This window comes from Neopsephotus bourkii, unplaced genomic scaffold (genome assembly GCF_033783945.1).
Source record: "Neopsephotus bourkii isolate Nb327-2 ecotype Australia unplaced genomic scaffold, CSIRO-AGI_Nbou_v1 NB_1846, whole genome shotgun sequence".
Lineage (NCBI taxonomy): Eukaryota > Metazoa > Chordata > Aves > Psittaciformes > Psittacidae > Neopsephotus > Neopsephotus bourkii.
Genome location: NW_026902319.1, coordinates 269,400 through 324,681, shown reverse-complemented (window position 1 = coordinate 324,681; position 55,282 = coordinate 269,400). Strand labels below are relative to the sequence as shown.

Sequence of the window (55,282 nt, the reverse complement as noted above, 5' to 3'; positions counted from 1 at the left end):
TCCCGGTGCAGGGGCTCACTGAAGGGATTGTGCTTCCTCAGCAGGCCTGGCCTGTGGGAAGTGGTCTTGGGAGGAAGGAAGTGTCCCGGGGAGGTCCCCCAGCCCTGCGGACCAGGACAAGGAGCCCCGCGGTCCGCCAGGAAGCGGGGAGTCCTGATCCTCACGCACCTGGAGAGAGCGACAGGGAGCGGAGGGAGCTTTGGAGGCGGCTCCTCACCGAGCCGGTGCCCTGGGAGGGTGAGAGAGGCCCCGGCGCAGTCCGGCACAGCCAGGGGAAGGCTCAGGCATCGGCAGTGACTAAAGGAGCTCGTAGGTGACCTCCAGAGCCAAGCCTCGGGAGAGGTGTCGGGTCCTGTGTGTGGGGCAGGGCAAGGCACAAACCTGCACCTGCCGGGTGGAAATAAACCCGGGGTTTGCAAAGAGGGAAATCCGGGCAGAGCCTCTGCAGTGCTGTGTCCATGCAGGGAAACTGGGAATACAGGGCAGGGAGCAAGGAGGAACAGGAGCTTCAGGTCTCCTGGTCAGCGTGTTTGAGTGGGAGGAGAAGCCCACGGGAGCCCGCTTCTGGGACAACGACTGCAAGTCTGGGAGAGTTCCTTTACGGCTGGGTTTACACCTTTAAGCCATTTCTCCAGACCTGGCCAAACGAATAAATGCAGAATTGTCACAAAAAGTGCAGATCTCGGCAAAACCAGCCCCCAGAAGTGACGCTGCGGTGACACCTTTGCCATGGTAAGAATAAGCACGATCCGATGTCCTCCAGAAGCAAACAGGCAGGAAGATAACGGCCACCACGGCTGTAAGGCTCTCAGGTAGGTGAGCAGAAACACGGGCTAAGCGAGGCTTAACGCAGCCCGGGAGGACAATAACCTGGTCCGAGGACAGCTTTGGGAGCTGTCGCATGCTGGAACGTAAAGGCTTGTGAAGCAGCGGGGTTTGGCCGGGGGTTCAGGCTGATCCCTCCTCCCGAGCCAGCAGCACCGCGCTTAGACCGAGCCCCAGTCCCGCCGCCCCGACGGCCGCCGGAACCGGTCTCCAGCCCGAGGGGCGACCTCCGGGGGACGCTGCCGGCCATGCACGGGACAAGGGAAGGGACGGAACCGCCTCTTACCTGGCTCGTTTGCATAAAAGCGCCCGCGGAAAGGCCCCGCGTCCGGCGGCACCGGCAGAGTCGGGGGACGGATGCCGCCTGGGCTGCGCTCGGCCCCTTTGATCCTGCGGTAGGAGATTAATATTGCATCATCCTTATCTTAAGTGTTCAGGACCCACAATATAATGTAATGGCATAAGGGCATTTATTATTGAAGGACATTTGACTGGGGACAAATGAGGAGCTGCCAGGGGAAACGCGGAGCGAAGGAGTGCCCCGGCTCCCGGCAATTGCCAGGCTGGATTTGAGAGGTCGCTGATCCTTCCCTAACGGGGGAGGCGGCTGGGACCCGGCTCCCCGTTTGATGTTTGTCACTCGTTGAAACGCTGAAGGGAAATATTCCGAGGAGGCTCGCGCTCGTTCATTTTTAATCGTTAAGGTGCTTCTGGGGGTCGTAAATAAAAACCTATTCCCCTTCTAAAGAGCATCAGAAACGAGCCCGCGGTGGCTTTTGCCTGTGCTCCCACCCGACAGGCGGGACGAGCCCGGGGGCTGCTGCCGAGTCATCGGGCGGCACCGGGGGCCCGGCGGGGCACAGCCCCGGCCCATTTCCGGGGGGTGTTGGTTTGGTCTGCACTGGCCGGTGTTTCCTTCGGTGCTGCCCGCGCGGGCGGCGAGGAAAGACACGTCTCTTCGGGTGGAAAAATAAAGCTTTATTCCGGGGCGGGGGGAGCGGGGAGCGGCGGCTCTGCCCGGGGCGGCGCTGCCCGTCCGGGAAACCGCGGACCCTCCGCCGCCGCCGCGATCGGCTCCGGTCCCGGGGTCCGGGATGTCCCGGAGACGCCGGGGGATGCGCGGGGCCGTCCCGTCCCGTCCCGGGGGTGCGATGAGGCGGCGCCGTCGGGGCTGTCGGTGCCGGTGAGGCGGGCCCGGGCGCCGTCAGTGCACCGCCGAGTACTTCATGCGCTTCTGCTTCTGCCGCTGGTTGCAGAACCAGACGCGCACCACGTTCTTCTTGAGGTCCAGCTTCTCGGCGATGGCCGCGATCTTCTCCGCGGAGGGCCGCGGCTGCAGCGCGAAGAACGCCTCCAGCGAGCGCTTCTCGGGCGCGGCGATCGAGGTCCGCTTGCGCTTGCGCTCGGCGCCCGGCAGCAGGTCGGGGCCCGCGGCGCCGTCGCGGTGCGCGGCCTCGGCGCCGTCCAGCCAGGCCTGGAGCACGGGCCGCAGCGCTGCCATGTTATTGTGCGACAGCGTCAGCGACTCGAAGCGGCAGATCGTGCTCTGGCTGAGCGCGCCCACCCCCGGCAGCTGCAGCGCCGCCAGCGCCGCCCCCACGTCGGCCTGCGTCACCCCCAGCCGCACCCGCCGCTGCTTGAACCGCTCCGCGAAGGCCTCCAGCTCCCGCGGGTCCGACCCCACTTCGGGCGCGGCTGGTGGCGGCGGCGGCCCCCCTGGGGCGCCCACGGGCAGGGCCAGGGGGGCTGCGGGCGGCAGCGGCGGCGGCAGCGGCTCGGGCAGCCCCCCGACGGCCAGCGGCGAGGAGAGGTGCTCCAGGAGGTCGCCGCCGTCCAGCGCCGGGTGCGGGAGCGGGTGCGGGAGTGCGGCGGGCAGCGGGAGGGCGGCGGCGGCGCAAGGGACGCCGCTCATGGCGGAGAACGCGGCGTCCGGCTTGAAGGGGGGGTGATGATGGTGGTGGGGGAGGCCCTTGGCGTGGGGGGCGATGTCGACGGCGGCCAGAGCCTCCGCGCGGGCCAGCAGGCTCTCATCAAAGCTCCCGAATATATTGCCCTGGAGCTGCGAGCAAGAACGCGCATGGCGGAGTCAGTGGGGAATATTGTCATCTCCGGCTGAAAAACCTGCCCCGGCACCTCCTCGGAGCTCAGGTCATAAAAATTAATAGGAAGGCAGCTCGCGCAGACGTGCGGATCAGAGACGGGAGCGGGAGAGGGGGGAGAGGGGCGCCGAGACGCGCGAGTGTTTCTGGTGACATGAAAAAAACATTAAGTCGGTGCCTGTCAGAAAATGTGCCTCAAAGCGGTAATTCCGCTCCGTCTACGTACCTGCGGGGCCGGGAGGCAAACTCTGCGCATCGCCTCTGCGCTGGCGTGCAGGCTGGAGAACTTGGGCTCCTGCAGGGCGGCGGGCATGGTGAAGGGCTGCTTGGCGTTCAGGGCCATCGTCCTGCGCCCCTCGCGGGTGTGCAGCCCCTGGCATCGACTTGGGGCTCGCTCCCTGCCCCGCCGCTGCCCGAGTGAGCGATGTTCGATGGCAGCGCTGCCTCTGCGCGCCCGCTCCCCCCCCGCATCTTCACTCATCTTACATGCTGCCTGCCAGGAGCGGGCCCCGCGCAGGCGTGCAGTGCAGTGCAGTGCAGTGCAGTGCGGTGCTGTGCTGCTCTGTGCTGTGCAGTGCGGTACTGTGCAGTGGGGCAGCGCGGGCAACGCGCGGGCGACACACGGGCAGCGGGACCTCCTGGCCGCCCTCCTCAGCGCTCTGCTCGGGGCGGCGGGACGCGCCGTCAGGGCCCGGAGCCACTCGCAGCCCCGGGCATCATCGGCAGTGGCTCCGCTCCGGGACCGGAGGGCCCGGGGACACGCCGTTGGCCGCGGCCGCAAGGAGCTTCCCGCGGACAGGACCAGTGCCGGGGGTACCGGCTGCTGCCGGCCCGGGCCCGCTCCCCCCCTCGGAGCTCGGGTTCAATCCCGTGAAAAGCGGTGTCGAGCGCGGGGCGTGGTAAAACGAGCAGGGGGCTCCGAGCGCTGCCAAGGGTGTTGTGGGCTGGAGGTGCGGGAGGGGGGAGAGACCCCCCAGTGCTGCCAATGCCCCCCGCATTCCCTCACACCTCGGGAGATATCGCCCCGACATTTCCACAGCTCCGCTCGTGAGTGGTCCAGGTTTCGCACCTCTTCAGGCACTCGATGGTCCGGGCCCGCTGCGGGTTCGGCAGGGCTGAAACCACCCAAGTAAAAACCTGCCGCTGGATTTAAAGCTTCCGAAAGCTCTGCGGGGCTCAGGGACAGCAGACCGGGGCCGCAGGGGCCGCTCTCCCGGCTCCCTGACACCGCCGCCAAGCGGGCCCTGCGCGGGAGCGGCGGCAGTGACGGGCTGCGGAGCTGCTGCCCGCCGGAGCGGGGGGGGAACCGGACGGCGGCGCCGAGGAGGGCTCCGGGAGGCAGCACCACGGACAGCGCCGGGGCCGCAGCACCGCGGAGAGCGCCATGGGGTGCGCAGGGCCGCGGGGTCCCCGCACCGGGGCGCGCAGCGGGGTCGGAGCGCGGGGTCTCCGCGCTGCGGGAGCAGGGAGCTGGCAAAGCGGCCTCCTCCCCGCGCTGCGCTGGCTGCGGCAAAGCTGCGAGCCCTGATTTGCGATGAAACATTTAAAGGAAATCATTTATATTTCAGAGGGCCTAAAGAGCTGCATGAAAGTTTTATCTGAAGTGGCACCATATTTACAGCAGCCCTGCTGGGGTGCGAGTAATTAATAGAGGGATAAATTTCAAGTCTTTGTTTGGTTTTGTTTTGAACCCTCCCTCCCTCCAGTGCTGTCTGGTTAACACAGATAAAGAAGAGGATCTGAATGGGAAGCTGGGGGTAAAGCCAGAGGCAGCGCCTGCTGCTGAGAGCACATCTATCTGCCCTGGCTCCAGGATCATTTGCACTGGGCCGGCATCTTTTTTCCATCTCTCCCTTGTTGTTTCCTTCCTTTTCAAGCAAGGAGGAAACAGAAAAGTGGGAACGCCTCCTTCCCAATTCCCGAGGGCTGTCCGGAGGCTGCGCTGCAGCTGAGCATCACCCCTTGGGTATGGAGCTCAGGTTGGGGTTCCAGCTCTGAGCACTTCTCTGTCACAGCCCACCCGGACACACTCCCTGCTGCCTGTTCCAAGCACAGGTTTTTCCTTCGCTCCTGACAGCAGCTGCTTTGAACGAAACTGGGCTGGGTAATGGAGCTGCTGCGCTCCCTGTAATTAAAGCTGTGAAATATTGATGTTCCTGGCCCTGTTGGCTGCCGTTACACCTCACAAACAGGGGAGAGGAGTCCAAAGGATAAACAATAACAAGTTAAAAGAGCTCAGGTGGTTTGCCATCAGAAACTATCTGCAGGCTCAAAGGTGTCACTGCAATAGATTTCAGAGATCATTCACCTACTGGTAAATAATTAATGGTATTTCTGGAAGAAAAAACCCACCAAACCCTGATGAAACATCATGAGAGACTCGCTGAAAATCTGAAGGGAAAAATCACATTCAAAGCATGTGCTATTTTGCACTTGATCACGATTCAAAGGTTCTGGTTTTTAATACACCAAAATATTCTGTTGTTATTTGGAATGTAACTCAAAGCCCATCACAGTCAGCGCGCTGGCGATAAGCTCTTGGCTTCATGGCATTAATTCAGTTTAGTTTAAAAATGCTATAGTAAATGCTTACACAGGGCTGATGGGAAGTTTGAAATACAACCATGTGTTACTTCACACACGGTTCACGCTGACTCCATGTCTTCATGCTGACTGTGAGCAGTGTTACCCATTACAGCCACAAGCATAACTTGCCCCATTGCATGTTCTTATATTACTATTTAAAACAGCCACAGCAAATCTGGCTCCTCTGGAGCAGACCACTGCAGCACTCACCTTCTGAGACCTCCCAGTGCGCTGAAGCACAGCTAACACAAGGACACTTCCCCTTTGCTTGCAGGGGGAGCAAAGGTGTACCTGCTTTCTGTCTCTGGTGGAGCCTTGGCTTCCTGTCCTGCCCATCCCAGGTCCTGGCAGGTTTCCTGTTGCTCTCACATTTGTCTTCAACTGGCCATCTGAAAAGGAAGTTGGGGTTTTGAGACCTTGCTCAAGATTGACATGCTATGTTCTGGTGCTGAGATGCAGCATTTTGTTTTCACAAAATCTTGGAATCCCAGCCTGGTTTGGGTTGAAGGGACCTTAAAGCTCCTCCAGCTCCAACCCCTGCCACTGGCAGGGACCCCTTCCACTGGAGCAGCTTGCTCCAAGCCCCTGTGTCCAACCTGGCCTTGAGCACTGCCAGGGATGGGGCAGCCACAGCTTCTCTGGGCACCCTGTGCCAGCGCCTCAGCACCCTCACAGGGAAGAGCTTCTGCCTAAGAGCTCAGCTCAGTCTCCCCTCGGGCAGGTTCAAGCCATTCCCCTTGGCCTGTCCCTACAGGCCCTTGTCCCAAGCCCCTCTCCAGGTTTCCTGCAGCCCCTTTAGGCACTGGAGCTGCTCTAAGGTCTCCCCTTCAGGAGCCTTCTCTTCTCCAGGCTGCCCCAGCCCAGCTCTCTCAGCCTGGCTCCAGAGCAGAGCTGCTCCAGCCCTCGCAGCAGCTCCGTGGCCTCCTCTGGCCTCGCTCCAACAGCTCCACGTCTCTCTTGTGCTGCTGCCCCAGAGCTGGATCGGGTCTGCAGGGGAGGTCTCCCCAGAGCACAGTAAAGGGGGAGAACCCCCTCCCTTGACTGCAGAGCCCCAGAAGCATGAGCCCCGCACCATCCCATATGCTACGGCTGTTCCACTGCACAATCTGATCAGGAACTATCTAGGATTACCCAGACAGTCAATTATTCATCAGCTAAATGGCCAAGCATCAATTACCTGGCTTGATTCTCTTATTCATTAAGGAGATTGAAGAGCCCAACTTAACAAAGCAACAAGAAAGTTGCAATGTTACAGGAGCTGCCCGGCTCAGTACTGTGTCACAGGGAGGGGTCTGACACAGGGACGGCTCCGTGGTGATAGGATGTCACCAGAGCACTCGGGTTTAGAGGAGCCCGTTCCTCTGCAGCACGGGAAGTAACGGGGTCACACAGGGAGGCAGGACCACGCTGCAACACACTGCTCCCGGTGCGGGTCAAGCGAGGCCTGGCCTGAGGGGGGCTTGGGAGGATGAAAGGTGCTTAAGGGGGTTCCAAAGCACTCAAAGGGTTGATGCGAGGGCAGGGAGGGACCATCCCCGTTCTGGGAAGTTTTTAACAGAGCGGGGTGGGATGGAAACTGTTTCAGAGAGAAAAGCTGCAAACGGCATCGCCCCAAAGGTGCCACTCGGCAGATGCTCAACTGGATCCTGCAGCAGAGATTGTGCAGGCAGCTTGAGGCAAGAGCCCTCATCCTATGCGGGCAGGCAGGCACTGGGGGTCTCAGCTGCTTTCCCAGGGTCACCACAGCCCAGGGCCGGGACAAATCTGGAGGTGGGATGAGCCGTGGAGCTGCAGGAGGGGGTCCCGTGAGCCCCTCTGGATTGTGGTGTCCATGCTGCTCCCGCACCAGCTGTGGATCTCAGTGCTGAGCCGGAAACAGCCGTGCAGCAGCCAACCCGTCTGCCACCAGCACAGTCCGCACCCTGCATTTCATCCCATGTCTCTCTCCCACAGTTTGTCTTTTGCTGCTCCCACCTCGTGCTGTTGGTGTGGCTGAGACCTGGGAAGTCTGTGCCCAACAGGCGAGGGGGATCCTGTGTGTGCGAGGAGGGCGTGGGAAGCAGGATAACTGCACACAGGTCCTGCTGCTGATGGGCTGGAAGCAGCAGTGAGATTTCCCTCCCAGGACGCCATCCCTCCCAGCTCCCGCTCAGAGAGGGTCCCCACTCGCCAGCGCACTGAAGGACCAGCAGCCAGGCTGGCTCCTGCCCTTCCTTCCAGGGAAGGGATGGGGGGTACCTGGGGTTTGTGCATGGCTTCAGGTTCAACCCAAGTGCTCACTCTCATTCTCTGCAAGTAAGGACACGATGAAGTGTTGCTGCCTGCACGTGAGGAGCTCTTGGGGAGCCAGGTCCTGGCTGTGCCCCTGGTCAGTGGCAGCCCTGTGGGGATGAGCGGGTGTTTGCCAGGGCTGATCCTGCCTCTGAACTGAAAAGCTTTTAGGCTCAGAAAAGCGCTGTGGCCACGCTGGAAAATGAGGGGTGCCAGAGTGCAGCCCTGAAGCACTTGTTTGATGGAGGTGGAACAAAGAGCCCGTCCTCAGCAGCAGCGCCTGCAAAGCTGCTGGAATCCGAGGTTTGGATCTTTCCATAGACAAGGTTTTGATTTGAAGTCCCCGGAATGCAGGATGCCGGAGAGTTCATGCCAACAGGGAGGTCTTCTTGTACTCGCTTGTAATGGGCATGAATTATAGAACTTGTTTCTTGTATCATTCCCTGAAATGAAAATTGTAGCAAAGGCCACATTGGTGCTTGTTAAAAATGAACCCGACCTGGTCTCGATGGGGATAATAGAAACAGCCAGACAGCATCTTCTGGGGGGCGGAATGAGCCCTGATCTGTCAGGCTGCTCTTTTGTCTTGTATTTGCTCTCAATTCTAGAAATGCATCTAAATGCAGCCCAACAGGACTCTGTTCCACAAGAAATTAATGAGGAACAAACATTAATTATTCATGCCCTGAAACAGGAGGTCTGCTAATGTTTTTGCTAATCAACAAGTCAAACAGCTCTATCTTTGTCAGGGCGGCTGTGGGGGGGATGGAGGAAGAACAACATTGATGTGTTTTACCTGCATGCCCCTGGAGCCTTGCCCTGGGTATGTGCATCCCCCCATTGGGAGCCCTGGATTCCTGCTGCTTCCAACGCCATTGAACCAGGACTCTGCAACACAAGGGCAGCTTCAGGCTGGGCCAGGCTCCGGTGGGGAAGCTCTGGGAGCTCCAGGCTGGTTCTGTAGGAAAAACCAGGGGAAGGAGATGAGGAAAACAAAAATCCAAATGGAGGAAACGGGAAGGACGGGGATTCAGCTGCTCCGGCCCCGAACAGGAAGCGGGTATTTGAACAACCTCATGTTTGGCACTTCTGGTCTTTGGGCCACTGGGGTCAGGGAGCCCCGCACAGGGGCGGGATGCAGATGGGCTCCAGTTGCCCTTCCCTGCTGGGCCTTTGTTGGGTGGATGGAGGGAATCGCGCCTACAGGATCATCACATTCAGGTGTTTGCTTGGACAGAAGATGCTTGAAAAGGGCTGGTGTTGTTTGGAAAACTGATACTGTAAAACAGGCAAAGTACCATCCAGAACAGCGGCTGCCAAAAGGGAGCCCGGAGCCTTACACAGAATTAGGACACGTTCCCTTCAAAAGGGCAAGGATGACATCGCCAGAAAGGACATCGAGTCTTACCACCCTTCATTAGGCTTCTCCCCAGATGAACCACCACTTCGGTAAATCCATAAGGATCTGTTCCTTTCAGCACAGGCAAACTTCAGCCATTAACACAGCTGTAGTTGTATTAACAAGGCTCATTGCTGTACTCCCTGTCACATTGATCTCCACCGGCTGACATTAGAGCTTCCACTGCACACAAATACAGCCCCAAAATACCTTTCCTTAAAGCCTAGACACGCTCACAGTCACGCGTGCTGTTACCTCGATCTAGACTTCTTTCACAACAGACACCGACAGTTGGAGGTGTCCTCACTGAACTTCTCCTCCTCACTGTTTGACCTGTGGATAATTGAAGGCCACTTTAAGAAGTGAGAAGAAAGCAGGCGAAGCCATTGTCTGACATCTTCAGTCACCAGTGAGCACACAGAGGTATGTTATGTGGAGTCGACTCCAAAGAACCTTCACATGAATTACTAACGTGCCAGAAATGCATCATTCATCAGTGCTTAAATAAAACACGGGGTAGAAGTGCTTTAAGGTCACTGGTGCGCACAGCAGGGACCGGGCTATAACTGACTCCAGAACATTGCTTTGGAGCGATGGGTTGGGAGCTCCCAGCGGTGCCGCTCTGACACCACCAGGGCACAGCAAGGGAGGGTGAGGGGGGATTTGGATGAGCAACACCACAGCAGCCAAACCTCCGGGCCAGGAGCTGCTGCTGCTGGCCTGGAGCCTGTCTGTACAGTTCTCAGCTCAGACCAAAGCAGCAAGAGCACAGGAGCTGAATGAGGCTGTAAACGTCCAATGTACTCAAGGGTCAAAAGCAAGAGAGCAAGCAGAGAATACAGAAGCCCAGGAGCGGTATGTAAACTCTGCATCATCATAACCAAGTTTCCCATTGCGAAGGCACATTTAAAATTAAATTGAAAGTAAAAAAAGCAGACCAATCCCAGTAAAACGCATTAGAAATTGTGACAGTCACAGAAGGTACTGCTTTAAAACAGATCTACCTGGAGAGTAACATAAATCCTGTTCTAGGTGGTTCCCAATGGATGCTCTTGGTGCCTGTGCAGCCCACCCTGACAAAGGCACAGAGAGGCTGGTGCAGCTGGTGCAGGGCAAGGACGGGGCACCCCCGGAGAGCCCCATCCCTGCTGCCCACAGAGCTGTCACACTCACCTCTGAATGTCCCCTCTGAGGGGGAATGGTTCTGAACTTCAATTACCAGCAAGGAGCGATGCCCAAGAGCTGCAGGTTTATCAGGCAGAGGCTCTCATCGAGGCAGAGCAGCGTGCTCATGCTTTGGAACATTTACACTGCAGGACCACTGACGGATAGGGGAGATGGCAACAGAAATGGTTATTCATAGAATCATAGAGTAGTTCGGGTTGGAAAGGACCTTAAGATCATCTTGTTCCAGCCCCCTGCCATGGGGAGGGACACCTCACACTAAACCATATCACCCAAGGCCTTGTCCAACCTGGCCTTGAACACTGCCAGGGATGGAGCATTCACAACTTCCCTGGCAACCCATTCCAGTGCCTCACCACCCTCACAGGAAAGAACTTCTTCCTTAGATCCAATCTAAACTTCCCATTTCAGTTTTAACCTGTCAAACATACGTGCAAGCGCCTTCCTCTCCTGCCCCTGTTCCTCAAAGCAAGAGGGCAGTGACGGAAAGAAAAGTTCCTGTCCTTGTAAGATCTTGGGTCTGTTTTCCAAACCCATCCCAGGCCCCCAAGGAGACAGAGAAGGGGAGGGAAAAGGCTTTTAAAACCCGAGGCACTAACAAGGAGCTGTAGTGATGGAAACCACAGGAAAGAGAAGGAAGTGATGGAAACTTGTGAAAGAAGCAAGCCCCAAGAATAAGGTTAGTAACAGAATAAATCAGGTTTGAGGTCAATGCACAGAGGGGTTGGAGCTGGCATATCTGCAATTCCATCCCCATGCACCTGCACATATTGCCCAGGCTATTTACTGACCCGAACTTGCACAACGCACATTCCACACCCATACCTCCCCCAAAAAAGTGATAACGCTCTTTTGGTGATGGGTGTCAGCTTTTTTGAACGGTTCTGCTGCCCAGTTTATTTAAGTTAGAAGTTTCTTTGTTTTTTCTAAACCTTGAACCATTTCATAGCGTATCTTTATTGCAAAAAGTCAACATGCAGCTTAGAAATTCAGATTGTAATCAATAAAACAAACATTACATATAGGAATTTAAATGTATAAACAGTTAGAAATCCAACAATATCTCCTATGATACTATTACACAAGTTCACAATTTGTAAAAACTATAGTACAAGGTTCCTATACACGGAGAGCATCCTTATTCCTTTTCACATGATTTTGGTAAGAGCAGGGTTCTCAGCCCCTGCAGGCCACTGCTGCCACTGCCTCAGCTACCCTGCTTCTTCAGTTCTTTTTGCTTTGGGTAATGCCACAGTGAAGGGGAGGTAAAACTCCTCCTAACACCCTCCCTTGGTGCTCATAGCCCAGGCTCAGACCTGTAACACCTAGTTCCACATTGCCTGTCACCACTCTGGCTGGTGCACACAAGTTCCCTTCCTGGTCATAAGGTACTCCCTGAAAATACACCTGATTTTCAAGTGTTGCTGTAAGACTAAAGCAAGCTGTGCTGCCCCCCCGCCTCACCCACAGCCAAAATTAACACCACCCCCCCCCCCCCCCAAGTGGTTCAATAGAGGCTAAAATACAGGAGCTCCCCAAGCCTCAGCAAACTGAAGGTCACTTCACCAGGAGCCAGGCCCTGCTCTGCTGCCCATCACTTAGACCCCTCTCACACAACTGCTGCTTCCAGTGTCCAGGCCAAGCTCTGGTACCACTCACTCCAGTGCCTCGGCAATTGGGAATTGTGTTTGGGATGTCACCTGAGGACTGCTGTCAGCCTGCTAGGGAAAATACACAAACCACATGAAGCTCTCAAAGAACGTGCAACTAAAGCTATCCCAACCCTTCCCTTCCTCACCCTCTACACGCAGGGGCCTGTTCCCAGGCACAGCGTGTGCCCACTGGGTGCCACTTCCCACCTAAACCATATGAAAAGGAATCCCATTCTAACCTGCACCAAAGGCTACTGCAGTTTTAACTACAGCTCCATTCATCCACTGTAATTATCATTTTCCAAATACAAAAATACAACAATTCTTATTGAAATCTATCCGCTGGTAGTTTTAGTACACAAAAAAGCAAAGTATTTACAAAATTATACAGTTTAAGAAAAAACTCTGTACAAAAAAATATATAAATCCTTTTGTTCCCTCTATTCTTTTTTAAACTGTCAGGACTCAAACGTTTGCTGCAATGGATTCTTCAAAATATACACTGAGCAAGCCACAGACATTACATTAGATATGAGGGGAGAACAGCCGGACAGTCTCCTAAGCACACAGGGTTGGTTTCCCCTTGTTTCTTTGTGTCTCTAATTTAGCCTCAGCATTAGCAGAGAGTCCTAATACATGAAGAGGGAGTTTCAGTGCAAAGAGACAGAATACTGAAAGACAAACTCCCTTCAGGTGACACAGCAACAGGAAGTGGCACAGGTTTGACTCTGGATACACCACAAATCTGGCACATGGGTGGCAAGGGCAGGGCACTGCGAACCCAAAGGCAGGCTCAGCTCCCTCTCACTGGCCACAGTCAGAGCCAGGGCCATTAAAGGTTTTAATGTCTTATCATTCTTCAATTAGGAACTTGCTGGGAATTACCCTGGTAAGGAAGCTGGTTACCCAAGAGGAGAGCACCTCTGCACTGACATCCTGCTTATTTTGTAGGGAAACATACATGAAGTACTGAGAAGTGTGAGTACAAATGGGCAGCCAAGGAAAATGGTGCTGGGTGACACGTTCATGAGCTGCAGAGCCATGTACCAGTGAAGACACATGGCTCGAGCCTCTGAACTTATCCTTGCTGCTACTACAACACACACCATCCTGAGTGGGGGGTGTGTGTGTGATTGCAATGCTACAACAGTAAGGCAACTGAGAATGCAGTGGTGCTCATCTCGAATGTGCCAGAACAGAACTCTACTTGGAGATGAATTAATGACCTTCCAAAAGCAGCTCTGAGCTCCTCTGAAGACTCTTCCCTCAAAGGCCTGGTTTGCTGCCAGCTGCTGAGCGGACAACGACGTTCTGCTGCTCTCGTTGCTCTGAATGCTTCCTGGATCTGGTTTGAACATCAACAAGCATTTGGTAACAGGGAGAGGAGGAAGAGTTGCCATCGGCTGGGAGGTGGCTGCCAGTTCAGTTGGTATGGGACTCACTACATTCATGCTCACAAATACCGAATGGAGAGAACAGCAACTTCAACTTGAACCTTACACTGAAACTACAGAAGAAAATCAACAGTGACAGAAAATTCATCCAAGTGTCACAGCTGATGTTTTCTCTGAAGCAGAATTTGAAAAAACAGAATGAATTGGTCAGTGTGACAATACCCTGTTAGATCACTTCTTCCATCTCCTCTCACTAAAAGCAGGACATAGAAACTGTGGCTGTCAAACATACTGAAATACATGACTTATGAATCTAGCCACAAATAATTCCTACGGTGTGATTCTGTATGAAATAAAATGCTACCCTTTGTCAATTAGCAAATGAGGCAATTTTTTCTTTCATACCATTTAATGAAAGTTTGTCTTTCCCCTAACCCCATAATATTGCTAAATAAAACCTGTAATATCTTTTCAATTATAAACTAACAAATCAATCATGTTATAAAAAACCCAAAGCAAGGTAATACAGGTGACAAAGAAGAGGACAAGAAAATACTAATATCTTCCCCCTCTTTTTATCCTTCTTAAATAGGAAAAAAAAAGAAAATCACCACCCTGGTGAGCTTGATAATCATGTAAAAAGTTACTGGGCCTTTGGCTAGCTCAGGATCACAGCTCTATATCCGAAATGTTCTATAACAAACTTTGCCCACTTTAAATCCTGTGGTTTGAAAAGAAAGTAAAGCTTTTTTGGCTCATCAAACTTCCTTAAATAAATGTTTAAAAGACATAGCTTGAACTAAATTCCTACAATGATACATTTCCAACATCAAGTTTCATCTTCTCCAAGAACGGGATTCATCCTCGTCTTCGTCATCGTCATCATCATCTTCGTGCAAAAATAAATCTGAGGTTTCAGTCTCCTAAACAAAGGAAAAATGTACTTTTACAGAGAGAAGTTCCACTCTGGAACCTAGGAAATGTGTCACCAAATGTAGCACAGCATCAGCTCTGCTTTACATCAGGTTCTGTTCACTGTGTGTCTCACAAAATGCTCACTACCACATGCAACAAGTTTCGTGGACAGAACAGGAGCCTCACATAGCAGAAAAGGAAAAGAAGCCCAACTGCAAGAGACGTGAGAATCAACCACCCCACAGCCTCTCTGGAACAACGGCTGTCTGTTGAATGTCTTGGCAGAAAAACCCTTGCAAGCTTGAAGTGTTGATAATTACAGGGAAGAACACACATCCTACAGCACAGCACCAACACCGTGAAGTAAAGGGACTAGCAGCCTCTATGTAGAGACCAAGAGGTTTGCTTTTGCAGTTGACAAATCAACATCCCACCCGGAAAGTTTTTTTTTCCCTTTTCTAAAGGGTGGAAGTTACACCTGACTCTTAAACCAGTCACGTTTCTGCTCTGCAGAAACAGCTTTTATGAAACCTCTTCAGTAAACAGAAAACTGTATCCTACAAGATCTCTTGGCTGTTAGATTCCCAGAAGAGTGACTGCGTTAGTAACATATTCTCATACCTCTTCCTTAGACTCCTCTTCCTCTATTTCTGTGGACACAGAAGGTACCTTTGGTTTGTACCATGATATCTGTAGCCTTCGGTCTTTGAAGCGGGATCCCTGGTTAGCAGCCTAGGTTGGATTTTAAATGAACAGGTTTTCAGAAAGAGAGTCAAGCACAGAATTTTGAAGATCCTCAGCAAACAGCAAACATCATGTGGACCCACCGCTGAAGATTCAAACACATAACCCATAACCATCCACTCCGCCTTCCGAGAGCAATCATAGAATAGTTTGGGTTAGAAAGGACTTTAAGATCATTCAGTTCCAGCCCCGCTGCCATGGGCAGGGGCACTTCACACTAAACCATATCACCCAAGGCTCTGTCCAACCTGGCCTTGAACACTGCCAGGGATGGAGCATTCACAACCTCCCTGGGCAACCCATTCCAGTGCCTCACCACCCTCACAGAAAAGAGCTTTTCCCTATCTCCAATCTAAACTTCCCCTAAGTTTTAACCCATTACCCCTTGTCCTGTCACTACAGTCCCTAATGAAGAATCCCTCCCCAGCATCCCTATAAGGCCCCTTCATATACTGGAAGGCTGCTCTGAGATCTCCATGCAGCTTCTCTTCTCCAGGCTGAACAACTCCAACTTTCTCAGCCTGTCTTCATGCAGGAGGTGCTACAGTTCCTGGTCATCCTCATGGCCCTCCTCTGGACTTGTTCCAACAGTTCCATGTCCTTTTCATAATGCAATGTCACTTAAACCTCAGCCTCTAAATAATTTCCTGCACCAGCAAGATGGAAAGCTGAGCAGAGCTCTGAACAATTACCAGCAAAAGAGCCAGGTTCCTATTAAGGTAAATGGGAGGTATCTTCCCCTTCAGCGACACTATGTGCTAAGCCTGCTACATTTTACAATACAAAGGCAGACAGAAGTAGTTAAAAATTCTTATTTTAGTACTGTGGGGGGAAAAAATAACCAATTTTTCTACTTACATTTTCAGCTTCTGAGCGAGACTTGAAAGTCAGAACTACACTTAATGGGGAATCCTCTTCTTGGAGGTCTTCAATATCTCCAAATTTCTATGACAGAAAACTCAATTAGGAACAGCAGTAACATTTTCCTCCAAACTCACCATCACCATGTGCTACAACTGCACTATACTGAAGCACCACTGAAACCCTGGGTTTTGGACAGAGAAGAAAGAGCCTGAGAAGTCTCAGATGCAGCAATATTGCAGCATTTGTACTTGTGTTTGTGGCAACAGCTTGGATTTATTCTTATTTTAGTAAGTCAAGCTTAATTGTACAGGAGGAAAGGAAACAAATGTATTAATTTATAGCCCAGTTTCAGTGAATTTCCCCAGTTAAAGCAGTAGTGGTGGCCTCTACCCTACTAAGCAGTGAGGCTAAAGCCGAGTAACAGCTTCCCTAAGAACAAAGCCTACCCCACTGTGTGGAGAATGGCAGAGCTCCCTGTTCCTGCCCAAACCAGAAACAAATGAGCTTCCAGGCTATCAGCTATCTCTTGAGCCCTGCTGCTGCTCTGTTCCCAGCTTGAAAGGGTGGGACTCCACAAAACCAGTTTTCTGTCACTTGCTTTGCAGAGAGCATCCAGAAACACCAAACTGACTTGATCAAGCTTGGATTTCATGCTGTGTCTATTTATGAAGTGTCTCTCCAAGACATTTCTATGTGAAAAGTTTGTAAACATTTCATTCTGGAAAGAGTAACTGAGGGAAATGTAAAACCAGTTTCCCTTTATGATGTTACCTCTGTTACAACACTAACAAATCCATTAACTTGGCTCACAAACCAGTGAGCTACACGTTCTACCGTGAGTTTGCTAACAAACTTAGCTACTTCAAAATTGATGTCCTGTTTAGGACCTCTTGTTTTAAACTACTTAAATATAGAATGAAGAAAAGTAAGCAATTTGGCTTTGGCCATTAAAGGAATGCATTGGGCAGCTATTGCAAAGCAGCTATAAAAACCATTACACTTACACCGTTGATAACTCTTGAAGTTGCATGTCTATACCCTGTTTGTGAATTTGGCACGAAGTCTGATCTATTTGCACTAACAGAAACAACAGACTTGCACCTTCAAGGATTTGGACAAGGAACAGTTATTTGCAATGCTCTTAGCATGCCTCTTCTCACAAGTAAGCACACGTCCAGGGTACTGGTTACCTACTTAACCTCAGATTTACAGCTTGGCCAGAACTCTTCAGGTTTTTCTTTGTTTAATGTGACCTCATACTTACAGAGAAGTGCTGTAACAATTCATCTTTTTCCTCTTCAATGAAGCCTCCAACTGTTAGTGCTTTGGGACGGTGATCCACCACCATATGGTTCAACATCCCCCTCCCTCTGCCACCACGACCCCGTCCTCGTCCTCTTCCTTGGGCTGGCACACTCTTTCCTCGACCAGCAGGCAAAATGCCTAAGCGGGCAGCCTGATTACAGAAGGCAAATCATGTACACATCCATCCTCACTTTGAAAGGATTTAAAACATTTATATAAACACATTAAAAGCATTAATCCAGACAAACTCACCTCTACTTGTAACTGGTTTAGCTTTTTTCGCAGTTCAGTTGTATCTTCTCCAGAAGAGAGTCTCTTATGGAAGTCCAGCTCTGCATCCAAGAGCTCCTTTTGTGCCTTCAAGAAAAGGTGCAGAAAGAGAAAACGGAAGGGAAAAGCAGAACTGTAACATGTGCTTTTAATGTTTTACTCCATGTCTTCAGCAACACATTTATGTGAAGGATACAGACACATCAGTGCACAATATCCATGTGTTCCTCTACATTCAGTTGTTTGGATTGCTCCCATGGCCTTCCCCCAGCCCATTTTCTGAAAGAGCCAGAATCCACTGCTTCAGAACTGGAACAAGCTTGAATAAGCTACAGTAAAAACTAGGCCACCCGAGCTCCTTAAAACCATAGCTTGCTTGTCCATGATTATCACCCTCAAATTCAAATTACTGCTTGCAAGTGTTTTGATCTAATGTTGCTGTGTTTTTAGGACACCATTAGAAACGGCTGCAAGACACAGGCAGGCAAGTGTCTTGTGCAATAAATACCTCTGTCTTGGACTTCAGTTTTGATTGTGTAGAAGGTGTAGATGAAGTTTTTAGTTCATCCTTTAACTGAGATATTTTTCCTCCTAGTTCTTTTAAGGTCTTCATTATTTCTGCTCTCTCCTCTGGTTTCATGGCCTTATTTTTCTCCAGCTTGGATATCAACATCTATGTATTATTAAAAGAGCATGAATATAAAATTCCAGGAAAAACAACTCTGAACAGACAGGTATCTACAGAAGTAGGACGTACTTACTAGAAGACATTCCAGACTTACCTTCTGGCATTCAATTTGCTTTTCTAACATCTCCTGCTTCTTTTTCCTCATGTCTTGTTGGAGTTTCATTGCCTCCTAAATGAGAAGGAAATTATTTCAATCGGTAAAAAGCAGTCTAGCATTATATGCACTCATAGACATCATATTTTCTTCTTCAAGTTATAGAAGTGAAGGCCATAATGAAAACTACTTGTCTAAAAACACACAAGTATAAAGTGGATGTGTATTGGGGTTTTTCTTCCAGATCAAAGTTGTTAACTTCCTGCCGTGAAGTGCCCTACTAAATTCTTGTCCTCTTCAGATACATTTCCTATGTTGTCATTTAAGTGTCTCATACCTGAAGAGGAACGCCAAAGAAAACCCAGAAAATCCCCACATGAAAAAGTGTCTCAAGTAAGACACCCCAGAAGGAACACTCCCTTACTCATGATTAACCTCAGTACACTTGTAAGATAGCCCAATAACCGTGACAAAGCCTACACTAGATTATGAAGGTACACGGTGATATTTGAGGTGTGAGTTGCCTATCAAACCTTTCTTTGTAATAGACTTTGATCACAATACTGTCTGTCAGGTAGTGAACAGTAAAGTACCTGCTTTTTTTTAAGGGCTTCTTGCACATCATGAGGTTTAGACCCTGCACCAGGCTTCAGAGATGTCTTTAAGTTTGAAGTACTGTAAACCATTTTTGAGTGACTTGTTGAAGTAGGAAATGCCTGAAATAGTAAAATCACACAGACATACATGTGTAATAGCTTAAAACAAATGTCATACACCATCAATGGATTCTGGAGGAACGTGTTTGGTGAAACACAAACTTCTAGATTTGTGCCTTGAGACAGGAAAACCAAGCCAACTGAAACACACACAAACATACGAGTCTAACAGTCAGCTTGCTTGTAAGCAAATCAGCTTAAATGCTTGTGTTAAAGGTATTTCTGCATAAGATACTTTATTTCCTTCTTCTTTATCCAGAGCTCCCTCTGTATTCTGATACCACTAGGAAGACCACCAAAGCTGATCTGCTTCTGCATTATATTCAGCTTGGCTGTCACAGTCTAACATCATGCTTTCTGATCAAAGAAGGCAGCAGAAGTCACCTGCATACTGCCTTTCTTACAAGAAAGCCATGCTGCACTGTGGCATCAGTGTGAATTGAACTGTATCAGCTTGAACTCTATGCAGAAGCATTCTATAAACTTCCAGCACTACTGTTCAAGCACAGCCTAAGCTCAAAATTCACTGGGAAAGCAATCAGATTCACCAACACAATGCTGGCATCATGTACAGGCTGTCAAATTCGTTTACTATGAAGCACTGCCAAAAATATTTGGTGCTACTTAAAATGCTGATTCTGTTGCTGAAGTCATTGTCCCTGTTTTATATAAGCAGCTAAGGAAACCAGGAAGAAGTGACTGATCATGGCTGGATGGAACATTAGTGAGAAGAAACAAAACCAACAGGGAACAATTTGAAAGTTCTATTTGCCAATTCCTTCTTAGCTAAGGGGCCAAAGCTTTAACTGAACATATGAAGATGGTCGACCTCCACAAACATACCTGAGAATCCTCCACCACAGCCCCAGCCTGGCTCAACTCAGACTGGTTTCCACCTCCTGCTCCAAGGCGACGTTTCACCGGGACTTTATTAAGGACATAGACACCGGATGCCAGTGGCTTATTCATCACCTGTGGGTGTATCAACAAATATTAAAACATTAAAGATCATATGGTCTGCTTGTTTGACATATCAGCCATTTAGGAGCACTGATAGCCTTCACAGCTCAGCTGGTGGTGTGGGGCAGCACGGTACCTTTGACAGGTTGCTGTGCATTGTTACAGCAGGAGCTGGGGTCAGGGGTTGCTGCTGAAGGTGAAGCTGCTGATGAAGAGGCTGTGGGGATGTCTGCTGCTGCTGCTGCGGGGGCTGCTGCTCACTTTCTCTGTGCCACAGGACCCTTATAAAGCGATTGTTCAGAACCGCTTCTGTGCTGGAGATTGCCTTCCTAGCCTCGTCATTAGTCAAGTACTGAATCAGAGCAGCTTCAGGATCGTTCTGGAAAGCAACCTAAATCAGAAATTCATTAGAATGTGTTACTTTTCAAGGAATAAAACAGGTAGCAAACCAATCCACAGATAGTTTGCAATCATGAGTGGGATGCCCAGTGATATTAACAGCTCAAAATACAGGTAAAACATTCTACGTAACTAAAGCCAAGCACCTTATGTCAAATGTTACATGTACTTGAGACACAACCTATATGCAGTAAAATAAGAGCTTGTATAGTGCCACTCCCCTTCTTTCAGTGCAGGGCACAGCACTGAACTGGAGTCAGTTCTGGGATACCAAGTGGAAATAAACTGAAGCATGTAAAGACTCCCCTGTAGCATCTTTGTCAAAATCATGACTATGACTTACCACAGGGCTATCAAATAGATAGAAATTGTTAGAAAATCTCTCAAAAACTGTACACAAGTTGCTCAAAAGCCTGATTTCCATTCTATTAAACCTGCAAGCCTTTCAAATTTTGTAAGGCCTCCTGAAGGCAGAAGCAAACATATTGTTACAGAACTGAGATGATAATATAGAGCAGACCACAAAAAGGTTTCTCTGAACTGAGTACCACTCTCCCAGCCAGCCTCCATCAAGACTTCTCAAGGAACGTAGTTCAGCTGCAATACTCAAGAAGGCTTCAGAGCAAATCCCACACCCACACACAGGCACAGGCATAAACCCGAACGTTTTACCTGGATGTTTACAATTGTTCCAAACTTGCTGAAGTGCTCGTTGAGCTGTGTGATGTTGTTCAGCTCCGGGGGAATCTTCCGAACTTCCAGTTTTGTGTTCGTATACTGATTCTTCTTCAAAAACCCTGGCTTGGTCTGGTTGTTATTTGCTTGCCTGTAGAAAACAAGAAGAAGACAGTTACTTAGACAGGCACTGAGGCAGGGCAGCAAGTGTTAATGTACATTTAACTCTTATTTCTCTCATTAAAAGTATATGCTCTAGACATTAACGAAAGAGAGCTCCTCCCACCACCAAATACTTAGGCTCCATGTGATGGGGACACAGATTTTCCAACCTAACCAGCTCAAGCTACAAGGACCAGTGAATCCTGGTGGTTCGCAGCACTGACAGCAATGAAGTGCATTCCAGTTAGCCAAGTGTAGTTGTTACTTCTTACTTTCCCAGCCATGGTTTCTTCAATGGTGGACATTCCAGGCTACTTGGAGATCTCTTCCTGCTGTCTGGTTCAAGGACAACTCTAGTTACGTTGCTGCTGTTATTTGTAATGGGGATGGGAGGTTCAGTCTGGATGATGATATTGGCAGCTGGAGGAAAGGAAAGGCCTGTGTTATTTTCCAGACATCAATGGAGACGGATAAGCTTTCACTTAAACAGCAGAACAGGATTGAGTTTAAATCCATAAAATTTTGGAAAACTTTATCAAGTTGGTCAGTTTTGTTTATAAAGTACTTCAGAAACCTCTTGCTACCTTAACAACTTGAGGAAAACATTTAGTCCAGCCAGTAGAGATGAGATTTGATCTTTACTGATATTTAAGCTTAGTATTAGCTGAAGAAACAAAGCTAAACCTCCATCTTTGAGGTACCTGAAGTTCACATTCTGCAGGAAAAGGGGAAAATAAAAAGGCAGAACATCAAGGCTGGGCTCCCAGACTTCAGGTCAGAGCTTTGCAATGTGGCACACGCTGAAGAGCCAACTTTCACTCTATACCCTTGACAGTGAAAAAGCAACCAAGAACCCCTTCCTCTCACGGCTATCTACCCCCTGTTATCCTCCATCCACTTTTCAGGAACAAGCTGCTAATCAAGCACAACTATGGCATGAAATTCGCTCTCTGAGACATTAAAGTTTGAACCAACTTCTGCAAGCCCAAAGCTAAAGCACTGGATCACAGTTTGCCAAGTATTTATTTATAACCTTCTTATATTGCTGTTAGTGTTCTGTCTATACCAAATACTGAACTCCTAAAAAGAAGTCTGAGTCAACTTTCTGTGGCTTTTATACATGCCAGAGCTTGGCTGCATACACTAATGAGAACAATGACTGCATGTTTCAGGGCAGAGCATCAATCTTTCTTCGGGGATGATTTTAGAGTAAACCCTTCACACACATGTGACACAGGCAGTGAAAGGGGCCTTTGGAAGCATCACTGCTGAGCACTCACCCATGCCTCACAGATGCAATGGGTTCTGAGAGAGAATCTGGGGCCAGCAATAAAACGCAACCCTGCCCTTATGGTGTTCACTAAGATGCAGACAACAAGAGCCATCACTGCAACAATATTTAACCATATTCTTTCCAGGATGAGTCACTGGAAGGAAATACTGAAAACAAGTGTCTATCTTATCTAAGGAGCAAGAAACATGGAAATGTAATAGTAAACACTGAAATTTAACATCTTTTCTTTTGAGGATCAGGGCAGGGAAAGCAGGAGGAAAAGAGAAAGTTACACTAATAAAGCAAATATTTCCTCAAAGAGCCTTGACTTGTTCTCTCCCCTGGGAAGATACTGTGAGCATGTCACCACTGAGAGACAACATCCACATCCATTCGTTAAGGACTTAGAATCACTTAAATGCAGACTGGGATTCCCTCATGCTAGGAGGAATGGCACCTGCAATGCCTGCTGGAGAGAGTGCCTGCCTGGCAGGGCCAGCCCATCAAGTGCAAACCCATGCCATGACAGCTCCCCTTAGCACTAAAACCTCAACAGCTGCATAAGTACTGCAGATCCTCACCTCTGTGCCCCAGGTCCTAAACATACCCTTGGCAAACCAAAGCAGTTTTAAGACCATACTGATACCTTTCTGCACCACTCTTATTTCTAGAAGCACCCAGCATTTGAAAAGTGCCTTCACAGGCTAAAGAGGAATAAAACCCAACCAACAAGCCCCTCATAACATTCCCAAGCAAGTGGTTATTTTTAATCAAAAAGGCTGCTTTGACTATAATGTAGTTGTATTAGCATTTAAAAAAAAAAAAAGGTAGAGATGTATGAAAATTGCTCTGAAATACTACATCAGTGAGAAAAACTCCTGCTTTAGCCTGAAAAAGGACAAAATAGGTGTTGACAGTCTTGGACAAAAATAGCAACAGCAATGACTAGAACCCCTTCCTACCTCTTGGATTTGTATCCATCTCCCCAGATGTTAGGCCAATTAGATTTGGACGTTGCGTTTGTGCTCTTGTAAAGAACTGTCGGTACTGAGACCTACCAGCACTGGTAATACTAGGAGCTTCAGGGTTATAGCCATCGGGCTCATATGTATCTATAAAAAAAAGGAGAGAAATGAAAGGATTTTTTTTTTACATGAGTTTAAGACTCAGGGTTAATTTTTTATTAAGGAAATGCATGGATGTGCAAGTTGTTTTTGGATGAAGAGGTGAGAGAAAGAGGATGTGTAGCCAGTGTTTAGCCATTTAAAACCCTCAACTGAACTTTACACCGAAGTCTATTTGGGCACATTCACTTCTGGTTTTTAACCTGAGTATTGCTGATGAGCTGCCTGAAAATGGAATGAGAAACGTACGTCAACCTTCAAAATGTCTGACCATGCTACAAGGGAAACAACAGAAGAATCAGTCTGAGCATTTACTCTGTAGGACCTAAGATGGACAGAGATTTTCTGCATTTGCTGGCCAACAGCCTAGTTTGCTTCTGAAAAGGATTTTTTGGGAAGAATGTACTTAACCAGAAAAAGCTGAGAAATCAGGTGATTTGGCCAATACTTACCTATCAATTCTCTTAGTTTATGTACAGTGACATCAAGTGCCTACCTCTAGTAAGGTACTAATAATTATTTTGATTAAAAGGGATAACCAGGAGAAGAGGACAGAACTGACCCATATCGTTCCTCCAGCCCAAGGTCCAGTTCAAGGATGATGCATTTTTCCAACCATAAAAAAGAAAAGCCATACAACAACTAGAATGAATGAAGCCTGTGAAAAGCTTCCACAGAAACACAGTGCCTCCTGGAACAGAAATTAATGCCTGCACAATGGGGTCTGGCACACTTGGGCCACTCCGAGTTTCAGCTCCTTACTCCACAGCAACAATGAAGATTCTACAATGCAAAATAGCTGCCCAGAACTGCAATATGCATGTTTTACACTTTAGTTTCAGACTCTGCCAAGAACTTTAATTAACCTTGCACAATCTGAACCACAAGTTCCTCCTCCATGGCTTGCCAGATCGATTGTAACAGGCAACCAGCAGTTGTTACCATAGCAGTCCAAGAACAGGACATGAGAGTCTCCACAGATGTTCTGGAGAACAGAAATGAGTAACGCAACCAAAGTCAGTGGTGCCCTGCCAGCTCAGCCAGCCAGAATCACCCATCAGAAGTTCTGAAGCTGAAAGAATCAGCTGGTAGATCTAAATGCCTGCCAGCATTTGGAGGTCATTGGTCAGATTATCTAACGAGATACTTGAGTGACTGAGAGCATGGAAGTCATGAAGGGAATGACACGGATCATTAACTAGAGCCCTCCTTTGAATACAGAATGTTTATATATATATATACATACTTAAAGAAAACCCATAGATGGGAGTATTACGAACCACTGAGATTTATTTATCTTACTTCACTCATGTAAAAGCCATTACTTCTTTCATTATCAAGAAATGTAAGATTGTTGGATTTAAATGGAGCAATCTCCAGGTGTTTTGCTATTTCTCCTCATAAACCTCAACTTTTGAAAAGCTGAGTTCTGTTAAGGAAGATGGACATCATGGACATGTCCACTGAGAGCCATCTTTATTTTCTTTTAACATTAGAAAGCTAGACCCGAGTTGATTCTGGAAAAAAAGACAGGGAGACACTACTAGTGTATATGATGACTACAGACTATCGTGAAATACAGATGGAAGAAACCAACCTACCCCCTCCTCATCTGTAGTAGCCCGAACCGGATAGGATTAAAACCCAAATTAAAAGGTAACTACAGGTTTGCAGATCCATGTTTGCCTACTGATGGTCTACTAAACAGCTTGAAGATGAAGGGATCCCTTTCTTATTCAATGGCCTTACTACTTTGAGCATATGACACCCAAAGGCAGCTCCCCACACAGCAGGACACAGCTGCTACTTCACAGGGTAATAGCAGATGACGGGCTGTCCACAAGGAAAGCCATCAGACGTCCTTTTAGATTTGTACATACTGGAGGAAGACAGAGATAATAATTTCCAATCACACATCAACAGAGGAATTTCAAACTGTGTATCTCAGGCAGAAGGTAAAGAAAGGTACGTGCTTACGTTCCGATACTGTGTACAGCAGGTTCTGGGGTAAGGGAGGAGGTAGCCTTGGTCCTACGGGCGCAAGGCTGGGCACTGCACTTGTCCCAGGCTGGTCACGGTTATTTATCAAACTTGACTGTGTTAAAGGTGGTCCTACAATGACACCACAGAACACATCACTGAGACTTGGAACTCCACACAAAGTGTGCAAACAATTTAACACAATTTACTGGTGCTTTGCTTTGAGCAAGGTCAAGGTTGTCAATATTTACAACCCCATTACAGCAAAGGTAAACTGAGAAGTTCTGTTCAGGTAAGTTACCTTGAGTCCAACATCCTTTCTGTTTCCAAGAAAGCACAAAGCTTTAAGCAAGGGGAAGCGTCTTTGCTTCCCCAGAGGTTTACTTCTGTTAGAGCTTGTGTTAACTAAAGCAGCTCCTCCCTCAGCTCTGCCTTGGAGAACCAGGGCTTGCTCAGAGCAGGAGATCACAACAGCAACATTTAGAGTAGAGCTCTAAACCAAGAACTATGGGCAAAAGGCATTCACAGACACAATTTATCTGGCTGGTTTTGCTTTGCTTCCACTGTACACACATTCCTTATTATATGCCCCCAAAAGGATAGTGAGCTACATTATAGAACCCACCAAGAGAAAACTACAACCAGAGAGCACTGTCGGTTTGTTCCACAGCAAGCCAACTCCACCCACTGAAAGGTTCATCAAAGTTTAGGATCAATCCTATACAAAATTATGTCACATCCCATAGCTGCTGCTGCTATTTGACACAACTACCGCAGTCTGCACCAAGTTGCTGGAGTACTGAAACAGGGTAACCACATATCTGATATTCTATTTCTTCATAGAATTTACATTATAAGATGCAGTAAGGTAATAAAAAAAGGCTGAACAATTTAGAGGTCACTGTTGAGATAAAATGGATCTTTGATGTATCAATTATATACTGCTTTTTAGCAGCAGAAAATATAGCACAAACAGATTTATAAGAACTTTTAGGAGATTAAATCTCAACATCTTTGCATTAGGAAATAAAAGCTAGTAATCCAACTGTCAGTGAGCAATCCAAACACCACCAAGCTTATGGGATAATGGGAAAGATAGCCCCTCCACTTCCTGCCCAATGCATCCAATTCAATTGGAATGCTGGGAACGTAGTGTTTTGCCAGCTGTTTTTTTTAATATTATTTTGGAAGTAATCTGAATAGCACATGGCCAGCAAAGAAACCTGAACTCATTATTTCAAATCACACTGATCTTCTAAGAAGAGCCATCATGCTAACTTAGTGACAAAGGAACACAGAGCAACGCTGTAACTTACTTGGAACAGGAAGTACAACAGGAGGAGGTGCCTGTGGATGAGTTTGTGGAATTGGCAACCTCATATTACGAGGTAGACCTGGCAAAGGAGGCAGAAGCATCCCAGGAGGAGGAGGAGGAAGCCCAGGAGGTGGTGGAGGAAAAGGAATCATACTTGGCAAGGAAACTTCATCTACTACTAAAGGATCATTTCCATGATCAAACTGGCAAAGATCACCAAGTACACAAAATCCTCGCTCTGCAGAACAGGACGTTTGAGAGAAGAAAATAAAATTAGTTGTAAGCAATTTGCAGCATCTCAGATTTTGCTGGAATTTCTTACTGAAGAAAACATGCAGTCTTCCAGCATCACATCAGCAGAGGAGGTTTCAAAAGAACTCAAATCCAAATAATTTCCCATAAAGCAGACAGACACACATGCATCTGTCATAAAAGCTGTGGAGAAAACAAGTCAGAAGTTATGCCTGTTTTTCATTAAACACATTTCTTGCCATCTTTACCACAACTGTAGGGGCTGAACTATTTGCCAATCATGTACAGAATTGTGAACAAACTCTGTATGTTCTTATCTAGCAACTGTCAGTTGTAAGTAAACGGCTTCCAGTAAGACTAGTTATTTCCTCAGTACAATACAAGCTGTATACGGCATCTTTTACACACAAGGTACATGCAACATGCTACAGCATTCTCACTTGCTGCCTACATTTAGTAAATACCTAAAAAGATAGTCACAGAATAATTGAAATAAGGTATGAAACAGAAAACTAAGAGTTACCATCATAATCTTGGCATCTTCTTTTAGGAGGAGGGTTTCTGCCAAAGGGGCTGGGATTGCTGTGATTGTTATAGTAATTTGACCAGCTCTCTGTTGTGTTTTCCAGATGGTGCGCAGGTGCAATTACAGTAACAGCACTGGGAATAGACTGTGCAGAGGAATACTGTTCACTAGATATACTGGGAGACACAGACACTGGATTATAGGAGCTTTCAGCATCACTTTTTTCAGTCTTGAATTTCGATCTCTCTCGGTGCTCTGTTAAAAACAAAACAAAAACCAAAAGTAAAAATCTTCATCCTTTGTTTCCACATCAGAGCCTTGAGAAGATGACACTACACAACAGGGTAAGCACTTCCATAAACAGTCCGTTTTACCCATGGAATAAGAATTAAACATAAGGCAAACAGGGTTTTAACTTTAGAAATCTGTTTTTGCTTTGCAAAATGCACACTCATAGTCCTTACTCCATCCTGGATGACAGCTTTCTCCTCTAAAGCAGAAATAGAGGGAGAAAAGCCCAAAACAACAAATCGACTCCCTGCCCTTAACTACCAGTCTCAACATGCACGGAAATCTGTTGCAGCCTGTGCCCCTGGTTTTTCCAACAGACCTGAACTAGCCCTAGAAGAATGGGTCACACAGTAACTCCTTTCAGTTACAAAGAAACCTTCTCCAAAACCACACAGTAACAAAGAGGGTGACATTGCTTTTTCAAGAAGATCAATCCTGGGGAGAGTTGGGGTGGGAAACAAATCAGAACTCAGCAGATTTGTCAATATCCAGAGCACACAAAGATCATCCACTAGTATGCTCTGGTATACACCTGTGGATAAACTAAAGGGCAGCAAAGAAAAAAACAACCCTGTTAATTGTTGTGCTCCAAAGGACACCATCTTCATTAATCATTTCAGGAACACAAAGCTCTGGAAATTTCCTCTATCTACAGCCTCCTAGACCTTACAGCATTCAGGAGTCACCTACACCACCGGCAGGAGATGCTCTCCTAAAGCAGCACCTTGGATACTCACCAGTACTTCTGCTTCCATCATGGTCTTTGCTTCTGCCCCTACTGCGGCTACGACTTCGGCTTAGCCCTCTGCTTTTACTGCGACTTTTACTCCTGCCACGTCGCCAGCTCGACTTGTCTCTGTACAAATCACTCCTGTCATAGTATCTGTCATAGTCCCTCCACTTCCCATCATCCCTCTTTTTTTCTCTGCTTCTAGAAGAGACAGGTAAAGCACATTTACAAAAACAGAAACCAAATCCTCAGTTGCAGTTCTCAACTGCAATCAGTCAAGCCACTGTTCATCCCTCCCACCCAATCTGGGCAGAGAAATATTTGAGTCAGAATTGCATAAAAAAGCACAGAATCTCAGAGTAGAGGAGGCTCTACCGAGTCTCAGAAACAAGCAAAGGGAGGACTAAGAAGAATCAGAAAGGTGAGAAAGTTAGATGACCAAAACAGAACATGTTTTAAGTGATGCTGACACTATATTAACAACCCCCTTCCACTGCTTTTCATGTATATACAAACGGAATGAATGGAACTGGCGACATTCCAAGGTATTAATACTTGAAAAATACTGCCATTTCTTCAGAAGAGACCAGCTCCTAGTGAAGGGCTCTCATGCACACTACCAGCATCCATTGCAGAGACAGAACAGCAAGAAGGAAGTCACTGTTTTGATGAAAAAAATCACTACCTATGTGGTAAAACCCCTCAGTTCAAGATTGCCAGCAAATACAGAAGAATATATTCATATTCTAGTTCAAAACTAACCTGTGCTCACTGGAATCTGCACGGCTTCTCTGTGGGCTGGAATACTTCTTTTTCCTGCCTTCCCGCTCTTCTTCAACTGACTCTTGGTGATTCTGTTTATGAGACAACTACCAATAAAGGAAGAAACAAAGAAAATTACCCCAAGATTTTAGTTCAAGTTACAGCCTGCATCCCAAATACCCATTTAGAGCACTTGTCAGAAAAACACACTCCCTGTGGACCACTTATAGAGAGCAACAGGTTTTGCTACCGACACTGCATGACACAAGCATCTCTTATGAGGGGAAAGGACCTGAATTTCATATACACTGACTTCATTTGCATCTTTCCAGCAGTAACTGAAACACAGATTCAGACTAAAGTACCTCTGCAGACTGTGATCAGAATATAGAGCGATAAAGTTTACTTCTATAGCAATTTTTTCTCCAACTCTCTCTCAAAGCTGATACATAAGGATGCTACAAACACAGAGAACAGGCCTCTTCCCTTGGGAAATCACCAACTTAGAAGAAAAAAACATCTTCAACAGGTGATACCAGAGGCTACACAATATATAAAGACCTTGAGACAACTGTGGAAACAGCACTTTGGTTTTCTGAAAACTTAATTGATCTCAATTTTGCCAATAAAACTTGAAAACAAGATAAAAGAAAGAACCGTTGGCAAGCAAATACTGCCTCACTTTTAAAAGGAATTATCCCTCATTACAGAGGCCACCATATTTCACTGATTTTAAGGACTACAGAAAACATTTTGATCAATTTCTACTCCTCTCAGAATATACACACTTGAACAAGGAAACATTCTGGAATGGTTTTGTTTCTTTCCCCTCTCTTAACGCCTTCCAAAGCCTTATCAGCTCCTCATGACAAGGACCTCCGGACAGGACTGCTATTAACCTAGATCAAAAGTAGGCTCTACAGAGGGTTCCCGAGCGTTCTCTGCATGGTCATCTCCATTTCCCTTCAGAAGCACAGACTGCAAAGGTCCTTAATCACAATAAAGTGGATTTTTCTTTCACATTTTGCCTCACAAATGGCTAATTTGAAAACTGGAGGCAAGGAGACAACAAAAAAGAAGTTACCTCCTCCTTGACTTCTTCTTTGTCCTGACCCGCAGGCTTTGCCTCTGCCTTCGGGGGTTCGACTGAAGGAAGGTAACTCTTTGTGTACAGGCTTTCAAACAGTTTATCTACAAACCCTGAGGTTTCTGAGGACACAGAACACAAGACAAGACTGTTACATATTGATTCAGGGGCACTGTTAGATTTACCAGAGGAGTCCCTGAAACAACAGTCATCCACATGGACTGCTCAGTGAAGAACCCTACATTGATGAATATTAGCTCCATTCAAGGAGTGGAATTACATTTATGAAACTTTTTTGTTTGTTTAGACAAAGAAATTCATCAGGTATAGCAAAGACAGAAACAGACTTTCCCTTAAATCCCATTTACAACTTGGAAATGTTCTAACTCCATTAACTAGTCAGCTGCTGCTTCCAACAATTTTTATCAGAACAAATCATTCCCAGAGGACTAATCATCAGTTCAGCATCAGATCACAAACAAAAGCACAAGAAATTCCCCAGTGAGTGTCAGAATTTCAGGTGTTTAAAATCCTGAATCTGAACCAGATTCCTATGAGACGCTCACCAGAAGCCTGAAAGATTAATATGGACCAGGTCTCACAAGTTACCAAACCTCTGGCAGCATCACTTGAATGACTTGAGGATTTCCTCCCAGCCACCGTGAGCCAGACCAAGCTGCACAACTGCATCTTGAGATTATTACTAGTATTTGTTTTAAATCACAAGATCTTTATTCCTTCACACACTGCAAGAAACATCAGGTTCACAGATAAGAAGTATTATGAAGGCAACAACGGTGCATCATCATCCTCCCTCCTCCCACCAGTGGAATGAAACCCACTGAGCAGCCAAAGCAGAGAGCACGGTACCTTTTTGCAGAAAGACATCCAGCTGATCAGCACAGAAGGCTTTCAGCTCTTTCTCTGGCTTGTCCTTCTTCACTAATGCCACAACATAGTTGGCTAAGGCAGAGGGGTCTGCATCACATCTATGGAGAGAAAGAAGGGTTCTGGGCTCAGCTCAGTGTGCCAACCCCTGCATTGGACAAGAGCCACCAAAGACCTGGCAACAAAGACCTGCTTTCTGACCCCAACACTGCCCCGACTTGCCAGCAGAGCTGTTTTCACTTACAGCACAGTACTCTTGTTGCTCTGTGACCACCCTGCTCCCTCCCACCTCTCACCATGTCCCACTGCATTGTGACTGCTTGAGCTTTGCTTAGGACAAACAACCTCCCTTTTTCACAGAGATGCAGCTCTGGGGCAGCTGAGCAGATGCCACTGCTTCTCAGCTTTCCCTGAGCACAACAACTACTAACCAGTACAGCATTATGGGAACAGCAGAGCAAGCATTGGGAAAGCCAACTGCACAGCCACTGTGAAGTGTTAAAATGGTTTTAAAGCATTAAATAACCATGAAAAGTACTTCAGAAAGGCAGATGCAAAAGCACAATTCAAATATGCATAGATATGTTCTGTACGGCTGCAGTTACTGGGCCTGGGGTTTTCCTTCCCTAAGGACTATTTCCACACCTAAAACTTTTGCAATAATCCTTTAATGCTGATAAAGTGTCTGTGAGGGTTCAATTATTAACAGAGATGCAGGACCTAAGCCCTTCTCTAGCTTCATGAAGGCCAAAGAGAGCCAGCTCTGAGCAGCCATGCTCTGCCACTGATCCTTACACTCGATACTGCTCATCCACTACCAGAAACCCCCTCAAAGTACAAACTAGACTAACAAATGGCTTAGCAGTAGCTCCTCATTTTGCCTCTCTCAGAAGAGAGAAGCTCTCAGTGGGTAGGGAGGAACCTAAACGGATGATTTAAAGATTTATATTTATTGTTTAGGATTAACTTTGAGAGGGGATTATGGACTTTCTAAGAACATTAACTATGGAAATCAAAGGAAATAGTATAAAGTCTATAGACCTCAAAATGACCTCAAGGGAAAATACAAATACCCAGACACCCATCAAAGCACAGGAACATGCAGATGACAACTGCTTAGAGAAAACCAAGCCCTCCCGGAGCAGACAGGCAAGCAGCTCCACTCCAAACTACCTTGCTGCTGGTTCCAGCACCTGATGAGAGCTGGGTTAAATGCAGCAATTAACAACAAAGAAACCACAACTTTACAGAATTTACAATTCTCACACACACTCTCCCAAAGAGAAAGAAACCGTGTGGAACTCTGGAACATATTGCATGTTAGTGCCCGCATGCAGCTGACTATAAACCTATTTAAAATAAAGGAAATGATCCCATATTAGCTTCCCTTACGGAGACACTGCAAGGTCTGTAGGTGTTACCATAAGGTCTCTGCCCCTCCAGGTTCATGCACTTTTCTGTTTTCCCTCCCCAGTCCCCGGCTGTCAGGACCAGGAGCCTCTGTCTCCAGCTCTAGTGCTGACACCACCGGGGCACGGGGCAGATCCTGGCTGAACGTGGGGGGAAGGAGCAAGAGTTACACCCCGGTCTGATGGATTTCAGAGGGATCGGAGCAAGTACCAAAGAGAACTGCTATCGCAATAAAAAGAGCAGGACAATCGTACGGGATTCCCAAAGGCCTTCTGCTTGACGACTGCAGCTGAGCAGTTCTGGGGCCTATTTAAATACAAATAGAGAAGTGCCCGTGGAAACACCAGTGAACCGCGCACTACAACCGTGCGTCCTGCCTCCCCAGCCGGGGCCGGTGTCACCCGCGGAGCTGGCACTGCGGGGACCTTCCTGCGAGATAGAGGAGCCAGCGCGGGTCAGCGCTGAACGCGGTGCTTGCCCCGGTCCCACGCCTGTCCCGCGGACGGTACCGGCCCTCGCGGCCCGGAGGCCGAGGCGCGGGACTCAAGGCCGCGCTCAGCGCGCCCGCGCCGGTAAAACCTAACTCTTGGCCAAACCCTCTGAACCGGGCTCCCCGGTAGACCCAGCGCGGGCTCGGCGGCGCCGGCAGGGCCCGGGGCAGCACGAGCTGGGGGAGGGCCCGGTGCCGCACGCAGCCCCGTGCCGAAGGGGCCGCGGCAGGGAAGTACCGCCCGCCGCCCCGCTCCCGGCACCGCAGCTCTACCAGCCCGCACTCACATCGGCTCCAGCAGCTTGGCCAGCCAGGACTTGAGCGCGTCCACGTTGTCAATGATCATGGTGCCCGCCTGCGCCCAGCCCCGCGCTACACCGCCGCCATAGCCGGCCCCTGCCCCGCCGCGGCCTGCTACAGGAACTAACCGCCACCCCGCAACGCAGCCTGCTAGGCACAGCCGGGGCGGGATCAGACCGCCGCACACCAATCAAACGGCGGAGTTCGTACACGCGAGCCAATAGCGGCCGGGAAACGGCCTGTCCCGAAGGTCAGCGGTGAACCAGCAGGCTGCGCTGAGCGAGGGCATAAGCCCTGCTGCGACGTCTTTGCTGGTGCTCTTAAAGGGGCAGCACGCCTCTGCGCGCCGGAGGGCGGAGTGAGTGCGCCCCCAGCGGTCCGGAGGGAGCCCCGCAGGGCTGGGGCTGCCCTGTTTCTCCCAGACCCGGGGGTCCCGCAGGGCAGCGTCCACGCGGCCGCCGGGCGGACCGACCGATCAGCTGCGGCGGGGGGGCTCCGCTCAGCGGGCGGACAGAAAACGCTCGTGCTCGTAACGACACTCCCCCTCCCCGCTGCCTTGGTACGACCCGCCCTCCGCCCCGCCTCCTTGGTACGGCCCGGCCCGCCCCGTGTCCCGTCAGGCGCGGCGGCCGGCAGCATGGCGGTGAGTGCGGGTCTGGGCACCGTCCGGTTCCGGGGTGGCGGGGCTTGGCTGGGGTGTCCGCCGGGGGCCGGTCTCCCTGCACTGCTGCCGGTGCAGCCGCCCCTCGTCACACGCCGTGTACGCTGCGCGAAGCGGGGGCAGCCCGGCAGCCCCTGGCCGCCTCCGGCGGTGAGGCGGTAGTTGGGGTTTGCGGACGCTTGGAGAACCCCGGCGGTCCCCGCAGCGTGCGGCTGGGGCTTTGCGAGGCGCGGTAGTTACTGTAGCGGTGGAGTCACGCTGCGGTGTGTGATTCAGTGCTGTAGGACCAGGTTCTACTGATTAAGTCCCTTGGCACGGGGTAGGACCTCTCATTAAGCTGTCGTGGTGGCTTTGCGTTCAGAGGTGTTTGAGGTTTGCTGTAGTGCTTTTGTTGTTAACCAGGACTGTGTGTGCTGACGCGACCGAGGGGGGCACAGCCGCTGCCCCAGCTCTCAGTCTCGGGGAAGAAAATCCAAACTCTTAAACTGCGCGTCCGGGTTTGTGAGTGGGACTTGAGGTGCGTTGTGTGCTGAATGAGTGAGAAAAAGGAGTATTTAACACTTACCGGTGGGGTTTAGACACAGCGTAATTCACCTGAAGAACCCTGAACCACAGTTAGAGTGGACGTGTGCGCCAGCCTCTTCTCCTGGCATAGGAAGTGCCATTCCCACTCAATGTATAGCTAGTAGGAGTCGTGAAGAGTCTGGACCAAAACCAGAGCTCTGTGCGTTTTGTTGGGTTTCTTGTTTTTTTTTTGCTGTGCAGTTCTATCAGCTTCTGTCTCCTCTGTTCAAACAGCAATAATTAAGTTTGTTAATTATGGGTAATGGGGCCAGTTTGTCAGAGTGTTCCTTATGTTGGCTGCTGAGGAGCTCTGTCTGGGAGAAAGGTTGTCAACCCTTTCCTTACAGATCTTGGATCCTGTTTCCGAAGGCTGACACTAGTGATGCTCTGCTGTGAGCTTGTGTTGCAGGTTAGGGAGCCCAGAGGAAGGCTTGCCTGCAGCGAAAGGGGGTCAGGGGGGTTCTGTAATGCATTGCAAGTGTGTGTGTGTGTTAAACATTCTCCTCTGTGTTTCACAGGAACGTAAAGGGACAGCGAAAGTCGATTTCTTGAAGAAAATTGAAAAAGAGATCCAGCAGAAGTGGGATGAAGAGCGAGTCTTTGAGATCGATGCCTCAGACAGGCAGAACCAGAATTGGTATCGTTAATTTCTGGTTTCACAGGGTTTTATCTTTAACTGAGTGAAATGTCTCTTCGGGGAACTTATTTCCTTCAAAATCCATCAGAGAAAAAGTGGCCCCTTGGTCTGTGCTGAGGGTTGGCTGGGTTTTTTCCATTCCTTTTTTGCATTTGCCAGTTCTAATTAATGTGAAGTGTTGTGAAATGAGTAAGTACTTGCAGTGTGCCACTAAACAGTCTGAGCTGGGGTGGTAGGAGGTTAAATAAATGACTTTAAGTCTTTGCAGTAATTAATTTACAGAAGCAGCATTAGAATTGGTTCCCTTTGGGAAATTGCTGTGTCTTGCAGTTTCTTTGTGATCTCAGTCCTATGCGGGTTTTTCCTGTGCGTGCTTATTTCTTGTAGGATGACAAAGCCTGTTGAGATATCAGTTCTGTAAAATTGAATACTGGTGTTGCTGGCAGGAAGACATTATTTTAATGTAGTGTGGGCTGAGCATAGCAGTTAACTGTTTGACCCACGTATCATCTGATGGTCATTTTGAAAGCTAATTACATTTTAATGCTCTGTATTTCTTCACAGCAAAGGGAAGTATTTTGTTACCTTTCCTTATCCCTACATGAATGGTCGCCTTCACCTGGGACACACCTTTTCTTTATCTAAATGTGAGGTAAAGACTTTTCCTTTGCTAATCCCTTTGAGTGCTACTCTAGAACAAATTATGATTTTTGTAGTTAAGCTTTGAGCTGTCAGAAGCCTTGGAATGACTTTATAGGGTCAGTAAGTCTGAGACTTTCATTTTTGCCCATATTTTCAGTAAAAATGCTTGGAGAGAAATGCCCCTCATCACTTCTTTCATTCTGGGAGACCAGACACAGGTGTTTCCTCTTATCATTCTCTCAGATGACCAGAAACTTCACAAGAAATCTCCTTCTCTCTTTTGTTTGTGAACACTGCACTGTTACCTCTGTGCGAACAGGTTTTAGGTCCTCTGGATAGGGTTCCACAAAATCCATCTCTTCTTTGCACCCATTCTTTCGCAGTCAAAACCAGCCCCCTGCACATCAGGAAGGCTTGGACTTGCACAGCCAGGCAGTGGCAGAGCTGGTGTAAAACTGGGTTGCACCTTCTTTTCCATTGATTAGCTTCCTAGATGCTGTTGATGTAATTCACCTGTCTTTCAGCAGTTTCCTGTTAAAGCAGGAGTTGCATTTACTACTTGAGTAGGGTGCTAATGAAGCCTTGTGCTGTTCCTGTGTAATCTGTTTCATTTTTCCATTTTAAATAGTTTGCAGTTGGGTACCAGAGGCTAAAGGGAAAGAGCTGTCTGTTTCCGTTTGGCCTGCACTGCACTGGGATGCCTATAAAGGTAAGATGCTTGGAATTAGAGGGATTTTTCTAATACTTTGCCCCAGTGAAGACTACTTAGAGCATTGCTTACTGTCTGACCTGAACATCACGTTTAATTTGTTCAGAAATTCATCAAGACAGTGAGATTTTGAACCTGAATTTGTAGTATGATGTGTTGTGCTGGAACTCTTACTGCTTTCTAGAAAGTAAAATGCTTTCGAACTAAGTTTACCTATTGTACTTTTTTATTTGGAAGAAAATGCTCCCTGTAAAGCCCTTCCTGCTGTGGCAGGAGTCTTAAAGTTGCAGAATCCCCTAGAAGCTAATGCATGTCCTGAAAAAGTTTGAAGCGTTGTAGTGAAATGCAAAATGTTATTAGTAAAAGGACTCCCTAGCTGTGATTGAAGCAATTGTCCCAGGAAAGTACTGCTTGCCAATGTCTTTGCTTAGGCCTGTGCAGATAAGTTAAAGAGAGAAATGGAATTGTATGGTTGCCCACCTGAATTTCCTGATGAGGAGGAGGAAGAGGAAGAAAATTCTGCTAAAAAAGAAGAAATTGTCATCAAAGACAAAGCAAAAGGCAAAAAGGTAAACTTTAAGCAAAGGCTTCCTGGGTTGGTGGCTGTGCTCTTGGACTCCAGGTGCGCATCAGTGGGTTCACTTCACACTTGGAGAACCCTGTGGTACATTGTGGGTTTGTACCCACAATCATCACCTGATTGCCCAGGACCTCAGTGAACTGATCATTTCCTGACAGTTTTTCATGCTGCAGCCTGTCTGCAGATTGACCTGAGCGTGTAACAGCGGAAAAGAGCATAAGGGAGTTAATGCATTTGCAGTTGATGCAAGCTGGGAAAAAAGTGTAGGTTAGAAACTCTAATCATCAGTCTTCACTGCTAGAAAAGGATGCTCAAATGTTTGTATTAATGTGTATATCTAGGCATAGAAACCGTAACAGTAAGAGAGAAGAATGCTGTGAGCATGTAAAGCTAATGTGAGTACAGAATGGGCCTCTTTCCCTCATCATGGTTGTTATTTCAGAGTAAGGCTGCTGCCAAGGCTGGCTCTTCCAAATACCAGTGGGGAATCATGAAGTCTTTGGGGCTTTCTGATGAAGAAGTAGTCAGTTTTTCTGAAGCTGAGCATTGGCTGGATTATTTCCCTCCCCTTGCTGTCCAGGATCTGAAAAGCATGGGACTGAAGGTAACTATGAAACCTAAAACTCAGCTATGGGAGCAGCCATGCTTGTGGTGGTGTTACTTTTATGGATGTGTGGCTTCTGCTTTGGGGAGGTTTGCAGTGTGATACCAGCGTGGTTCTGGAAGTGTTTCTGCTGTTTGTGGAATTATTCATTTAAACTTTTAGTAGTCTTTGGTGACAAGTGCTTTCTTATACAGCACTTGTACTCTGTGCAGTGATTGCAACTGGAAGCAAGAATTGAATAAAGGAATTGACTTTCCCTTCTTGTTTTCATATTAGGAACTGCTCTGTAGTCATTATTGACAGTAGCTTAGGAAGAGTAAAGATGTGATATGAAATAAAGATACTTGTCAACTGACATTGCATTTTTAAAAATAACAATGGGCAGAGGTTACAAATCAGGGTAGCGCTGGGATTTAGCTTGAGTGATTGATTAAAACTACCAGAAAATCTCTCAAGGTCATGGTCAGCAGAAGACCGTGAGCCTTTGGCATCTCAGCTGTGAAGGAGCATGCACACACAGACTGTGGGGCCAGGGTTTTAAGCACATGCCTTATGTGATATATATTTGTACTATCTTTTTTTTTGGAGAGAAACTTATTTTATTCTGAAAATGACAGTTTTGTGATTGTGAGGTCCCTTGAAGTTCTGTATTGTATTTACTTGTGGGGCTTCTTGCACATTTCAGGTGGATTGGAGGCGTTCTTTCATCACCACAGATGTTAACCCGTATTATGATGCCTTTGTACGATGGCAGTTTCTTACACTGAAGGAAAGAAATAAGATTAAGTTTGGGAAACGGTAAGCATGGAAACTACCCCTCAGCTGGAAGCTTGTTGTGAATGTGGACTAGCTCAGCTTCTCCAAAGGAGAAGCCCCCAACATGTCTCTGGAATGGGCTTCCAGCTCCCATTAAACCAGAATCCTTTCATTTCAAATGCTTTCCTGGAAACAGTGGAGTGTGTTTATTGTGCTGGTGAAGTGTGTGAGGTTGGGTTCCTGGTGTAGTTTTCCCGTGGGTACCCCCTCAAGGCAAAATAGGGCCAATACCAAAAGCTCTTGTCGAAACTGAATGTTGGCATTGGTGCAGATCTGTGCAAGTTTGAAAATACCATTAAATGGTCTCTTAAAGATTTGGGCTCCTCCCTTGGCCTACACATTACTGTATTTGCTACTAAATGAAAATATCCCTTTTTCCAGATACACAATTTATTCTCCAAAAGATGGACAGCCTTGCATGGATCATGACAGGCAAACAGGAGAGGTAATGTTTTTAATTGATATTCTTATGCATTGCTTATGATCTTAAATACCGAGTGGACAAATTAATTGTATCTTGGAGCAAAATGTATTTTTTATACATACAGAGTTATCAATTGTCAGTACATGTGAAAATGGAGTGAACTCTATCAAGGACATTTGTCTTGACCTGTGGATGGTGTTTTCCATCAAAGCCATTTTCTGTGATTATTTGACAGTTGGTGCAAGAAACATCACTACGTTGTATCATTGTCTGTTGAAACAAAACAAACTGGCTGTTATTAACTTGTGTAGCTGAGATAGTGGCTCTGGCGAGTAAATTTTTTGGCTTTGGAATAAAGTACCACCTCTGTCTCCAGTCTGCACTTTTGAAACAGCCATTTGTATCGATGGAAATCTGATTTACTGTGATGAGAACATTGGTACCTTAAACAGTAGTTGGATTCAGTTACTGCAGAATACGGTTTATTTTCTTTACTGCTTGAGTCAATGTCATATATTGATTGCTGCATTATTTATGTGAACTGTAGGGTGTCGGGCCTCAAGAATACACACTAATAAAAATGAAGGTATTAGATCCTTATCCCACAAAACTAAGGTAGGTCTGGAATTTGTAATGACAAATAGTACTATCTTATGGCCAGAAGTGACCGTTCCATTGGACAGTCTGTTTGCCTAATGCAGACTTCAGTTTCATCCATTTATGTCACTTCAAAAACCTGGTGAATGAAGCAGTTTTAAGCTCTTTATTCATTAGTCTGTGTGGAACTCAAAGAAAATGGAAAACCCACAAAGAACTTACTGACCCACTTTCATCCCTTAGTAAATGTTACTAAAAGTTCATATTAGCTTAAAAGCGTGTTGTGTATTACCCTGAATGGTTTTGTTTTGGTGACTTATAAAATGCTTTCTCCCTCCCCAGTGGCCTAAGAGGAAAAAATATCTTTTTGGTGGCTGCTACGCTCAGACCAGAGACCATGTTTGGACAGACCAACTGCTGGGTTCGCCCAGATATGAAGTACATTGGCTTTGAAACTGTGACTGGGGATATTTTTATCTGTACCCAAAGAGCTGCCAGGAACATGTCCTACCAGGGCTTCACAAAGGATAATGGTGTCGTACCTGTGGTCAAGGAGCTGATGGGAGAGGTAAGCATCTTGTAGCTTGCTGTGCAGGCTTATCTTCTTATGAAGCTTATACCTGCAAAGGTGATGGTAGAATCCTACTTACAAATCAAATACAGGATCCATTACAAAACTTTTGGGGTGTTTAGTGACTAAAAAAGTGAGCAGCAGACAGCTTTTCTGGCAGCTATGCTCAGCTGCTGGGAGATTAACCTGACGCACTTCCCTGTGGAATGATGCGTTGTTGCCTTGGCAGTCTCTCAGCAATCTGCCTCCTTGTCTAACTAAATATATACATATTTATTTGTTTGTAATATGTAAGGAATGCCAGCAGATTTGAAGACACCAGCCAGAAGAGCTTACTCAGGCTGAAAAAGTGCTACTTATTGTAATGATGTTCCTTTGTCCTGCACAGGAAATACTAGGAGCTGCACTTTCGGCCCCTCTCACTACCTACAAAGTCATATATGCTCTACCCATGCTCACAATCAAGGAAGATAAAGGTAACTGTACAGCAGCATCGTTCCAAAGCCTGCCTGCACTCTATGCATTCAATACGTGTTGATTGTTTTTATCTATGGTATCTGTTTGTTTGTTAAGGCACTGGAGTGGTCACAAGTGTTCCCTCTGATTCTCCAGATGACATTGCAGCCCTGAGAGATTTGAAAAAGAAGCAGGTCAGTCTGTTAACAGAGTTGCTTCTGTTTCCTTGCCGTAGTGTGGAGGGTCAAGGTTAGATATCCAGCGGGTAAAACGGAGCTCCCTTTAGTTGGAGTTTTGCTGTCTCTAACTTGAAATCAAAGTAGTTAAAAATAAATGAAGTTAAAGTGAGCAGAGCTGGGACAGATGTTTGTTCTCAGACTTCAAGTAGAGTTTTGAATGAGAATCAAGTAACTTCTGCTGCATGTTAAGGTAGAGAAGAGTATCAGAGAAATAAAAACAAATGCCTGTTGTGGAAATGACTTTCAGAGATGAGTTTTGTCTGCTTTATATAAAACATTATGGAAAGATCTTATGAATGGATAAAAGCCTTTAAATCTTGAACATTTTTCTTCTATCCATATTGGTTAATTTTTACAAATTTATTTATGTTTAAAATTTTCTTTTACCTTCCAAAGGCTCTGAGGGTGAAGTACAACATCAGAGATGAAATGGTGCTGCCATTTGAACCGGTGAGTCTCCCTGGTGTGTCCAGCTGCAGTGCATGTGTCTGGGCACTCACTGGTGAGAAACAGACCAGGACCTGTGCCTGTCTTTTCCAGGATTTCTGCTTAAAGTCCTCCTCAGCTGAAACAATGAAGAATTTAAAGTCCTCATGTTTTGCTGTTGTTGTAATGTTTGCTTCATAGGGGGCTGCAACTAAGATTTGTTGTCCATTGCTATCTTTCAGACATAAAGAAAAGTGTTAATTTTTGTAGGAATTACTATTTTGGAGATTGGTTTGTATAATTATACTGATAATCTGTTGGGTGGTTAAAACTTACAGCCATAACGGCCAGATTGTTGCAATATCTGTTCTGTACAAAGAGCTAAATTCCCTTAGTGTTACAGCAGTCTTGTGCTGAATTGGTGTAGATTTTATGGCACTGAGATAGCCTGAGCTGAACATGTGATACTGGTGTGTTAATTCTCAGGTGCCCATCATTGAGATCCCGGGCTATGGCAACCTTTGTGCTCCGTTAGTCTGTGATGAGCTCAAAATCCAGAGCCAGAATGACAGAGAGAAGCTTGCTGAGGCCAAGGAGAGAGTGTACCTGAAGGGATTTTATGAGGGAGTAAGTAATAAAAGGTTTTGAGTATTTTCTTGCTGGGTTTGATTGGGGTGAAACAAAGTGGGTAAAGATGATAGCACTTAAAAAAAGACTGCAAAAAAGAGGGAGGTGTTTTCCGTTTTCCCCAGACCACTTTTCATTCAGAGTCTTCAGCCATGTGCTGCAGTTGGAGTTTTGTAGAAGTGGAGAGAGGATGGAGAAATCTATGACTGCAGACTGAGGTCTGTTATTGGATTTCCTTGCAAGTGCCCATCTTCTGGGGAGTCAGTTGATCTTGCTACAAGTATTGATTAGGAAACTGGTGGAAAGGGCAGTGTGTTGAGGTGATTTGTTTGGTTGTTTCCTTCCCTTGTGTGCTGGCTCACTGTGATGTATTTGTTCCTCAGCTGTTTTATTGTAAGCTGGCAACAGCTTTATTTCTGACTATCTGTGTGTGATTGCCTGTGTGCATGCTGGCATGGAGACAGACCCATTTTGGGTAGATGACTGTATTTAATGAAAAAAATCCCAAACAACTTTATTCCTATTTTTTGCATGTCAGAGATTGCAGTAGCTGCTACTTCTTAATGCTGATCCAAAGAGCTATTGCACCTATTTGCTGTTAATTTTTAAAAACATCAGCTCCTGTGACCCCTATTTTACAGGTAATGTTGGTGGATGGATTCAAAGGACAGAAAGTTCAAGATGTCAAGAAGCTTATTCAGAAGATGATGGTGGATAATGTATGTGATAGAGTGGACACAGTTGCTTCCAAATTACCCATTTTGTCATTTTCACTGTAGCTGAGTCACTAAAGAAACCTCTGCTCTGATTCTGCTGTCATTACTGGTGCTTTGGATCACTGCAGAGTTAGGAAATACTGCTGAAAGAAGGACCTTGTGTTCTTGCACTAAGTGGGATGAATAGCTTAGAGACCTCTTACTCCCTGCTTCATCCCGTCACCTTGTCTAGGAGATATTTTGTCAGTCTGATTTAGTCTTTGATATAGTTGTTAAGACTGTATCACCAGTGATCTTTGTGCTGCTGTCCTCCTTTTGGTTATGCATGGAGACCTGTACAAAATGATATGAACTGATACCTCAGAGGAGCACATAGTCAGTGTTGCTCTTGTTCTACTGAAGAGAATCCTGAGGCAGGGTGCCTGTGTAGTGGCAAAAGCTATGCAATAAATGCTGCAAAGCAGATTAGAACGGGGAGAATGCTTTTTGGTAAGATGTGAAGACTTTCAAGACTTTGCCAAGCACTTCACTCTTGGCTTTTACTGCCTTTTCAACTCTTAGGATGAAGCCATGATTTATATGGAACCTGAGAAACAAGTTATATCGAGGTCTGCTGATGAATGTGTTGTGGCCCTTTGTGATCAGTGGTAAGTGAAGTAGTTTCAAAGTTAGTGCCAAATTATATCGTAGTTGTGTATTGCTTTGTTACAACAAGCTTCTCTCGACTGTAGGTATTTAGATTATGGTGAAGTGAACTGGAAGAAAGAGACATCAGAGTGCTTGAAACATCTGGAGACGTGAGTTACAAAAGCAGATGGAAAGGGGAGTGCTTGTTGGCTGTGGCTGGTGGTGGTCTAAGAGGGCCGGGAGCAGTAATGGCTTATTTCTGACAGGTTTTGTGAAGAGACAAGGAGAAACTTCGAAGCTACTTTAGGCTGGCTACAAGAGCATGCATGCTCCAGGACATATGGCTTAGGTAGGCAACCTGCTCCTTTCCTGACTTCATGAGAATGTCCTCGTGAGAGTTCTTCACATGAGGATGGTATTCACTGGTTCATTTGGAAGGCTTAAGTGCTATCTAGAATCCAACATGGTGTGGGTAGGTGTAGCTATATCCAGCTTGTATCCTGACCCAGCATCCCAGAGAAGGCACTTTCCTGAAAATCCATGTGGCCGGGGGTTATTTAATTTTTGCATTATTACACGGGTTCTGTGCAGCATCTCTAGATTTTTGCCTGGGCCATTGATTTGGAAGGGACCTCAGAAGAAGGAACTAATTCCATTTTTGGGTATTCTCCTTAAATTCTGACCAGCCTTCCTCTTATGTAGCCTATGACATGAGGAACCTGTTCTAACTGCATCGTAACACATAGCAAATGATCAGGAGCTGAAATCTGTTTGAAGGTTGTATTTTCTCTTAAATAAAATTTTCAAACGCCTAAGTTTAATTTTTTTAAAAGGATTTTTGAAAGCATAAGCATGAGCACTTGCATCTCTGTGTGTGTGTATGTATGTGTTCCACTGAAAGTCATGAACTGCTTTGTATGCTTGTCAGCAGGGCTGGTACTGGCTGTACCTGATACTGGTTTCTGTGTCTCTAGGTACCCGGTTACCTTGGGATGAGCAGTGGCTGATAGAGTCTCTCTCCGACTCAACTATCTACATGGCCTATTACACAGTGGCTCATCTGTTACAAGGAGGTAACCTGAGGGGCCAGGGAGAATCTCCTCTAGGCATCAGGTAAGGAGAGTAAATCCTGAAGTGTTCTTGTTTAAGTGGATGTGTTTATCTCCTGAATTGTTCTCCACAAAGACTTGCCAAGGAGACTGATGCTTTATTTTGGTGTTTAAAAAGCATCATTTTCAAACTTCATGTGCTGTTAGTGAACTTACCACAAACCTGTGGAAGGGGAAATAAGGAAAGAGAAGGGAGAGAGGAGGAATGTCCCTGAAAGCAGAACTGTGTGCAGGGTAAATTGCCTTTTTAAGACAAAGTGGTCCTTCCCAGGATTTTTTGAGTGATTGGTCTCAGTGGCTGCTATAGTGTCCCTGCTCACTGAGGCTGCTTTGCAACTATAGAAAATTGTATGCTCACGAAGTAAGCAAGGCTTTATCACTTCCTTTTTGTCACTGTATCAAAAGTTGATAACTCTCTTAGCTTGGAACCATCTTTAGTCCACAACTCATATGTGGAAGCCTTCAAAGTAAGAGGGGAAGGCATTTGTACCATATACTTCTTAAGACTGCTCTGTGACCTCCTGGTTGGAGTGGTTGTGAGCTTTCAGTGGTAGAGATCAGAGAGATGAGGTAGTACAACTCACCTGGAATGGAAAAAAACAACTTCCAGTCTTGCCTTGAATCTTATGCTCTAGTTCTGTGTGTTTTCTGGAGCATTGAACATGCTGGAACTGGAACTTGCCTCATTCGGTGCTGTAATGAATCTGAAAAACATTTCTCAAGTAAAGATTCTTACAGACAGAAATAGTTCTGAAAGGCTGGGCAGAGCTTTCATTTTGGCTCAAACCTCTCTAATTACAGACAAGCTCCTTGCATCCTAGTCATGTCTGGAAATAAACTTTGAAGTGAGCATCCTGAGCACAGAATTGCAGATCTGTTGGCATTAAGTATATACAATTAGAGTGTATTTGAACAAAATAGATAACATCTTCCTTGTGGTGTTAGCAAATGCTTTTTACCAAGACTTCCTCTGTGGGGGACAGTAGAAAGGGATTGCACACCACAGTAATAGAAAGTATAGAGCAGTAATTGCCAGAACTAGGTCACTAAAGAGGTACGTGTAAGATGTTGTTTTAGATTGGTGGTATCGATTCAGCTGATTGTTTAATGTGTACTGGAGGTGCTCTGGATCCAGAATGCTTTCCCTATCTGCATAATACAAGCCAAAGCACCTGTACGTTCTTTGTGTTTGCTCTGCTTATCAAATGGAAGGTGTTGTGAGAACTGATAGTGGTTTTAAGCGGTCTTACACAAACTGCTGTTGGGCGGAAGAGGAACTTGTACTGATATCTCAATATGGGACTAATTCTGTGCAGGGCACATCAGATGAGCAAAGAAGTCTGGGATTACATCTTCTTCAAGGCAGCTCCGTTTCCTAAAACAGAGATTCCCAAAGAGAAATTGGACAAGCTAAAGGAGGAGTTTGAATTTTGGTATCCTGTGGATCTCAGAGTTTCTGGCAAAGATCTTGTTCCAAATCATCTCTCTTACTTCCTCTATAATCACGTGGCCATGTGGTCAGATCAAAGGTGAGTTTGGAGATAATGTGAGCCAGGCGTGCAGGAGAGAAAGCTGGAGAGTTTTGAGTTCTCGTACATCTGCTAATGGCTTTTTTGGACCATGCAGCATTCAGAATTAGGTTGAAAATGTGTGTTTTCATATTGCAGCTTTGCTATGTATTTACTTCACCAAATGCTTTCTATCTTGTCTTTGAACAGAGAAAAATGGCCAGTAGCTGTGAGAGCAAATGGACATCTCCTGCTCAATTCTGAAAAGGTAGAGTGGGGTTTCATGTGAGAGATGGCTTTTGTGGCTGTCAAATAGGCACTTAGCCAGGCTGGAAAAATGCTTCTTGCTATTTAAGAGGAGGAAATAGTGAAAATTCCAGTTTCCTCATTGGTGCCCTCCAGTTTTGCATTCATCAGAGGTAAAGACCTGCCTTTCTTCCAGTTCTATGGGATGCTTTTCTTAAGTTAGCTCTTGTATAGCTTCACCAGTTTAGCAAAGATTTCATTCATTTCTGTTAAGTTTTAGGGTAATACAGAATGTAGAATGTTTTGGTTTTGGGGTTTCTTGACTATAAATTTTAGTGTTGTTAAGCACTGCAGTAGATGCAGTGAGAGGAAAACATTTGTGCTGGTAACTCTAATGTGTGAAAGTTCTGAAATGGAATTAATTTGAAGTACCTGAACCTGGGAATTAGGCCTTGGAGACAGCCTAACATGAAGCAAAATATCCCACCAGAGTCCTTTGAAAAACCAATGCAGGATGAACTGGAAATACCAAATTTGAAGTAGTATTTAAGTTTAATTTAGGTAGTTTCTGGAATGAACTTTTAATACTGGTTGTCCTGCCTCAGAACCTGACAAAGGCTGGGCTGGAACTCAAATGGTGCCACCACTTACCCTGTAGCTGTGGTATGTGTGGACCTGTTCAAGGTTCAGGAGGTAGATGGGCAAAGTTCAGTCTCCTTTTCTGTGTTCAGATTTACCCAATTGCTTTTGCTGGGGTTCATGAGCAAACACCTTCTCAGGGGTTTGCCCAAACCCCTGTTGTGTCTGTTTTCCTTATCCAACAACAAAATGGATGTGTGAGCAAACAGACTCTTCTGTTTCTTGCAGATGTCTAAATCTACAGGCAACTTTCTTACCCTAACTCAAGCTATTGACAAGTTTTCTGCAGATGGTAAGTATGTTTTGACCTGCATCTGGCTTTCAATTATGCCAAAATAACTAAAATGAGTGTTCTGCTCTCAGAGGAGCAGTGGGTTTATTGGAGGATTGAATTGCAATGAATCCACTACTTGCCACCTGTGCTTTTTGACAAGCTGAACTCTACTGGGTTTTTTGACAAGCTGAACTCCTCTATTCAGGCACACAGCCTGTTCAGCCAAGAGCTGCTCCTGATGTTGAGACCCCTTAAAAGGTGTCTGCTTCATGCTTCCACATTCACCTGAGAGATCAAAACACATACAGATACTGATGGTGCACAGGGAGTGTCTACATGAGTGCCCATGTTCCTCCTTGCACACTCTTGGTTTTTGGGCAGTGATTGTACTAGGCTCCTGGTCCTTGGTGTGTCTGGTTTCCTCCCTCAGGAGGGCAGTGTACCTCTACTGGGTAAAGTCCATCCTTTCAGACAGCTCTCTCTAGCTGGCCAGGCAGATTGAAAATGCACTCTGCATTTTATTAACTCATAATGAAAAGGCAGCTGGAATTAATTTTGAGTCCCTCCTGCATCTGTAGCTACTAGCTAATTGCATGCTGGCCAAATTAGCTGATGCAGTTTCTTTCAGGCATGCGTTTGGCCTTGGCTGATGCTGGTGACACTGTTGAAGATGCCAACTTTGTGGAAGCCATGGCAGATGCTGGTATTCTTCGTCTCTACACATGGGTAGAGTGGGTAAAGGAGATGATTGCAAACAGAGACAGTCTGAGAGGTGGTCCTGCCAACACCTTCAATGACAGAGTCTTTGCCAGGTACTGTACAAAAGCTAATAATACACTTTGCTTCTTTGTTTTTCATGCTATGTGCATCTCTATTCTACAAAGTAATGAATTACATAGAACAAAACACTTCACAGAATAGGGCGTGGGATTACTCTGCACGGGTGATAGTGGTGTTTTACACAGTCTGCCATTACGTGGGGTAGACTCTAACGGTGGTGTTCTCGCTTTCCTTCCCTTCCTAGTGAAATGAATGCTGGCATAATGAAGACAGACCAAAATTATGAGAAGATGATGTTTAAGGAAGCTCTGAAAACTGGCTTCTTTGAATTCCAGGTAGGAGGTCTCTTGTTAGGTGTAAGAAACTAACACTTGGTATTTGTTACTTTGTGGATTTCTTTTGATCCTGATGTCTCTGATCTTTAATTAGACAGCTGAATTGGAATCGGTATTGTGCCAGGAAACAAGACTACTTGAATAAATCTGAAATTATAAAGGTCTGCTTGTGTGATTTTAGTAAGGACCAGGGGTAGACAACTGTGTATCTGCAAATAGTCCTGATTAATGAATATGAGCAAAAAACTGCTTAAAACGAAGACACTATTAAAAGGAGTGTTTCCTTTCTTTAGCTCCTTTTTAATAAGGAATTCTTCATGAGAAATCCAGATAATGCATCAACAAAGTTGTTTGGAAGCAGAGTGCTTTTTGATATACTCCATAAGCCATGTCTCCAGAGTGTCTGCTGAACCACGCATTGCTCTTAATGAGTTATAGAGACTCCTTTATGTGGCTCCTTTATGATACCCTTGAATATGATTAAGTAGGTTGAATTATATGTATAATGATAGATCATATTCATTGTCTTTTTCTTAATACTTATTAGTATCTCTATGCAAGCTATTTGGATGACAGTACCTGATACACAGTTGTGGATATTTTTGTCTCTTATGTCTGTGCCAATAAACACTTTAAGTACCATATTGCAGCAGAAATCCAGTGGCCGCCTGACAGATTCTCACTCAGGTGTTTCAGGAAAATGCAGTTGTTGTAATAATCCATGATTGAGTTCTAAGCTGTTTGCATTCAAAAGGCATATTAGAGCAAGGAGTTGTGTGTTTTCTTCTCAGTGTTTCTCCGTGGCAGGTGGAGTGTGCTAATGCTGGTTGCATTCGCTATGTTTCAGGCAGCAAAGGATAAATACCGTGAGCTGGCGATAGAAGGGATGCACAGACAATTGGTGTTTCAGTTTATTGAGGTTCAGACGCTGCTGCTGGCTCCTATTTGTCCCCACTTGTGTGAGCACATCTGGTCGCTGCTGGGAAAGGTACTCACTGACGTTTGGGTTTTGTCACTTTATTCAGATCTCAGCTTTTCCTGATTTTTAGTGAGCCTCCTATCAGGCTTATGGGTGTCTTTTGCATGCAAATAGAAGAAATGTCTTAAGATGTAAAGAGCCATAATAGCTCATTGTCTATAGGACAGTGAACATATTGGGTTAGCCTGTTACTGGGAAGATATATGCAACTCTAATACAAGTCACTTTGGTTATCTCCTCACAAAGAGGTGATCTAAAATTGACCCAGATAATGTAATATTCCTACACTTAAACGTGAAACTTCAGGGATTCTTTACTGCCTTATTCTTGTAGGTGATGTTATGTAGGTGTATGGCAGGTGTAATTGTATGTATAGTCCTTAACATTACCTGTTGCAAATAAATATTTGTTGGCTGCACACTTACTCCTTTACAGCCTGGTAACAGGTGGGTTTTCACTGAAGTTCCAACTGTCTAAACCGTTTCCAGTCAAGCTATAATGGGTTGAAACCCCACCAGATACTAATGTGTTTTCATCTCTGTGCATGTTACTTCTCCCTTTCTTCAAAGCCTGATTCCATCATGAGAGCCTTGTGGCCGACAGCAGGTCCTGTTGATGAGGTGTTAATTCGCTCATCCCAGTACCTGATGGAAGCAGCTCATGACCTGCGACTTCGCCTCAAGAACTACATGGCACCTGTGAAAGGAAAGGTGAAGTGTGTTAGGTCATCTTTTTAAGTGTGCTGCCTGATAATTATGTATTGCTTTTGGAGTCCTTCCCAATTTTTTTTCTTGTTTCCTTAGAAAAGTGCTAAAGAACCTTCCCAGAAGCCTTCTCACTGCACCATCTACGTGGCAAAGAACTACCCACCCTGGCAGCACACCACCTTGTCAGTTCTGCGCAAGCACTACCAGGTCATCGTCCTTCCATGTTTCTTTGGGCTGCTTACCTGCTGCTCTGGGGGCTCTTTTTCTCTCTCTGTAGAAAGTTTCTAAGCTGTAATTTGTTACTTATCCTTTATAATGGGTGTTCATTGATGTTTAGGTCAGTGGAGGTCAACTGCCAGATAATAAAGTAATTGCCAGTGAGTTGAACACCTTACCAGAGCTGAAGAAGTACATGAAGAAGGTTATGCCTTTTGTTGCCATGATTAAGGTAAGTGCCAGAGGGACAGTTGTATGGAAAAAGCTTTTGTGAAGAAAACTCGTTGGACAAAGGCAATGATAATCTGTAACTTGGTGCATGGGTATTGTTGTTTCCTTCATTTCGTTCCTGGATCTCCTACTAACATTTGTCTTCAGTCGCTTTCCTCCCCTTGCTTGTTTGGCATCTTCATGGTTTGTTTATAAACTGCTTTGACATCTCTGGAAGAAAGATACAGTAAAAATGTCTCTATATGGATTAGCCCAGTGAATGAATGGTCTGGCTGGGGTTTGGTAGTTTCTGTATTTTGCAGGTTATAATCTGTGCTTCAAATACATGTGAATTCCTCTGTGTTTGAAATGCATCAGATTTCACTCTTGAGTTTTTTTATGCCGAAATGACAATAAGGTGTTGCTCTGGGGACATAAGTGCTTAACGCTTGAAAGCTATGAACAAGGTTAGAGATAAGTGATTGCACCACACTTAAGGGAGGATGAAAGGGTCTGTTCTGAGCCCTGAGTGGGATTATGGATTTTGTGTATTATTTGCGTACCATGCAAAGAATAAGTAAAAACTTTAAAAATAAAAAGGGGAGGGGATGGCCAGAATAGAATTTAAAATCTTTTAGACTTCTCGTGGTCTGGAGAAATTGAGAGGGATTGGTAACAGGAAAAATCCTAATGAGTGTGAAATACTTCTTCACCTTAAGTTTTGGCTTAATTTTTAAAATTCCTGCAATAATGCTTTCTGTTGGTCTTATATTTTATAAATGGAGGTGCTCTTTTGCCCTCTCTCTAGGGTTATTCTAATGACTCCTTCTCATGGTAGCTGAGAAGCCTTCAGAGGAGCAGAGAGCACAAAACAGCTACAAAGCTTCCTGTAGAAGTGTGTAAAGAGATGTATTAGATCAGCTGGTACAGTTGGAAAAGGTCAGAGAAACTTTCAGTCCTACAAGTGTATTAGGTCTGAAATGTTCTGAGCTTGATGTCCTTATTCTGGCAGAAGTCAGTGATCCTGGTGCAGCAAGGAATGGGCTGGCATATTGAGCCTTACCCCAGCATCGATCATCTCGCTTCTGAAGAGCAGGGAGCAATTTCACATTAAGACATAGAAACATCTGAGCTCAGACTCCCTACACCAGTGTGTTTTTCTCTGAAAACCAATTATTCAGCAATTCCAGTGCACAAGGAACATTATTTCTTGTGTTTCCCCTTTGTCAAAGGAGGGCTTAAGTGGATGAGAAACTTCGTAATTTACAAAGGGGAGCAATTCAGTGTGAATGCAGGGAATCTTTCACATTAAACTGACAAGGAAACCAGGAAACCACAGCCTTGCTGAGTCTGACAAAGCAGAGCTTCAAAGGAGACAGCTAGCTCAGCATATAAAAGCAAGGAAAGGGCAGATTGAATTCCAAAGAGGAAGTTCTGTTTTAGTGTTAAAAAAAATCACGTGTTTTTTCTATTGCCTGTAATACTTTGTATCTTGTGAGTGTTGCTGTTGGCTTTCTCAACTAATTAAGTTACTTTTATGTTAACATATAAAGTAGTTGTTATTTCCCTGCAGAGAACTTGTTTTACGACTGCTGTGAACATGTCCAGTTGTTGTAAGCTTGGCCTTAATTTCAAACTAGGTCATAAGACTGCATTTCCTGCTGTGAAATACCACTGAAATGCTGACTTACTTTGTGAATTCTCAAGCTGCACATTAAGTAGGGATCATAAGTAACTGAATGTCAAACACCTTTTCAATTCTATATTAAAAATGTGTTCTAATTGCTCTTGCTCCTCCCATCAGTGTCACCAACTCGCTGTAGAAGAAGCCCTGTTACAAGAAAATTATTGTTCCTACGTTAGCATGTTGTGCCAGCAGAGAGCTCTCGTGGTTGAAGTCCCATTCTGTTCATGACTAATGGAGATAGTTTGCGTTTTGAAGCATCATTTTACTGCAGCATGTAGAGTTTTAATCCTTTGATTTATTTTTTTTTTCCTTTTTTCCCCCTCTGACAGGAAAACCTGGAGAAGAACGGCTCCCGTGTTCTTGATCTGGAGCTGGAGTTCGATGAGCGTGCAGTGCTCATGGAGAATATTGTCTATCTGACAAATTCCCTGGAGGTTGGTACATACCTGGCATATTTACTGCTTGGGTTTTATTGGCATAGGTGGAGGACCAGCCTTTCCTAAGGCTCTAAGCCTGGTTGCATTAACTTCTGGGTGTATGCTGCTTAAGCAGTGGTTTTTATTATCAACTAAATAGGTCTGGTATCTCCTGTTCCCTCCAACTGGATTAAACTGTTGATTCCCCTTTCTCCCTTTTTTCTTTTTTCACAGCTTGATCACATCGAAGTGAAGTTTGCTTCTGAAGCAGAAGATAAAATAAGAGAAGACTGCTGTCCTGGAAAACCATTTTCCATATTCAGAACTGAGGTTAAGTCAGAAATTCGCATATTGGAAGCCTGAGAACCTCGTTTTAAAAAAGCCAGACAAAAGCAAACATGCCATGTAAAACCTTGGATCAGACATGGACACTGGATTCATTTTGCTTTTCACCCAGCACCCCTTCAAAACAAGAAACATTTCCTGAAGCAATTGTATTTTGGGTTCTTTTTTCTTCCTCTGTATAAAGCCCTAAATGTCTGTGGCTGTACCTTAGACTGAGGTTCTTCCAGTCAGCACCACTTAGTTATCTGATCTGAAGACTCTTAGTTTATCCATTTATAGTGGCTAAGAGATTCCCTTCAGTTGCATAAAACCCTTTCAAAAGGATTCCTACAGCTCTGTTGTGGATCCTGGGCAAGTCATATGTAAGATCAGTGACCTTTCACAACAGTGGCATTCCCTAAATACATCCTCAAGACTTGTGCTTACTCTGCTGTGTGTTTTAACGAGTTGGGGCAGTGCTCACATTATGGCACTGGCAAGTATGCTTCTAAATGAAGTTTTTCCACCCAGAATGCTTGCTGACAGCAGATGTTTGGTTGGTTTGGTTTTGCGTTTCCTTCGAGGCTTGGATCACATATACAGATCTCCTTTAATGTTTGTATTTAACTTCCTTACAGCCCAGTGTCTCTGTGTTCCTGGTGAACCCTCAGCCATCAAACGGCCACTTCTCTACAAAAATTGAAATCAGGCAAGGGGACAACAGGGAGACAGTGATCAGGCGCCTGATGAAGATGGACAGAGGGATCAAAGGTAAGGTGCTAGCACAGCTCTATGGCTTAAGAATCAAATACATCTGAAGCACTGAGATGGGTATAAAAGGAAAACTGGACCTCATCCAAGATCTGGTGACAGCAGAGTAATCTTTTATTTCTGAATCTTTAAACAGCTTGTGTTTATATTAACGTTTATCTGTAGAACAAAGACAGCTACCTACCAGTGACGGTGCACACAGAGGAGCAGGGGAAGGGCACTGTGTACACAGTAGATGTGTGTGTGTGTGTGTGTGTATGTATCTACTGGTGGTGTGCTAGGTGGGTACTTTATGATGCTGGAAAACAGGTGAGGTTAAGCAGTGACTTTCTCACTCCGTCTTTTCCAGAAGGTGTCACTGTTCTGTTGGTGACCACGGCAGAAGGTTGTATTTGGCTTGGCTGCAAGATCACAGGCTTTCTGAGCTTTGTCCTAGGTCTGCTTAGTTCGTGTGTGAATAGGGAATTGTACTTAAAACAACACTTACCTGCCTCTTTCTCCTGGTCTCTGAAATTCATTGCTCAGAAAATGATACCATAATTGCTCAGTTACTCATGGCTGTCCAAGCAGCAGATAAAGCAAATCTAGTGCTTAGAGTGTGGTATTGAGAGCTGATATTTCTGTATGGTTTATCCCTATTTCTGCTGGTAACATGCAGTGTAACCACTGAGTGGCATCTTTGTAGTGGGTGTAAATCTAAGCATGAATGTTATTCCCAAGAGTGTGTATTTCCTTGGAGCAGATGTAGAAGTACTGGGTATTGCTTTATCAGTTCAGTTGACACTGCAGCCTGTGTGCAGATCCTGGAGCCTAACCAGGCTCTCTCTTCACTGCAGATCTCTCTAAAGTGAAGCTGATGAGGTTTGATGATCCTGTGCTTGGCCCCCGGCGCGTTCCAGTCCTTGGCAAGGAGGAAGCAGAGAAAACGCCTATTCTGGAGCAGGCAGTCTTCCACATTGACCTGGGCGAGCATCGCGTTCGCCTCTCCGAGAACGGCCTCATGAAGGACATTGGGGACACCATCGTTTACCTCGTCCACTGAACTGGCACGTCCTGGGGTGACTCTGAGCATCTGTAATGAGCAGAGATGGGAATTTGTTCTGTAGAAAACAAAGCCTCCCTCTGCATGCAGGCTCACCCCATCTCTTTTAAACATGGATGAAATAAAACTCTTTTCCTCTGGCCCTTTGGCTTTTCTTGAAAGGAGCAGTTACCCTCAGTGTTAATGTGGCCAATCTTCCTTTTCAGCAGTGGCCAGTGGTTTCAGGAGCAAACTAGAGCACCACACTCGGAATTCCTCTCCCTCCAAATAGGCAAAGACATGGGTGGAAAAGTTGGTTGTAAATCTCATGTAATAGGAGGGAACAAGTTGCTTGCACGCGTGTTTATTTTGCTTTGCAATGACCCAGGTGACTGAACAGCATCAGGGCACTTTTACACAGACCAGCAGTTCAGAAGTAATGCTGAAAAACTCTTAAGCAAGAGTTAAATAGGAAAGCTTCCCTGCTTCCCAGCTCTTAAAACAGGAGTGCCTGTAGCACACACTGTTACAGA

The 55,282-nt window shown here is 46.2% G+C and overlaps 3 protein-coding genes across 7 annotated transcripts; 1 reads left to right on the top strand and 2 right to left on the bottom strand.

Moving 5' to 3' along the window:
• Nucleotides 1-1,910: 1,910 nt before the first annotated feature.
• POU4F3 (POU class 4 homeobox 3) lies at nt 1,911-3,424 on the bottom strand. The gene is made up of 2 exons (XM_061343973.1): nt 3,151-3,424; nt 1,911-2,884 (listed from the first exon to the last, which is right to left on the bottom strand). The coding sequence occupies exons 1-2, from the start codon at nt 3,403-3,405 to the stop codon at nt 2,030-2,032; spliced, it is 1,110 nt and encodes a 369-aa protein (XP_061199957.1). The 5' UTR covers nt 3,406-3,424; the 3' UTR covers nt 1,911-2,029.
• Nucleotides 3,425-12,437: 9,013 nt separating this feature from the next.
• RBM27 (RNA binding motif protein 27) lies at nt 12,438-33,843 on the bottom strand. Of its 5 annotated transcripts, none has more exons than XM_061344013.1 (21): nt 33,619-33,843; nt 31,414-31,532; nt 30,541-30,665; nt 29,457-29,563; nt 28,702-28,892; nt 27,671-27,928; nt 26,897-27,133; nt 25,578-25,712; nt 23,439-23,588; nt 21,476-21,623; nt 21,039-21,192; nt 20,104-20,358; nt 19,851-19,979; nt 18,885-19,007; nt 18,292-18,366; nt 18,018-18,182; nt 17,492-17,596; nt 17,199-17,390; nt 15,929-16,015; nt 14,948-15,058; nt 12,438-14,334 (listed from the first exon to the last, which is right to left on the bottom strand). In XM_061344013.1, exons 1-21 carry the CDS (start codon nt 33,675-33,677, stop codon nt 14,248-14,250), a joined length of 3,012 nt encoding a protein of 1,003 aa, XP_061199997.1. In that variant the 5' UTR covers nt 33,678-33,843; the 3' UTR covers nt 12,438-14,247. The 5 variants fall into 5 exon arrangements, with proteins under 5 accessions (XP_061199997.1, XP_061199996.1, XP_061199999.1 ...); XM_061344012.1 differs by having other exon boundaries at nt 28,702-28,895; nt 33,619-33,842; XM_061344015.1 differs by lacking the exon at nt 23,439-23,588 and having other exon boundaries at nt 28,702-28,895; nt 33,619-33,842.
• Nucleotides 33,844-34,159: 316 nt separating this feature from the next.
• Nucleotides 34,160-54,912, top strand: LARS1 (leucyl-tRNA synthetase 1). The gene is made up of 32 exons (XM_061344017.1): nt 34,160-34,274; nt 35,375-35,493; nt 36,058-36,145; nt 36,764-36,844; nt 37,276-37,413; nt 37,867-38,028; nt 38,714-38,826; nt 39,226-39,289; nt 39,816-39,883; nt 40,208-40,433; nt 40,825-40,912; nt 41,010-41,086; nt 41,528-41,581; nt 42,044-42,184; nt 42,826-42,903; nt 43,462-43,547; nt 43,632-43,697; nt 43,794-43,876; nt 44,502-44,640; nt 45,953-46,165; nt 46,355-46,412; nt 47,258-47,321; nt 47,932-48,115; nt 48,328-48,418; nt 49,266-49,406; nt 49,967-50,107; nt 50,201-50,311; nt 50,442-50,552; nt 52,547-52,651; nt 52,868-52,963; nt 53,596-53,728; nt 54,565-54,912. Exons 1-32 carry the CDS (start codon nt 34,269-34,271, stop codon nt 54,768-54,770), a joined length of 3,531 nt encoding a protein of 1,176 aa, XP_061200001.1. The 5' UTR covers nt 34,160-34,268; the 3' UTR covers nt 54,771-54,912.
• Nucleotides 54,913-55,282: the final 370 nt, after the last annotated feature.

What these genes read in the sequence shown, in the direction of transcription:
- LARS1 (XM_061344017.1), top strand. An exon ending in GCCATGTGGTCAGATCAAAG is followed by an intron (nt 46,166 to 46,354) that starts GTGAGTTTGGAG and finishes GTCTTTGAACAG; the next exon opens with AGAAAAATGGCCAGTAGCTG. An exon ending in TGACAAGTTTTCTGCAGATG is followed by an intron (nt 47,322 to 47,931) that starts GTAAGTATGTTT and finishes AGTTTCTTTCAG; the next exon opens with GCATGCGTTTGGCCTTGGCT.
- POU4F3 (XM_061343973.1), bottom strand. Translation starts at nt 3,405, where the DNA reads ATGAGTGAAGATGCGGGGGGGGAGCGGGCGCGCAGAGGCAGCGCTGCC. An exon ending in TTTGCCTCCCGGCCCCGCAG is followed by an intron (nt 2,885 to 3,150) that starts GTACGTAGACGG and finishes TCTTGCTCGCAG; the next exon opens with CTCCAGGGCAATATATTCGG.
- RBM27 (XM_061344012.1), bottom strand. Translation starts at nt 33,677, where the DNA reads ATGATCATTGACAACGTGGACGCGCTCAAGTCCTGGCTGGCCAAGCTG. An exon ending in GCAGATTCCAGTGAGCACAG is followed by an intron (nt 28,896 to 29,456) that starts GTTAGTTTTGAA and finishes TGTCTCTTCTAG; the next exon opens with AAGCAGAGAAAAAAAGAGGG. An exon ending in GCTGTACACAGTATCGGAAC is followed by an intron (nt 23,589 to 25,577) that starts GTAAGCACGTAC and finishes TTTTTTTTATAG; the next exon opens with ATACATATGAGCCCGATGGC.